We start from the raw sequence: 72089 nt of genomic DNA, 5'->3' as shown, positions 1-72089 counted from the left end.
AAACTCCAGAGGTACGCGGAGATCAGTGCCTCCAAAGGAGACGATGCCTGACTCCTCGTGCAACTTGATAGGAGTCCCAGGATTCCTGTGGCACGTGGAAAGGGACGCTTGGTCTCCCGCCTCAGCTGGAGAGGCGTCCCAATTGCCTTGCCAAGCCTCGAGGAGAATCCCGAGTTGTGTCTCGCAACTAGGCAGGAGTCCTGACGTGGCTGAACAAACACGTGTGTGGAAGGGCCATCCCCGTCGTAACTCGAGAATATACCCCAGGTTCCCGCCGCAACTCGAGAAAAACCATGAGACTTCCCCCTCGCCGCGAGATGAGGCCCGATTCCCCTGCACTGCGTGCAGAGCAATTCTGTGTTGCACATCACACATGAAAGGAGTCTTGATTTCCTTCATGGCACTCCAGAGAAACCCCAAGAACACTGTTTCAAAGCTAGAGGGATCCTGAGGTCACTGTAGCAACACGAAAGAGCTCCGTGGGCCAAAAATCAACTCGAGATGAGAGGTTAGTCCCTGGCTTCGACTCCAGAGGAATACCACCTTACCACAAGCACCTCAAGAGGAGGCTTCTCTCAGCTCTAGGTATGTGAGAGGGACCCTGAGTTTGCGGCCTCAAGTGGAATGGACACCACGAAGCCCTGACTCGAAATAAGGCCGGATATCCCTGCAGTGACTGGAATGCAGGCTCGTCTTGCATCTCCCAAGATGAAAGGGTGTCTGAATCCCCTGTGGAGACCACAGAGAAAGACCTCGTTCCCCACCTCATCGCGACAGGAGGCCTCAAATCCTTTGAAAACTCCAGAGGTATGCGGAGATCAGTGCCTCCAAAGGAGACGATGCCTGACTCCTCGTGAAACTTGATAGGAGACCCAGGATTCCTGTGGCACGTGGAAAGGGACCCTTGGTCTCCCGTCTCAGCTGGAGAGGCGACCCAATTGCCCTGCAAAGCCTCGAGGAGAATCCCGAGATGTCCCTCGCAACTAGGCAGGAGTCCTGACATGGCTGAACACACACGTGTGTGGAAGGGCCATCCCCGTCGTAACTCGAGAATATACCCCAGGTTCCCGCTGCAACTCGAGAAAAACCATGAGACTTCCCCCTCGCCACGAGATGAGGCACGATTCCCCTGCACTGCGTGCAGAGCAATTCCGTGTTGCACATCACACATGAAAGGAGCCTTGATTTCCTTGATGGCACTCCAGAGAAACCCCAAGAACACTGTTTCAAGGCTAGAGGAATCCTGAGGTCACTGTAGCAACACGAAAGAGCTCCGTGGACCAAGAATCAACACGAGATGAGAGGTTAGTCCCTGGCTTCGACTCCTGAGGAATACCACCTTACCACAAGCACCTCAAGAGGAGGCTTCTCTCAGCTCTAGGTATGTGAGAGGGACCCTGAGTTTGCGGCCTCAAGTGGAATGGACACCGCGATGCCCTGACGCGAGATAAGGCTGGATATCCCTGCAGTGACTTGAATGCAGGCTCGTCTTGCATCTCCCAAGATGAAAGGATGTCTGAATCCCCTGTGGAGACCACAGAGAAAGACCTAGTTCCCCACCTCATCGCGACCGGAGGCCTCACATCCTTTGAAAACTCCAGAGGTACGCGGAGATCAGTGCCTCCAAAGGAGACGATGCCTGACTCCTCGTGAAACTTGATAGGAGTCCCAGGATTCCTGTGGCACGTGGAAAGGGACCCTTGGTCCCCCGCCTCAGCTGGAGAGGCGTCCCAATTGCCCTGCCAAGCCTCGAGGAGAATCCCGAGTTGTCCCTCGCAACTAGGCAGGAGTCCTGACGTCGCTGAAGAAACACGTGGGTGGAAGAGCCATCCTCGTCGTAACTCGAGAATAGACCCCAGGTTCCCGCCGCAACTCGAGAAAAACCATGAGACTTCCCCCTCGCCGCGAGATGAGGCCCGATTCCCCTGCACTGCGTGCAGAGCAATTCCGTGTTGCACATTACACATGAAAGGAGCCTTGATTTCCTTGATGGCACTCCAGAGAAACCCCAAGAACACTGTTTCAAGGCTAGAGGGATCCTGAGGTCACTGTAGCAACACGAAAGAGCTCCGTGGACCAAGAATCAACTCGAGATGAGAGGTTAGTCCCTGGCTTCGACTCCTGAGGAATACCACCTTACCACAAGCACCTCAAGAGGAGGCTTCTCTCAGCTCTAGGTATGTGAGAGGGATCCTGAGTTTGCGGCCTCAAGTGGAATGGACACCGCGATGCCCTGACTCGAAATAAGGCCGGATATCCCTGCAGTGACTTGAATGCAGGCTCGTCTTGCATCTCCCAAGAAGAAAGGATGTCTGAATCCCCTGTGGAGACCACAGAGAAACACCTAGTTCCCCACCTCATCGCGACCGGAGGCCTCACATCCTTTGAAAACTCCAGAGGTACGCGGAGATCAGTGCCTCCAAAGGAGACGATGCCTGACTCCTCGTGAAACTTGATAGGAGTCCCAGGATTCTTGTGGCACGTGGAAAGGGACCCTTGGTCTCCCGCCTCAGCTGGAGAGGCGTTCCAATTGCCCTGCCAAGCCTCGAGGAGAATCCCGAGTTGTCCCTCGCAACTAGGCAGGAGTCCTGATGTGGCTGAACAAACACGTGGGTGGAAGGGCCATCCCCGTCGTAACTCGAGAATATACCCCAGGTTCCCGCCGCAACTCGAGAAAAACCATGAGACTTCCCCCTCGATGCGAGATGAGGCCCGATTCCCCTGTACTGCGTGCAGAGCAATTCCGTCTTGCACATCACACATGAAAGGAGCCTTGATTTCCTTGCTGGCACTTCAGAGAAACCCCAAGAACACTGTTTCAAGGATAGAGGGATCCTGAGGTCACTGTAGCAACACGAAAGAACTCTGTGGACCAAAAATCAACTCGAAAAGAGAGGTTAGTCCCTGCATTCGTCTCCAGAGGAATACCACCTTACCACAAGCACCTCAAGAGGAGGCTTCTCTCAGCTCTAGGTATGTGAGAGGGACCCTGAGTTTGCGGCCTCAAGTGGAATGGACACCGCGATGCCCTGACGCGAAATAAGGCTGGATATCCCTGCAGTGACTTGAATGCAGGCTCGTCTTGCAACTCCCAAGATGAAAGGATGTCTGAATCCCCTGTGGAGACCACAGAGAAAGACCTAGTTCCCCACCTCATCGCGACCGGAGGCCTCACATCCTTTGAAAACTCCAGAGGTACGCGGAGATCAGTGCCTCCAAAGGAGACGATGCCTGACTCCTCGTGAAACTTGATAGGAGTCCCAGGATTCCTGTGGCTCGTGGAAAGGGACCCTTGGTCTCCCGCCTCAGCTGGAGAGGTGTCCCAATTGCCTTGCCAAGCCTCGAGGAGAATCCCGAGTTGTGTTTCGCAACTAGGCAAGAGTCCTGACGTCGCTGAACAAACACGTGTGTGGAAGGGCCATCACCGTCGTAACTCGAGAATATACCCCAGATTCCCGCCGCAACTCGAGAAAAACCATGAGACTTCCCCCTCGCCGCGAGATGAGGCCCGATTCCCCTGCACTGCGTGCAGAGCAATTCCGTGTTGCACATCACACATGAAAGGAGCCTTGATTTCCTTGATGGCACTCCAGAGAAACCCCAAGAACACTGTTTCAAGGCTAGAGGGATCCTGAGGTCACTGTAGCAACACGAAAGAGCTCCGTGGACCAAAAATCAACTCGAGATGAGAGGTTAGTCCCTGGCTTCGACTCCAGAGGAATACCACCTTACCACAAGCACCTCAAGAGGAGGCTTCTCTCAGCTCTATGTATGTGAGAGGGACCCTGAGTTTGCGGCCTCAAGTGGAATGGAAACCGCGATTCCCTGACTCGAAATAAGGCCAGATATCCCTGCAGTGACTGGAATGCAGGCTCGTCTTGCATCTCCCAAGACGAAAGGGTGTCTGAATCCCCTGTGGAGACCACAGAGAAAGACCTAGTTCCCCACCTCATCGCGACAGGAGGCCTCAAATCCTTTGAAAACTCCAGAGGTATGCGGAGATCAGTGCCTCCAAAGGAGACGATGCCTGACTCCTCGTGAAACTTGATAGGAGACCCAGGATTCCTGTGGCACGTGGAAAGGGACCCTTGGTCTCCCGTCTCAGCTGGAGAGGCGTCCTAATTGCCCTGCAAAGCCTCGAGGAGAATCCCGAGTTGTTCCTCGCAACTAGGCAGGAGTCCTGACGTCGCTGAAGAAACACGTGGGTGGAAGGGCCATCCCCGTCGTAACTCGAGAATATACCCCAGGTTCCCGCCGCAACTCGAGAAAAACCATGAGACTTCCCCCTCGCCGCGAGATGAGGCCCGATTCCCCTGTACTGCGTGCAGAGCAATTCCGTGTTGCACATCACACATGAAAGGAGCCTTGATTTCCTTGATGGCACTCCAGAGAAACCCCAAGAACACTGTTTCAAGGCTAGAGGGATCCTGAGGTCACTGTAGCAACACGAAAGAGCTGCGTGGACCAAGAATCAACACGAGATGATAGGTTAGTTCCTGGCTTCGACTCCTGAGGAATACCACCTTACCACAACCACCTCAAGAGGAGGCTTCTCTCAGCTCTAGGTATGTGAGAGGGATCCTGAGTTTGCGGCCTCAAGTGGAATGGACACCGCGATGCCCTGACTCGAAATAAGGTCGGATATCCCTGCAGTGACTTGAATGCAGGCTCGTCTTGCATCTCCCAAGAAGAAAGGATGTCTGAATCCCCTGTGGATACCACAGAGAAACACCTAGTTCCCCACCTCATCGCGACCGGAGGCCTCACATCCTTTGAAAACTCCAGAGGTACGCGGAGATCAGTGCCTCCAAATGAGACGATGCCTGACTCCTCGTGAATCTTGATAGGACACCCAGGATTCCTGTGGCACGTGGAAAGGGACCCTTGGTCTCCCGCCTCAGCTGGAGAGGCGTTCCAATTGCCCTGCCAAGCCTCGAGGAGAATCCCGAGTTGTCCCTCGCAACTAGGCAGGAGTCCTGATGTGGCTGAACAAACACGTGGGTGGAAGGGCCATCCCCGTCGTAACTCGAGAATATACCCCAGGTTCCCGCCGCAACTCGAGAAAAACCATGAGACTTCCCCCTCGATGTGAAATGAGGCCCGATTCCCCTGTACTGCGTGCAGAGCAATTCCGTCTTGCACATCACACATGAAAGGAGCCTTGATTTCCTTGATGGCACTCCAGAGAAACCCCAAGAACACTGTTTCAAGGCTAGAGGGATCCTGAGGTCACTGTAGCAACACGGAAGAACTCTGTGGACCAAAAATCAACTCGAAAAGAGAGGTTAGTCCCTGGATTCGTCTCCAGAGGAATACCACCTTACCACAAGCACCTCAAGAGGAGGCTTCTCTCAGCTCTAGGTATGTGAGAGGGACCCTGAATTTGCGGCCTCAAGTGGAATGGACACCGCGATGCCCTGACTCGAAATAAGGCCGGATATCCCTGCAGTGACTTCAATGCAGGCGCGTCTTGCATCTCCCAGGACGAAAGGATGTCTGAATCCCCTGTGGAAAGCACAGAGAAAGACTTAGTTCCCCACCTCATCGCGACCGATAGCCTCACATCCTTTGAAAACTCCAGAGGTACGCGGAGATCAGTGCCTCCAAATGAGACGATGCCTGACTCCTCGTGAAACTTGATAAGAGTCCCAGGATTCCTGTGGCACGTGGAAAGGGACCCTTGGTCTCCCGCCTCAGCTGGAGAGGCGTCCCCATTGCCCTGCCAAACCTCGAGGAGAATCCAGAGTTGTCCCTCGCAACTAGGCAGGAGTCCTGACGTCGCTGAAGAAACACGTGGGTGGAAGGGCCATCCCCGTCGTAACTCGAGAATATACCCCAGGTTCCCGCCGCAACTCGAGAAAAACCATGAGACTTCCCCCTCGCCGCGAGATGAGGCCCGATTCCCCTGCACTGCGTGCAGAGCAATTCCGTGTTGCACATCACACATGAAAGGAGCCTTGATTTCCTTGATGGCACTCCAGAGAAAGCCCAAGAACACTGTTTCAAGGATAGAGGGATCCTGAGGTCACTGTAGCAACACGAAAGAGCTCCGTGGGCCAAAAATCAACTCGAGATGAGAGGTTAGTCCCTGGCTTCGACTCCAGAGGAATACCACCTTACCACAAGCACCTCAAGAGGAGGCTTCTCTCAGCTCTAGGTATGTGAGAGGGACCCTGAGTTTGCGGCCTCAAGTGGAATGGACACCGCGATGCCCCGACGCGAAATAAGGCTGGATATCCCTGCAGTGACTTCAATGCAGGCTCGTCTTGCATCTCCCAAGATGAAAGGATGTCTGAATCCCCTGTGGAGACCACAGAGAAAGACCTAGTTCCCCACCTCATCGCGACAGGAGGCCTCACATCCTTTGAAAACTCCAGAGGTACGCGGAGATCAGTGCCTCCAAAGGAGACGATGCCTGACTCCTCGTGAAACTTGATAGGAGTCCCAGGGTTCCTGTGGCACGTGGAAAGGGACCCTTGGTCTCCCGCCTCAGCTGGAGAGGCGTCCAAATTGCCTTGCCAAGCCTCGAGGAGAATCCCGAGTTGTGTCTCGCAACTAGGCAGGAGTCCTGACGTGGCTGAACAAACACGTGTGTGGAAGGGCCATCCCCGTCGTAACTCGAGAATATACCCCAGGTTCCCGCCGCAACTCGAGAAAAACCATGAGACTTCCCCCTCGCCGCGAGATGAGGCCCGATTCCCCTGCACTGCGCGCAGAGCAATTCTGTGTTGCACATCACACATGAAAGGAGCCTTGATTTCCTTCATGGCACTCCAGAGAAACCCCAAGAACACTGTTTCAAGGCTAGAAGGATCCTGAGGTCACTGTAGCAACACGAAAGAGCTCCGTGGACCAAAAATCAACTCGAGATGAGAGGTTAGTCCCTGGCTTCGACTCCAGAGGAATACCACCTTACCACAAGCACCTCAAGAGGAGGCTTCTCTCAGCTCTAGGTATGTGAGAGGGACCCTGAGTTTGCAGCCTCAAGTGGAATGGACACCGCCATGCTCTGACTCGAAATAAGGCCGGATATCCCTGCAGTGACTGGAATGCAGGCTCGTCTTGCATCTCCCAAGATGAAAGGGTGTCTGAATCCCCTGTGGAGACCACAGAGAAACACCTAGTTCCCCACCTCATCGCGACCGGAGGCCTCACATCCTTTGAAAACTCCAGAGGTACACGGAGATCAGTGCCTCCAAAGGAGACGATGCCTGACTCCTCGTGAATCTTGATAGGAGACCCAGGATTCCTGTGGCACGTGGAAAGGGACCCTTGGTCTCCCGCCTCAGCTGGAGAGGAATTCCAATTGCCCTGCCAAGCCTCGAGGAGAATCCCGTGTTGTCCCTCGCAACTAGGCAGGAGTCCTGACGTGGCTGAACAAACACGTGGGTGGAAGGGCCATCCCCGTCGTAACTCGAGTATATACCCCAGGTTCCCGCCGCAACTCGAGAAAAACCATGAGACTTCCCCCTCGATGCGAGATGAGGCCCGATTCCCCTGTACTGCGTGCAGAGCAATTCCGTCTTGCACATCACACATGAAAGGAGCCTTGATTTCCTTGATGGCACTCCAGAGAAACCCTAAGAACACTGTTTCAAGGATAGAGGGATCCTGAGGTCACTGTAGCAACACGAAAGAACTCTGTGGACCAAAAATCAACTCGAAAAGAGAGGTTAGTCCCTGGATTCGTCTCCAGAGGAATACCACCTTACCACAAGCACCTCAAGAGGAGGCTTCTCTCAGCTCTAGGTATGTGAGAGGGACCCTGAGTTTGCGGCCTCAAGTGGAATGGACACCGCGATGCCCTGACTCGAAATAAGGCCGGATATTCCTGCAGTGACTTCAATGCAGGCTCGTCTTGCATCTCCCAGGACGAAAGGATGTCTGAATCCCCTGTGGAAAGCACAGAGAAAGACTTAGTTCCCCACCTCATCGCGACCGATAGCCTCACATCCTTTGAAAATTCCAGAGGTACGCGGAGATCAGTGCCTCCAAAGGAGACGATGCCTGACTCCTCGTGAAACTTGATAGGAGTCCCAGGATTCCTGTGGCACTTGGAAAGGGACCCTTGGTCTCCCGCCTCAGCTGGAGAGGCGTCCCAATTGCCCTGCCAAGCCTCGAGGAGAATCCAGAGTTGTCCCTCGCAACTAGGCAGGAGTCCTGACGTCGCTGAAGAAACACGTGGGTGGAAGGGCCATCCCCGTCGTAAGTCGAGAATATACCCCAGGTTCCCGCCGCAACTCGAGAAAAACCATGAGACTTCCCCCTCGCCGCGAGATGAGGCCCGATTCCCCTGCACTGCGTGCAGAGCAATTCCGTCTTGCACATCACACATGAAAGGAGCCTTGATTTCCTTGATGGCGCTCCAGAGAAACCCCAAGAACACTGTTTCAAGGATAGAGGGATCCTGAGGTCACTGTAGCAACACGTAAGAGCTCCGTGGGCCAAAAATCAACTCGAGATGAGAGGTTAGTCCCTGGCTTCGTCTCCAGAGGAATACCACCTTACCACAAGCACCTCAAGAGGAGGCTTCTCTCAGCTCTAGGTATGTGAGAGGGACCCTGAGTTTGCGGCCTCAAGTGGAATGGACACTGCGATGCCCTGACGCGAAATAAGGCTGGATATCCCTGCAGTGACTTGAATGCAGGCTCGTCTTGTATCTCCCAAGATGAAAGGATGTCTGAATCCCCTGTGGAGACCACAGAGAAAGACCTAGTTCCCCACCTCATCGCGACCGGAGGCCTCACATCCTTTGAAATCTCCAGAGGTACGCGGAGATCAGTGCCTCCAAAGGAGACGATGCCTGACTCCTCGTGAAACTTGATAGGAGTCCCAGGATTCCTGTGGCTCGTGGAAAGGGACCCTTGGTCTCCCGCCTCAGCTGGAGAGGCGTCCCAATTGCCTTGCCAAGCCTCGAGGAGAATCCCGAGTTGTGTCTCGCAACTAGGCAAGCGTCCTGACGTGGCTGAACAAACACGTGTGTGGAAGGGCCATCCCCGTCGTAACTCGAGAATATACCCCAGGTTCCCGCCGCAACTCGAGAAAAACCATGAGACTTCCCCCTCGCCGCGAGGTGAGGCCCGATTCCCCCGCACTGCATGCAGAGCAATTCTGTGTTGCACATCACACATGAAAGGAGCCTTGATTTCCTTGATGGCACTCCAGAGAAACCCCAAGAACACTGTTTCAAGGCTAGAGGGATACTGAGGTCACTGTAGCAACATGAAAGAGCTCCCTGGACCAAAAATCAAATCGAGATGAGATGTTAGTCCCTGGCTTCGACTCCAGAGGAATACCACCTTACCACAAGCACCTCAAGAGGAGGCTTCTCTCAGCTCTAGGTATGTGAGAGGGACCCTGAGTTTGCAGCCTCAAGTGGAATGGACACCGCGATGCCCTGACTCGAAATAAGGCCGGATATCCCTGCAGTGACTTGAATGCAGGCTCGTCTTGCATCTCCCAAGACGAAAGGGTGTCTGAATCCCCTGTGGAGACCACAGAGAAAGACCTAGTTCCCCACCTCATCGCGACAGGAGGCCTCAAATCCTTTGAAAACTCCAGAGGTATGCGGAGATCAGTGCCTCCAAAGGAGACGATGCCTGACTCCTCGTGAAACTTGATAGGAGTCCCAGGATTCCTGTGGCACGTGCAAAGGGACCCTTGGTCTCCCGTCTCAGCTGGAGAGGCGTCCCAATTGCCCTGCAAAGCCTCGAGGAGAATCCCGAGTTGTGTCTCGCAACTAGGCAAGAGTCCGGACGTGATTGAACAAACACGTGTGTGGAAGGGCCATCCCCGTCGTAACTCGAGAATATACCCCAGGTTCCCGCCGCAACTCGAGAAAAACCATGAGACTTCCCCCTCGCCGCGAGATGAGGCCCGATTCCCCTGCACTGCGTGCAGAGCAATTCCGTGTTGCACATCACACATGAAAGGAGCCTTGATTTCCTTGATGGCACTCCAGAGAAACCCCAAGAACACTGTTTCAAGGCTAGAGGGATCCTGAGGTCACTGTAGCAACACGAAAGAGCTCCGTGGACCAAGAATCAACACGAGATGAGAGGTTAGTCCCTGGCTTCGACTCCTGAGGAATACCACCTTACCACAAGCACCTCAAGAGGAGGCTTCTCTCAGCTCTAGGTATGTGAGAGGGATCCTGAGTTTGCGGCCTCAAGTGGAATGGACACCGCGATGCCCTGACGCGAAATAAGGCCGGATATCCCTGCAGTGACTTGAATACAGGCTCGTCTTGCATCTCCCAAGAAGAAAGGATGTCTGAATACCCTGTGGAGACCACAGAGAAAGACCTAGTTCCCCACCTCATCGCGACCGGAGGCCTCACATCCTTTGAAAACTCCAGAGGTACGCGGAGATCAGTGCCTCCAAAGGAGACGATGCCTGACTCCTCGTGAAACTTGATAGGAGTCCCAGGAATCTTGTGGCACGTGGAAAGGGACCCTTGGTCTCCCGCCTCAGCTGGAGAGGCGTTCCAATTGCCCTGCCAAGCCTCGAGGAGAATCCCGAGTTGTCCCTCGCAACTAGGCAGGAGTCCTGACGTGGCTGAACAAACACGTGGGTGGAAGGGCCATCCCCGTCGTAACTCGAGAATATACCCCAGGTTCCCGCCGCAACTCGAGAAAAACCATGAGACTTCCCCCTCGATGCGAGATGAGGCCCGATTCCCCTGTACTGCGTGCAGAGCAATTCCGTCTTGCACATCACACATGAAAGGAGCCTTGATTTCCTTGATGGCACTCCAGAGAAACCCCAAGAACACTGTTTCAAGGATAGAGGGATCCTGAGGTCACTGTAGCAACACGAAAGAACTCTGTGGACCAAAAATCAACTCGAAAAGAGAGGTTAGTCCCTGGCTTCGACTCCAGAGGAATACCACCTTACCACAAGCACCTCAAGAGGAGGCTTCTCTCAGCTCTAGGTATGTGAGAGGGACCCTGAGTTTGCGGCCTCAAGTGGAATGGACACCACGATGCCCTGACTCGAAATAAGGCCAGATATCCCTGCAGTGACTTCAATGCAGGCTCGTCTTGCATCACCCAGGACGAAAGAATGTCTGAATCCCCTGTGGAAAGCACAGAGAAAGACTTAGTTCCCCACCTAATCGTGACCGATAGCCTCACATCCTTTGAAAACTCCAGAGGTACGCGGAGATCAGTGCCTCCAAAGGAGACGATGCCTGACTCCTCGTGAAACTTGATAGGAGTCCCAGGATTCCTGTGGCACTTGGAAATGGACACTTGGTCTTCCGCCTCAGCTGGAGAGGCGTCCCAATTCCCCTGCCAAGCCTCGAGGAGAATCCAGAGTTGCCCCTCGCAACTAGGCAGGAGTCCTGACGTCGCTGAAGAAACACGTGGGTGGAAGGGCCATCCCCGTCGTAACTCGAGAATATATCCCAGGTTCCCGCCGCAACTCGAGAAAAACCATGAGACTTCCCCCTCGCCGCGAGATGAGGCCCGATTCCCCTGCACTGCGCGCAGAGCAATTCTGTGTTGCACATCACACATGAAAGGAGACTTGATTTCCTTGATGGCACTCCAGAGAAACCCCAAGAACACTGTTTCAAGGCTAGAGGGATCCTGAGGTCACTGTAGCAACACGAAAGAGCTCCGTGGGCCAAAAATCAACTCGAGATGAGAGGTTAGTCCCTGGCTTCGACTCCAGAGGAATACCACCTTACCACAAGCACCTCAAGAGGAGTCATCTCTCAGCTCTAGGTATGTGAGAGGGACCCTGAGTTTGCGGCCTCAAATGGAATGGACACCGCGATGCCCTGACGCGAAATAAGGCTGGATATCCCTGCAGTGACTTGAATGCAGGCTCGTCTTGCATCTCCCAAGATGAAAGGATGTCTGAATCCCCTGTGGAGACCACAGAGAAAGACCTAGTTCCCCACCTCATCGCGACCGGAGGCCTCACATCCTTTGAAAACTCCAGAGGTACGCGGAGATCAGTGCCTCCAAAGGAGACGATGCCTGACTCCTCGTGAAACTTGATAGGAGTCCCAGGATTCCTGTGGCACGTGGAAAGGGACACTTGGTCTCCCGCCTTAGCTGGAGAGGCGTCCCAATTGCCCTGCCAAGCCTCGAGGAGAATCCCGAGTTGTGTCTCGCAACTAGGCAAGAGTCCTAACGTGGCTGAACAAACACGTGTGTGGAAGGGCCATCCCCGTCGTAACTCGAGAATATACCCCAGGTTCCCGCCGCAACTCGAGAAAAACCATGAGACTTCCCCCTCGCCGCGAGATGAGGCCCGATTCCCCTGCACTGCGTGCAGAGCAATTCTGTGTTGCACATCACACATGAAAGGAGCCTTGATTTCCTTCATGGCACTCCAGAGAAACCCCAAGAACACTGTTTCAAGGATAGAGGGATCCTGAGGTCACTGTAGCAACACGAAAGAGCTCCGTGGACCAAAAATCAACTCGAGATGAGAGGTTAGTCCCTAGCTTCGACTCCAGAGGAATACCACCTTACCGGAAGCACCTCAAGAGGAGGCTTCTCTCAGCTCTAGGTATGTGAGAGGGACCCTGAGTTTGTGGCCTCAAGTGGAATGGACACCGCGATGCCCTGACTCGAAATAAGGCCGGATATCCCTGCAGTGACTTGAATGCAGGCTCGTCTTGCATCTCCCAAGAAGAAAGGATGTCTGAATCCCCTGTGGAGACCACAGAGAAACACCTAGTTCCCCACCTCATCGCGACCGGAGGCCTCACATCCTTTGAAAACTCCAGAGGTGCGCGGAGATCAGTACCTCCAAAGGAGACGATGCCTGACTCCTCGTGAAACTTGATAGGAGTCCCAGGATTCTTGTGGCACGTGGAAAGGGACCCTTGGTCTCCCGCCTCAGCTGGAGAGGCGTTCCAATTTCCCTGCCAAGCCTCGAGGAGAATCCCGAGTTGTCCCTCGCAACTAGGCAGGAGTCCTGACGTGGCTGAACAAACACGTGGGTGGAAGGGCCCTCCCCGTCGTAACTCGAGAATATACCCCAGGTTCCCGCCGCAACTCGAGAAAAACCATGAGACTTCCCCCTCGATGCGAGATGAGGCCCGATTCCCCTGTACTGCGTGCAGAGCAATTCCGTCTTGCACATCACACATGAAAGGAGCCTTGATTTCCTTGATGGCACTCCAGAGAAACCCCAAGAACACTGTTTCAAGGATAGAGGGATCCTGAGGTCACTGTAGCAACACGAAAGAACTCTGTGGACCAAAAATCAACTCGAAAAGAGAGGTTAGTCCCTGCATTCGGCTCCAGAGGAATACCACCTTACCACAAGCACCTCAAGAGGAGGCTTCTCTCAGCTCTAGGTATGTGAGAGGGACCCTGAGTTTGCGGCCTCAAATGGAATGGACACCGCGATGCCCTGACGCGAAATAAGGCTGGATATCCCTGCAGTGACTTGAATGCAGGCTCGTCTTGCATCTCCCAAGATGAAAGGATGTCTGAATCCCCTGTGGAGACCACAGAGAAAGACCTAGTTCCCCACCTCATCGCGACCGGAGGCCTCACATCCTTTGAAAACTCCAGAGGTACGCGGAGATCAGTGCCTCCAAAGGAGACGATGCCTGACTCCTCGTGAAACTTTATAGGAGTCCCAGGGTTCCTGTGGCACGTGGAAAGGGACCCTTGGTCTCCCGCCTCAGCTGGAGAGGCGTCCAAATTGCCTTGCCAAGCCTCGAGGAGAATCCCGAGTTGTGTCTCGCAACTAGGCAGGAGTCCTGACGTGGCTGAACAAACACGTGTGTGGAAGGGCCATCCCCGTCGTAACTCGAGAATATACCCCAGGTTCCCGCCGCAACTCGAGAAAAACCATGAGACTTCCCCCTCGCCGCGAGATGAGGCCCGATTCCCCTGCACTGCGCGCAGAGCAATTCTGTGTTGCACATCACACATGAAAGGAGCCTTGATTTCCTTCATGGCACTCCAGAGAAACCCCAAGAACACTGTTTCAAGGCTAGAAGGATCCTGAGGTCACTGTAGCAACACGAAAGAGCTCCGTGGACCAAAAATCAACTCGAGATGAGAGGTTAGTCCCTGGCTTCGACTCCAGAGGAATACCACCTTACCACAAGCACCTCAAGAGGAGGCTTCTCTCAGCTCTAGGTATGTGAGAGGGACCCTGAGTTTGCAGCCTCAAGTGGAATGGACACCGCGATGCCCTGACTCGAAATAAGGCCGGATATCCCTGCAGTGACTGGAATGCAGGCTCGTCTTGCATCTCCCAAGACGAAAGGGTGTCTGAATCCCCTGTGGAGACCACAGAGAAAGACCTAGTTCCCCACCTCATCGCGACAGGAGGCCTCAAATCCTTTGAAAACTCCAGAGGTATGCGGAGATCAGTGCCTCCAAAGGAGACGATGCCTGACTCCTCGTGAAACTTGATAGGAGTCCCAGGATTCCTGTGGCACTTGGAAAGGGACCCTTGGTCTCCCGTCTCAGCTGGAGAGGCGTCCCAATTGCCCTGCAAAGCCTCGAGGAGAATCCCGAGATGTCCCTGGCAACTAGGCAGGAGTCCTGACATGGCTGAACACACACGTGTGTGGAAGGGCCATCCCCGTCGTAACTCGAGAATATACCCCAGGTTCCCGCCGCAACTCGAGAAAAACCATGAGACTTCCCCCTCGCCGCGAGATGAGGCCCGATTCCCCTGCACTGCGTGCAGAGCAATTCCGTGTTGCACATCACACATGAAAGGAGCCTTGATTTCCTTGATGGCACTCCAGAGAAACCCCAAGAACACTGTTTCAAGGCTAGAGGGATCCTGAGGTCACTGTAGCAACACGAAAGAGCTCCGTGGACCAAGAATCAACACGAGATGAGAGGTTAGTCCCTGGCTTCGACTCCTGAGGAATACCACCTTACCACAAGCACCTCAAGAGGAGGCTTCTCTCAGCTCTAGGTATGTGAGAGGGATCCTGAGTTTGCGGCCTCAAGTGGAATGGACACCGCGATGCCCTGACTCGAAATAAGGCCGGATATCCCTGCAGTGACTTGAATGCAGGCTCGTCTTGCATCTCCCAAGAAGAAAGGATGTCTGAATCCCCTGTGGATACCACAGAGAAACACCTAGTTCCCCACCTCATCGCGACCGATAGCCTCACATCCTTTGAAAACTCCAGAGGTACGCGGAGATCAGTGCCTCCAAAGGAGACGATGCCTGACTCCTCGTGAAACTTGATAGGAGTCCCAGGATTCCTGTGGCACTTGGAAAGGGACCCTTGGTCTCCCGCCTCAGCTGGAGAGGCGTCCCAATTGCCCTGCCAAGCCTCGAGGAGAATCCAGAGTTGTCCCTCGCAACTAGGCAGGAGTCCTGACGTCGCTGAAGAAACACGTGGGTGGAAGGGCCATCCCCGTCGTAACTCGAGAATATACCCCAGGTTCCCGCCGCAACTCGAGAAAAACCATGAGACTTCCCCCTCGCCGCGAGATGAGGCCCGATTCCCCTGCACTGCATGCAGAGCAATTCCGTGTTGCACATCACACATGAAAGGAGCCTTGATTTCCTTGATGGCACTCCAGAGAAATCCCAAGAACACTGTTTCAAGGATAGAGGGATCCTGAGGTCACTGTAGCAACACGAAAGAGCTCCATGGGCCAAAAATCAACTCGAGATGAGAGGTTAGTCCCTGGCTTCGACTCCAGAGGAATACCACCTTACCACAAGCACCTCAAGAGGAGGCTTCTCTCAGCTCTAGGTATGTGAGAGGGACCCTGAGTTTGCGGCCTCAAGTGGAATGGACACCGCGATGCCCTGACGCGAAATAAGGCTGGATATCCCTGCAGTGACTTGAATGCAGGCTCGTCTTGTATCTCCCAAGATGAAAGGATGTCTGAATCCCCTGTGGAGACCACAGAGAAAGACCTAGTTCCCCACCTCATCGCGACCGGAGGCCTCACATCCTTTGAAATCTCCAGAGGTACGCGGAGATCAGTGCCTCCAAAGGAGACGATGCCTGACTCCTCGTGAAACTTGATAGGAGTCCCAGGATTCCTGTGGCTCGTGGAAAGGGACCCTTGGTCTCCCGCCTCAGCTGGAGAGGCGTCCAAATTGCCTTGCCAAGCCTCGAGGAGAATCCCGAGTTGTGTCTCGCAACTAGGCAAGCGTCCTGACGTGGCTGAACAAACACGTGTGTGGAAGGGCCATCCCCGTCGTAACTCGAGAATATACCCCAGGTTCCCGCCGCAACTCGAGAAAAACCATGAGACTTCCCCCTCGCCGCGAGGTGAGGCCCGATTCCCCCGCACTGCATGCAGAGCAATTCTGTGTTGCACATCACACATGAAAGGAGCCTTGATTTCCTTGATGGCACTCCAGAGAAACCCCAAGAACACTGTTTCAAGGCTAGAGGGATCCTGAGGTCACTGTAGCAACACGAAAGAGCTCCGTGGACCAAAAATCAAATCGAGATGAGATGTTAGTCCCTGGCTTCGACTCCAGAGGAATACCACCTTACCACAAGCACCTCAAGAGGAGGCTTCTCTCAGCTCTAGGTATGTGAGAGGGACCCTGAGTTTGCAGCCTCAAGTGGAATGGACACCGCGATGCCCTGACTCGAAATAAGGCCGGATATCCCTGCAGTGACTTGAATGCAGGCTCGTCTTGCATCTCCCAAGACGAAAGGGTGTCTGAATCCCCTGTGGAGACCACAGAGAAAGACCTAGTTCCCCACCTCATCGCGACAGGAGGCCTCAAATCCTTTGAAAACTCCAGAGGTATGCGGAGATCAGTGCCTCCAAAGGAGACGATGCCTGACTCCTCGTGAAACTTGATAGGAGTCCCAGGATTCCTGTGGCACGTGCAAAGGGACCCTTGGTCTCCCGTCTCAGCTGGAGAGGCGTCCCAATTGCCCTGCAAAGCCTCGACAGAATCCCGAGTTGTCCCTCGCAACTAGTCAGGAGTCCTGACGTGGCTGAACAAACACGTGGGTGGAAGGGCCATCCCCGTCGTAACTCGAGAATATACCCCAGGTTCCCGCCGCAACTCGAGAAAAACCATGAGACTTCCCCCTCGATGCGAGATGAGGCCCGATTCCCTTGTACTGCGTGCAGAGCAATTCCGTCTTGCACATCACACATGAAAGGAGCCTTGATTTCCTTGATGGCACTCCAGAGAAACCCCAAGAACACTGTTTCAAGGATAGAGGGATCCTGAGGTCACTGTAGCAACACGAAAGAACTCTGTGGACCAAAAATCAACTCGAAAAGAGAGGTTAGTCCCTGGCTTCGACTCCAGAGGAATACCACCTTACCACAAGCACCTCAAGAGGAGGCTTCTCTCAGCTCTAGGTATGTGAGAGGGACCCTGAGTTTGCGGCCTCAAGTGGAATGGACACCGCGATGCCCTGGCTCGAAATAAGGCCAGATATCCCTGCAGTGACTTCAATGCAGGCTCGTCTTACATCACCCAGGACGAAAGAATGTCTGAATCCCCTGTGGAAAGCACAGAGAAAGACTTAGTTCCCCACCTCATCGCGACCGATAGCCTCACATCCTTTGAAAACTCCAGAGGTACGCGGAGATCAGTGCCTCCAAAGGAGACGATGCCTGACTCCTCGTGAAACTTGATAGGAGTCCCAGGATTCCTGTGGCACTTGGAAAGGGACACTTGGTCTCCCGCCTCAGCTGGAGAGGCGTTCCAATTGCCCTGCCAAGCCTCGAGGAGAATCCAGAGTTGTCCCTCGCAACTAGGCAGGAGTCCTGACGTCGCTGAAGAAACACGTGGGTGGAAGGGCCATCCCCGTCGTAACTCGAGAATATATCCCAGGTTCCCGCCGCAACTCGAGACAAACCATGAGACTTCCCCCTCGCCGCGAAATGAAGCCCAATTCCCCTGCACTGCGTGCAGAGCAATTCTGTGTTGCAGATCACACATGAAAGGAGCCTTGATTTCCTTCATGGCACTCCAGAGAAACACCAAGAACGCTGTTTCAAGGATAGAGGGATCCTGAGGTCACTGTAGCAACACGAAAGAGCTCCGTGGGCCAAAAATCAACTCGAGATGAGAGGTTAGTCCCTGGCTTCGACTCCTGAGGAATACCACCTTACCACAAACACCTCAAGAGGAGGCTTCTCTCAGCTCTAGGTATGTGAGAGGGACCCTGAGTTTGCGGCCTCAAGTGGAATGGACACCACGATGCCCTGACTCGAAATAAGGCCGGATATCCCTGCAGTGACTGGAATGCAGGCTCGTCTTGCATCTCCCAAGACGAAAGGGTGTCTGAATCCCCTGTGGAGACCACAGAGAAAGACCTAGTTCCCCACCTCATCGCGACAGGAGGCCTCAAATCCTTTGAAAACTCCAGAGGTATGCGGAGATCAGTGCCTCCAAAGGAGACGATACCTGACTCCTCGTGAAACTTGATAGGAGACCCAGGATTCCTGTGGCACGTGGAAAGGGACCCTTGGTCTCCCGTCTCAGCTGGAGAGGCGTCCCAATTGCCCTGCAAAGCCTCGAGGAGAATCCCGAGTTGTCCCTCGCAACTAGGCAGGAGTCCTGACATGGCTGAACACACACGTGTGTGGAAGGGCCATCCCCGTCGTAACTCGAGAATATACCCCAGGTTCCCGCCGCAACTCGAGAAAAACCATGAGACTTCCCCCTTGCCGCGAGATGAGGCCAGATTCCCCTGCACTGCGTGCAGAGCAATTCCGTGTTGCACATCACACATGAAAGGAGCCTTGATTTCCTTGATGGCACTCCAGAGAAACCCCAAGAACACTGTTTCAAGGCTAGAGGGATCCTGAGGTCACTGTAGCAACAAGAAAGAGCTCCGTGGACCAAGAATCAACACGAGATGAGAGGTTAGTCCCTGGCTTCGACTCCTGAGGAATACCACCTTACCACAAGCACCTCAAGAGGAGGCTTCTCTCAGCTCTAGGTATGTGAGAGGGATCCTGAGTTTGCGGCCTCAAGTGGAATGGACACCGCGATGCCCTGACTCGAAATAAGGCCGGATATCCCTGCAGTGACTTGAATGCAGGCTCGTCTTGCATCTCCCAAGAAGAAAGGATGTCTGAATCCCCTGTGGAGACCACAGAGAAAGACCTAGTTCCCCACCTCATCGCGACCGGAGGCCTCACATCCTTTGAAAACTCCAGAGGTACGCGGAGATCAGTGCCTCCAAAGGAGACGATGCCTGACTCCTCGTGAAACTTGATAGGAGTCCCAGGATTCTTGTGGCACGTGGAAAGGGACCCTTGGTCTCCCGCCTCAGCTGGAGAGGCGTTCCAATTGCCCTGCCAAGCCTCGAGGAGAATCCCGAGTTGTCCCTCGCAACTAGGCAGGAGTCCTGACGTGGCTGAAGAAACACGTGGGTGGAAGGGCCATCCCCGTCGTAACTCGAGAATATACCCCAGGTTCCCGCCGCAACTCGAGTAAAAAACCATGAGACTTCCCCCTCGATGCGAGATGAGGCCCGATTCCCCTGTACTGCGTGCAGAGCAATTCCGTGTTGCACAGCACACATGAAAGGAGCCTTGATTTCCTTGATGGCACTCCAGAGAAACCCCAAGAACACTGTTTCAAGGATAGAGGGATCCTGAGGTCACTGTAGCAACACGAAAGAACTCTGTGGACCAAAAATCAACTCGAAAAGAGAGGTTAGTCCCTGGATTCGTCTCCAGAGGAATACCACCTTACCACAAGCACCTCAAGAGGAGGCTTCTCTCAGCTCTAGGTATGTGAGAGGGACCCTGAGTTTGCGGCCTCAAGTGGAATGGACACCGCGATGCCCTGACTCGAAATAAGGCCGGATATCCCTGCAGTGACTTCAATGCAGGCTCGTCTTGCATCTCCCAGGACGAAAGGATGTCTGAATCCCCTGTGGAAAGCACAGAGAAAGACTTAGTTCCCACCTCATCGCGACCGATAGCCTCACATCCTTTGAAAACTCCAGAGGTACGCGGAGATCAGTGCCTCCAAAGGAGACGACGCCTGACTCCTCGTGAAACTTGATAGGAGTCCCAGGATTCCTGTGGCACTTGGAAAGGGACACTTGGTCTCCCGCCTCAGCTGGAGAGGCGTCCCAATTGCCCTGCCAAGCCTCGAGGAAAATCCAGAGTTGTCCTTCGCAACTAGGCAGGAGTCCTGACGTCGCTGAAGAAACACGTGGGTGGAAGGGCCATCCCCGTCGTAACTCGAGAATATACCCCAGGTTCCCGCCGCAACTCGAGAAAAACCATGAGACTTCCCCATCGCCGCGAGATGAGGCCCGATTCCCCTGCACTGCGTGCAGAGCAATTCCGTGTTGCCCATCACACATGAAAGGAGCCTTGATTTCCTTGATGGCACTCCAGAGAAACCCCAAGAACACTGTTTCAAGGATAGAGGGATCCTGAGGTCACTGTAGCAACACGAAAGAGCTCCGTGGGCCAAAAATCAACTCGAGATGAGATGTTAGTCCCTGGCTTCGACTCCAGAGGAATACCACCTTACCACAAGCACCTCAAGAGGAGGCTTCTCTCAGCTCTAGGTATGTGAGAGGGACCCTGAGTTTGCGGCCTCAAGTGGAATGGACACCGCGATGCCCTGACGCGAAATAAGGCTGGATATCCCTGCAGTGACTTGAATGCAGGCTCGTCTTGCATCTCCCAAGATGAAAGGATGTCTGAATCCCCTGTGGAGACCACAGAGAAAGACCTAGTTCCCCACCTCATCGCGACCGGAGGCCTCACATCCTTTGAAAACTCCAGAGGTATGCGGAGATCAGTGCCTCCAAAGGAGACGATGCCTGACTCCTTGTTAAACTTGATAGGAGACCCAGGATTCCTGTGGCACGTGGAAAGGGACCCTTGGTCTCCCGTCTCAGCTGGAGAGGCGACCCAATTGCCCTGCAAAGCCTCGAGGAGAATCCCGAGATGTCCCTCGCAACTCGGCAGGAGTCCTGACATGGCGGAACACACACGTGTGTGGAAGGGCCATCCCCGTCGTAACTCGAGAATATACCCCAGGTTCCCGCTGCAACTCGAGAGAAACCATGAGACTTCCCCCTCGCCACGAGATGAGGCACGATTCCCCTGCACTGCGTGCAGAGCAATTCCGTGTTGCACATCACACATGAAAGGAGCCTTGATTTCCTTGATGGCACTCCAGAGAAACCCCAAGAACACTGTTTCAAGGCTAGAGGGATCCTGAGGTCACTGTAGCAACACGAAAGAGCTCCGTGGACCAAGAATCAACACGAGATGAGAGGTTAGTCCCTGGCTTCGACTCCTGAGGAATACCACCTTACCACAAGCACCTCAAGAGGAGGCTTCTCTCAGCTCTAGGTATGTGAGAGGGATCCTGAGTTTGCGGCCTCAAGTGGAATGGACTTCATGATGCCCTGACTCGAAATAAGGCCAGATATCGCTGCACTGACTTGAATGCAGGCTCGTCTTGCATCTTCCATAAGAAAGGATGTCTGAATCCCCTGTGGAGACCACAGAGAAACACCTAGTTCCCCACCTCATCGCGACCGGAGGCCTCACATCCTTTGAAAACTCCAGAGGTACGCGGAGATCAGTGCCTCCAAAGGAGACGATGCCTGACTCCTCGTGAAACTTGATAGGAGACCCAGGATTCCTGTGGCACTTGGAAAGGGACCCTTGGTCTCCCGTCTCAGCTGGAGAGGCGTCCCAATTGCCCTGCAAAGCCTCGAGGAGAATCCCGAGTTGTCCCTCGCAACTAGGCAGGAGTCCTGACATGGCTGAACACACACGTGTGTGGAAGGGCCATCCCGGTCGTAACTCGAGAATATACCCCAGATTCCCGCCGCAACTCGAGAAAAACCATGAGACTTCCCCCTCGCCGCGAGATGAGGCCCGATTCCCCTGCACTGCGTGCAGAGCAATTCCGTGTTGCACATCACACATGAAAGGAGCCTTGATTTCCTTGATGGCACTCCAGAGAAACCCCAAGAACACTGTTTCAAGGCTAGAGGGATCCTGAGGTCACTGTAGCAACACGAAAGAACTCTGTGGACCAAAAATCAACTCGAAAAGAGAGGTTAGTCCCTGCATTCGTCTCCAGAGGAATACCACCTTACCACAAGCACCTCAAGAGGAGGCTTCTCTCAGCTCTAGGTATGTGAGAGGGACCCTGAGTTTGCGGCCTCAAGTGGAATGGACACCGCGATGCCCTGACGCGAAATAAGGCTGGATATCCCTGCAGTGACTTGAATGCAGGCTCGTCTTGCAACTCCCAAGATGAAAGGATGTCTGAATCCCCTGTGGAGACCACAGAGAAAGACCTAGTTCCCCACCTCATCGCGACCGGAGGCCTCACATCCTTTGAAAACTCCAGAGGTACGCGGAGATCAGTGCCTCCAAAGGAGACGATGCCTGACTCCTCGTGAAACTTGATAGGAGTCCCAGGATTCCTGTGGCTCGTGGAAAGGGACCCTTGGTCTCCCGCCTCAGCTGGAGAGGTGTCGTAATTGCCTTGCCAAGCCTCGAGGAGAATCCCGAGTTGTGTTTCGCAACTAGGCAAGAGTCCTGACGTCGCTGAACAAACACGTGTGTGGAAGGGCCATCACCGTCGTAACTCGAGAATATACCCCAGGTTCCCGCCGCAACTCCAGAAAAACCATGAGACTTCCCCCTCGCCGCGAGATGAGGCCCGATTCCCCTGCACTGCGTGCAGAGCAATTCTGTGTTGCACATCACACATGAAAGGAGCCTTGATTTCCTTGATGGCACTCCAGAGAAACCCCAAGAACACTGTTTCAAGGCTAGAGGGATCCTGAGGTCACTGTAGCAACACGAAACAGCTCCGTGGACCAAAAATCAACTCGAGATGAGAGGTTAGTCCCTGGCTTCGACTCCAGAGGAATACCACCTTACCACAAGCACCTCAAGAGGAGGCTTCTCTCAGCTCTATGTATGTGAGAGGGACCCTGAGTTTGCGGCCTCAAGTGGAATGGACACCACGATGCCCTGACTCGAAATAAGGCCAGATATCCCTGCAGTGACTGGAATGCAGGCTCGTCTTGCATCTCCCAAGACGAAAGGGTGTCTGAATCCCCTGTGGAGACCACAGAGAAAGACCTAGTTCCCCACCTCATCGCGACAGGAGGCCTCAAATCCTTTGAAAACTCCAGAGGTATGCGGAGATCAGTGCCTCCAAAGGAGACGATGCCTGACTCCTCGTGAAACTTGATAGGAGACCCAGGATTCCTGTGGCACGTGGAAAGGGACCCTTGGTCTCCCGTCTCAGCTGGAGAGGCGTCCTAATTGCCCTGCAAAGCCTCGAGGAGAATCCCGAGTTGTCCCTCGCAACTAGGCAGGAGTCCTGACGTCGCTGAACAAACACGTGGGTGGAAGGGCCATCCCCGTCGTAACTCGAGAATATACCCCAGGTTCCCGCCGCAACTCGAGAAAAACCATGAGACTTCCCCCTCGCCGCGAGATGAGGCCCGATTCCCCTGTACTGCGTGCAGAGCAATTCCGTGTTGCACATCACACATGAAAGGAGCCGTGATTTCCTTGATGGCACTCCAGAGAAACCCCAAGAACACTGTTTCAAGGCTAGAGGGATCCTGAGGTCACTGTAGCAACACGAAAGAGCTGCGTGGACCAAGAATCAACACGAGATGATAGGTTAGTCCCTGGCTTCGACTCCTGAGGAATACCACCTTACCACAACCACCTCAAGAGGAGGCTTCTCTCAGCTCTAGGTATGTGAGAGGGATCCTGAGTTTGTGGCCTCAAGTGGAATGGACACCGCGATGCCCTGACTCGAAATAAGGCCGGATATCCCTGCAGTGACTTGAATGCAGGCTCGTCTTGCATCTCCCAAGAAGAAAGGATGTCTGAATCCCCTGTGGAGACCACAGAGAAACACCTAGTTCCCCACCTCATCGCGACCGGAGGCCTCACATCCTTTGAAAACTCCAGAGGTACGCGGAGATCAGTGCCTCCAAATGAGACGATGCCTGACTCCTCGTGAAACTTGATAGGAGTCCCAGGATTCTTGTGGCACGTGGAAAGGGACCCTTGGTCTCCCGCCTCAGCTGGAGAGGCGTTCCAATTGCCGTGCCAAGCCTCGAGGAGAATCCCGAGTTGTCCCTCGCAACTAGGCAGGAGTCCTGATGTGGCTGAACAAACACGTGGGTGGAAGGGCCATCCCCGTCGTAACTCGAGAATATACCCCAGGTTCCCGCCGCAACTCGAGAAAAACCATGAGACTTCCCCCTCGATGCGAAATGAGGCCCGATTCCCCTGTACTGCGTGCAGAGCAATTCCGTCTTGCACATCACACATGAAAGGAGCCTTGATTTCCTTGATGGCACTCCAGAGAAACCCCAAGAACACTGTTTCAAGGCTAGAGGGATCCTGAGGTCACTGTAGCAACACGGAAGAACTCTGTGGACCAAAAATCAACTCGAAAAGAGAGGTTAGTCCCTGCATTCGTCTCCAGAGGAATACCACCTTACCACAAGCACCTCAAGAGGAAGCTTCTCTCAGCTCTAGGTATGTGAGAGGGACCCTGAATTTGCGGCCTCAAGTGGAATGGACACCGCGATGCCCTGACTCGAAATAAGGCCGGATATCCCTGCAGTGACTTCAATGCAGGCTCGTCTTGCATCTCCCAGGACGAAAGGATGTCTGAATCCCCTGTGGAAAGCACAGAGAAAGACTTAGTTCCCCACCTCATCGCGACCGATAGCCTCACATCCTTTGAAAACTCCAGAGGTACGCGGAGATCAGTGCCTCCAAATGAGACGATGCCTGACTCCTCGTGAAACTTGATAAGAGTCCCAGGATTCCTGTGGCACGTGGAAAGGGACCCTTGGTCTCCCGCCTCAGCTGGAGAGGCGTCCCCATTGCCCTGCCAAGCCTCGAGGAGAATCCAGAGTTGTCCCTCGCAACTAGGCAGGAGTCCTGACGTCGCTGAAGAAACACGTGGGTGGAAGGGCCATCCCCGTCGTAACTCGAGAATATACCCCAGGTTCCCGCCGCAACTCGAGAAAAACCATGAGACTTCCCCCTCGCCGCGAGATGAGGCCCGATTCCCCTGCACTGTGTGCAGAGCAATTCCGTGTTGCACATCACACATGAAAGGAGCCTTGATTTCCTTCATGGCACTCCAGAGAAACCCCAAGAACACTGTTTCAAGGCTAGAGGGATCCTGAGGTCACTGTAGCAACACGAAAGAGCTCCGTGGGCCAAAAATCAACTCGAGATGAGAGGTTAGTCCCTGGATTCGACTCCTGAGGAATACCACCTTACCACAAGCACCTCAAGAGGAGGCTTCTCTCAGCTCTAGGTATGTGACAGGGATCCTGAGTTTGCGGCCTCAAGTGGAATGGACACCGCGATGCCCTGACTCGAAATAAGGCCGGATATCCCTGCAGTGACTTGAATGCAGGCTCGTCTTGCATCTCCCAAGAAGAAAGGATGTCTGAATCCCCTGTGGAGACCACAGTGAAACACCTAGTTCCCCACCTCATCGCGACCGGAGGCCTCACATCCTTTGAAAACTCCACAGGTATGCGGAGATCAGTGCCTCCAAAGGAGACGATGCCTGACTCCTCGTGAAACTTGATAGGAGTCCCAGTATTCTTGTGGCACGTGGAAAGGGACCCTTGGTCTCCCGCCTCAGCTGGAGAGGCGTTCCAATTTCCCTGCCAAGCCTCGAGGAGAATCCCGAGTTGTCCCTCGCAACTAGGCAGGAGTCCTGACGTGGCTGAACAAACACGTGGGTGGAAGGGCCCTCCCCGTCGTAACTCGAGAATATACCCCAGGTTCCCGCCGCAACTCGAGAAAAACCATGAGACTTCCCCCTCGATGCGAGATGAGGCCCGATTCCCCTGTACTGCGTGCAGAGCAATTCCGTCTTGCACATCACACATGAAAGGAGCCTTGATTTCCTTGATGGCACTCCAGAGAAACCCCAAGAACACTGTTTCAAGGATAGAGGGATCCTGAGGTCACTGTAGCAACACGAAAGAACTCTGTGGACCAAAAATCAACTCGAAAAGAGAGGTTAGTCCCTGCATTCGTCTCCAGAGGAATACCACCTTACCACAAGCACCTCAAGAGGAGGCTTCTCTCAGCTCTAGGTATGTGAGAGGGACCCTGAGTTTGCGGCCTCAAATGGAATGGACACCGCGATGCCCTGACGCGAAATAAGGCTGGATATCCCTGCAGTGACTTGAATGCAGGCTCGTCTTGCATCTCCCAAGATGAAAGGATGTCTGAATCCCCTGTGGAGACCACAGAGAAAGACCTAGTTCCCCACCTCATCGCGACCGGAGGCCTCACATCCTTTGAAAACTCCAGAGGTACGCGGAGATCAGTGCCTCCAAAGGAGACGATGCCTGACTCCTCGTGAAACTTGATAGGAGTCCCAGGGTTCCTGTGGCACGTGGAAAGGGACCCTTGGTCTCCCGCCTCAGCTGGAGAGGCGTCCAAATTGCCTTGCCAAGCCTCGAGGAGAATCCCGAGTTGTGTCTCGCAACTAGGCAGGAGTCCTGACGTGGCTGAACAAACACGTGTGTGGAAGGGCCATCCCCGTCGTAACTCGAGAATATACCCCAGGTTCCCGCCGCAACTCGAGAAAAACCATGAGACTTCCCCCTCGCCGCGAGATGAGGCCCGATTCCCCTGCACTGCGCGCAGAGCAATTCTGTGTTGCACATCACACATGAAAGGAGCCTTGATTTCCTTCATGGCACTCCAGAGAAACCCCAAGAACACTGTTTCAAGGCTAGAAGGATCCTGAGGTCACTGTAGCAACACGAAAGAGCTCCGTGGACCAAAAATCAACTCGAGATGAGAGGTTAGTCCCTGGCTTCGACTCCAGAGGAATACCACCTTACCACAAGCACCTCAAGAGGAGGCTTCTCTCAGCTCTAGGTATGTGAGAGGGACCCTGAGTTTGCAGCCTCAAGTGGAATGGACACCGCGATGCCCTGACTCGAAATAAGGCCGGATATCCCTGCAGTGACTGGAATGCAGGCTCGTCTTGCATCTCCCAAGACGAAAGGGTGTCTGAATCCCCTGTGGAGACCACAGAGAAAGACCTAGTTCCCCACCTCATCGCGACAGGAGGCCTCAAATCCTTTGAAAACTCCAGAGGTATGCGGAGATCAGTGCCTCCAAAGGAGACGATGCCTGACTCCTCGTGAAACTTGATAGGAGTCCCAGGATTCCTGTGGCACTTGGAAAGGGACCCTTGGTCTCCCGTCTCAGCTGGAGAGGCGTCCCAATTGCCCTGCAAAGCCTCGAGGAGAATCCCGAGATGTCCCTGGCAACTAGGCAGGAGTCCTGACATGGCTGAACACACACGTGTGTGGAAGGGCCATCCCCGTCGTAACTCGAGAATATACCCCAGGTTCCCGCCGCAACTCGAGAAAAACCATGAGACTTCCCCCTCGCCGCGAGATGAGGCCCGATTCCCCTGCACTGCGTGCAGAGCAATTCCGTGTTGCACATCACACATGAAAGGAGCCTTGATTTCCTTGATGGCACTCCAGAGAAACCCCAAGAACACTGTTTCAAGGCTAGAGGGATCCTGAGGTCACTGTAGCAACACGAAAGAGCTCCGTGGACCAAGAATCAACACGAGATGAGAGGTTAGTCCCTGGCTTCGACTCCTGAGGAATACCACCTTACCACAAGCACCTCAAGAGGAGGCTTCTCTCAGCTCTAGGTATGTGAGAGGGATCCTGAGTTTGCGGCCTCAAGTGGAATGGACACCGCGATGCCCTGACTCGAAATAAGGCCGGATATCCCTGCAGTGACTTGAATGCAGGCTCGTCTTGCATCTCCCAAGAAGAAAGGATGTCTGAATCCCCTGTGGATACCACAGAGAAACACCTAGTTCCCCACCTCATCGCGACCGGAGGCCTCACATCCTTTGAAAACTCCAGAGGTACGCGGAGATCAGTGCCTCCAAAGGAGACGATGCCTGACTCCTCGTGAATCTTGATAGGACACCCAGGATTCTTGTGGCACGTGGAAAGGGACCCTTGGTCTCCCGCCTCAGCTGGAGAGGCATTCCAATTGCCCTGCCAAGCCTCGAGGAGAATCCCGAGTTGTCCCTCGCAACTAGGCAGGAGTCCTGACGTGGCTGAACAAACACGTGGGTGGAAGGGCCATCCCCGTCGTAACTCGAGTATATACCCCAGGTTCCCGCCGCAACTCGAGAAAAACCATGAGACTTCCCCCTCGATGCGAGATGAGGCCCGATTCCCCTGTACTGCGTGCAGAGCAATTCCGTCTTGCACATCACACATGAAAGGAGCCTTGATTTCCTTGATGGCACTCCAGAGAAACCCTAAGAACACTGTTTCAAGGATAGAGGGATCCTGAGGTCACTGTAGCAACACGAAAGAACTCTGTGGACCAAAAATCAACTCGAAAAGAGAGGTTAGTCCCTGGATTCGTCTCCAGAGGAATACCACCTTACCACAAGCACCTCAAGAGGAGGCTTCTCTCAGCTCTAGGTATGTGAGAGGGACCCTGAGTTTGCGGCCTCAAGTGGAATGGACACCGCGATGCCCTGACTCGAAATAAGGCCGGATATTCCTGCAGTGACTTCAATGCAGGCTCGTCTTGCATCTCCCAGGACGAAAGGATGTCTGAATCCCCTGTGGAAAGCACAGAGAAAGACTTAGTTCCCCACCTCATCGCGACCGATAGCCTCACATCCTTTGAAAACTCCAGAGGTACGCGGAGATCAGTGCCTCCAAAGGAGACGATGCCTGACTCCTCGTGAAACTTGATAGGAGTCCCAGGATTCCTGTGGCACTTGGAAAGGGACCCTTGGTCTCCCGCCTCAGCTGGAGAGGCGTCCCAATTGCCCTGCCAAGCCTCGAGGAGAATCCAGAGTTGTCCCTCGCAACTAGGCAGGAGTCCTGACGTCGCTGAAGAAACACGTGGGTGGAAGGGCCATCCCCGTCGTAACTCGAGAATATACCCCAGGTTCCCGCCGCAACTCGAGAAAAACCATGAGACTTCCCCCTCGCCGCGAGATGAGGCCCGATTCCCCTGCACTGCATGCAGAGCAATTCCGTGTTGCACATCACACATGAAAGGAGCCTTGATTTCCTTGATGGCACTCCAGAGAAACCCCAAGAACACTGTTTCAAGGATAGAGGGATCCTGAGGTCACTGTAGCAACACGAAAGAGCTCCATGGGCCAAAAATCAACTCGAGATGAGAGGTTAGTCCCTGGCTTCGACTCCAGAGGAATACCACCTTACCACAAGCACCTCAAGAGGAGGCTTCTCTCAGCTCTAGGTATGTGAGAGGGACCCTGAGTTTGCGGCCTCAAGTGGAATGGACACCGCGATGCCCTGACGCGAAATAAGGCTGGATATCCCTGCAGTGACTTGAATGCAGGCTCGTCTTGTATCTCCCAAGATGAAAGGATGTCTGAATCCCCTGTGGAGACCACAGAGAAAGACCTAGTTCCCCACCTCATCGCGACCGGAGGCCTCACATCCTTTGAAATCTCCAGAGGTACGCGGAGATCAGTGCCTCCAAAGGAGACGATGCCTGACTCCTCGTGAAACTTGATAGGAGTCCCAGGATTCCTGTGGCTCGTGGAAAGGGACCCTTGGTCTCCCGCCTCAGCTGGAGAGGCGTCCCAATTGCCTTGCCAAGCCTCGAGGAGAATCCCGAGTTGTGTCTCGCAACTAGGCAAGCGTCCTGACGTGGCTGAACAAACACGTGTGTGGAAGGGCCATCCCCGTCGTAACTCGAGAATATACCCCAGGTTCCCGCCGCAACTCGAGAAAAACCATGAGACTTCCCCCTCGCCGCGAGGTGAGGCCCGATTCCCCCGCACTGCATGCAGAGCAATTCTGTGTTGCACATCACACATGAAAGGAGCCTTGATTTCCTTGATGGCACTCCAGAGAAACCCCAAGAACACTGTTTCAAGGCTAGAGGGATACTGAGGTCACTGTAGCAACACGAAAGAGCTCCGTGGACCAAAAATCAAATCGAGATGAGATGTTAGTCCCTGGCTTCGACTCCAGAGGAATACCACCTTACCACAAGCACCTCAAGAGGAGGCTTCTCTCAGCTCTAGGTATGTGAGAGGGACCCTGAGTTTGCAGCCTCAAGTGGAATGGACACCGCGATGCCCTGACTCGAAATAAGGCCGGATATCCCTGCAGTGACTTGAATGCAGGCTCGTCTTGCATCTCCCAAGACGAAAGGGTGTCTGAATCCCCTGTGGAGACCACAGAGAAAGACCTAGTTCCCCACCTCATCGCGACAGGAGGCCTCAAATACTTTGAAAACTCCAGAGGTATGCGGAGATCAGTGCCTCCAAAGGAGACGATGCCTGACTCCTCGTGAAACTTGATAGGAGTCCCAGGATTCCTGTGGCACGTGCAAAGGGACCCTTGGTCTCCCGTCTCAGCTGGAGAGGCGTCCCAATTGCCCTGCAAAGCCTCGAGGAGAATCCCGAGTTGTGTCTCGCAACTAGGCAAGAGTCCTGACGTGATTGAACAAACACGTGTGTGGAAGGGCCATCCCCGTCGTAACTCGAGAATATACCCCAGGTTCCCGCCGCAACTCGAGAAAAACCATGAGACTTCCCCCTCGCCGCGAGATGAGGCCCGATTCCCCTGCACTGCGTGCAGAGCAATTCCGTGTTGCACATCACACATGAAAGGAGCCTTGATTTCCTTGATGGCACTCCAGAGAAACCCCAAGAACACTGTTTCAAGGCTAGAGGGATCCTGAGGTCACTGTAGCAACACGAAAGAGCTCCGTGGACCAAGAATCAACACGAGATGAGAGGTTAGTCCCTGGCTTCGACTCCTGAGGAATACCACCTTACCACAAGCACCTCAAGAGGAGGCTTCTCTCAGCTCTAGGTATGTGAGAGGGATCCTGAGTTTGCGGCCTCAAGTGGAATGGACACCGCGATGCCCTGACTCGAAATAAGGCCGGATATCCCTGCAGTGACTTGAATACAGGCTCGTCTTGCATCTCCCAAGAAGAAAGGATGTCTGAATCCCCTGTGGAGACCACAGAGAAAGACCTAGTTCCCCACCTCATCGCGACCGGAGGCCTCACATCCTTTGAAAACTCCAGAGGTACGCGGAGATCAGTGCCTCCAAAGGAGACGATGCCTGACTCCTCGTGAAACTGATAGGAGTCCCAGGATTCTTGTGGCACGTGGAAAGGGACCCTTGGTCTCCCGCCTCAGCTGGAGAGGCGTTCCAATTGCCCTGCCAAGCCTCGACAGAATCCCGAGTTGTCCCTCGCAACTAGTCAGGAGTCCTGACGTGGCTGAACAAACACGTGGGTGGAAGGGCCATCCCCGTCGTAACTCGAGAATATACCCCAGGTTCCCGCCGCAACTCGAGAAAAACCATGAGACTTCCCCCTCGATGCGAGATGAGGCCCGATTCCCTTGTACTGCGTGCAGAGCAATTCCGTCTTGCACATCACACATGAAAGGAGCCTTGATTTCCTTGATGGCACTCCAGAGAAACCCCAAGAACACTGTTTCAAGGATAGAGGGATCCTGAGGTCACTGTAGCAACACGAAAGAACTCTGTGGACCAAAAATCAACTCGAAAAGAGAGGTTAGTCCCTGGCTTCGACTCCAGAGGAATACCACCTTACCACAAGCACCTCAAGAGGAGGCTTCTCTCAGCTCTAGGTATGTGAGAGGGACCCTGAGTTTGCGGCCTCAAGTGGAATGGACACCGCGATGCCCTGACTCGAAATAAGGCCAGATATCCCTGCAGTGACTTCAATGCAGGCTCGTCTTGCATCACCCAGGACGAAAGAATGTCTGAATCCCCTGTGGAAAGCACAGAGAAAGACTTAGTTCCCCACCTCATCGCGACCGATAGCCTCACATCCTTTGAAAACTCCAGAGGTACGCGGAGATCAGTGCCTCCAAAGGAGACGATGCCTGACTCCTCGTGAAACTTGATAGGAGTCCCAGGATTCCTGTGGCACTTGGAAAGGGACACTTGGTCTCCCGCCTCAGCTGGAGAGGCGTTCCAATTGCCCTGCCAAGCCTCGAGGAGAATCCAGAGTTGTCCCTCGCAACTAGGCAGGAGTCCTGACGTCGCTGAAGAAACACGTGGGTGGAAGGGCCATCCCCGTCGTAACTCGAGAATATATCCCAGGTTCCCGCCGCAACTCGAGACAAACCATGAGACTTCCCCCTCGCCGCGAAATGAAGCCCAATTCCCCTGCACTGCGTGCAGAGCAATTCTGTGTTGCAGATCACACATGAAAGGAGCCTTGATTTCCTTCATGGCACTCCAGAGAAACACCAAGAACGCTGTTTCAAGGATAGAGGGATCCTGAGGTCACTGTAGCAACACGAAAGAGCTCCGTGGGCCAAAAATCAACTCGAGATGAGAGGTTAGTCCCTGGCTTCGACTCCTGAGGAATACCACCTTACCACAAACACCTCAAGAGGAGGCTTCTCTCAGCTCTAGGTATGTGAGAGGGACCCTGAGTTTGCGGCCTCAAGTGGAATGGACACCACGATGCCCTGACTCGAAATAAGGCCGGATATCCCTGCAGTGACTGGAATGCAGGCTCGTCTTGCATCTCCCAAGACGAAAGGGTGTCTGAATCCCCTGTGGAGACCACAGAGAAAGACCTAGTTCCCCACCTCATCGCGACAGGAGGCCTCAAATCCTTTGAAAACTCCAGAGGTATGCGGAGATCAGTGCCTCCAAAGGAGACGATGCCTGACTCCTCGTGAAACTTGATAGGAGACCCAGGATTCCTGTGGCACGTGGAAAGGGACCCTTGGTCTCCCGTCTCAGCTGGAGAGGCGTCCCAATTGCCCTGCAAAGCCTCGAGGAGAATCCCGAGTTGTCCCTCGCAACTAGGCAGGAGTCCTGACATGGCTGAACACACACGTGTGTGGAAGGGCCATCCCCGTCGTAACTCGAGAATATACCCCAGGTTCCCGCCGCAACTCGAGAAAAACCATGAGACTTCCCCCTTGCCGCGAGATGAGGCCAGATTCCCCTGCACTGCGTGCAGAGCAATTCCGTGTTGCACATCACACATGAAAGGAGCCTTGATTTCCTTGATGGCACTCCAGAGAAACCCCAAGAACACTGTTTCAAGGCTAGAGGGATCCTGAGGTCACTGTAGCAACAAGAAAGAGCTCCGTGGACCAAGAATCAACACGAGATGAGAGGTTAGTCCCTGGCTTCGACTCCTGAGGAATACCACCTTACCACAAGCACCTCAAGAGGAGGCTTCTCTCAGCTCTAGGTATGTGAGAGGGATCCTGAGTTTGCGGCCTCAAGTGGAATGGACACCGCGATGCCCTGACTCGAAATAAGGCCGGATATCCCTGCAGTGACTTGAATGCAGGCTCGTCTTGCATCTCCCAAGAAGAAAGGATGTCTGAATCCCCTGTGGAGACCACAGTGAAAGACCTAGTTCCCCACCTCATCGCGACCGGAGGCCTCACATCCTTTGAAAACTCCAGAGGTACGCGGAGATCAGTGCCTCCAAAGGAGACGATGCCTGACTCCTCGTGAAACTTGATAGGAGTCCCAGGATTCTTTTGGCACGTGGAAAGGGACCCTTGGTCTCCCGCCTCAGCTGGAGAGGCGTTCCAATTGCCCTGCCAAGCCTCGAGGAGAATCCCGAGTTGTCCCTCGCAACTAGGCAGGAGTCCTGACGTGGCTGAAGAAACACGTGGGTGGAAGGGCCATCCCCGTCGTAACTCGAGAATATACCCCAGGTTCCCGCCGCAACTCGAGTAAAAAACCATGAGACTTCCCCCTCGATGCGAGATGAGGCCCGATTCCCCTGTACTGCGTGCAGAGCAATTCCGTGTTGCACAGCACACATGAAAGGAGCCTTGATTTCCTTGATGGCACTCCAGAGAAACCCCAAGAACACTGTTTCAAGGATAGAGGGATCCTGAGGTCACTGTAGCAACACGAAAGAACTCTGTGGACCAAAAATCAACTCGAAAAGAGAGGTTAGTCCCTGGATTCGTCTCCAGAGGAATACCACCTTACCACAAGCACCTCAAGAGGAGGCTTCTCTCAGCTCTAGGTATGTGAGAGGGACCCTGAGTTTGCGGCCTCAAGTGGAATGGACACCGCGATGCCCTGACTCGAAATAAGGCCGGATATCCCTGCAGTGACTTCAATGCAGGCTCGTCTTGCATCTCCCAGGACGAAAGGATGTCTGAATCCCCTGTGGAAAGCACAGAGAAAGACTTAGTTCCCACCTCATCGCGACCGATAGCCTCACATCCTTTGAAAACTCCAGAGGTACGCGGAGATCAGTGCCTCCAAAGGAGACGACGCCTGACTCCTCGTGAAACTTGATAGGAGTCCCAGGATTCCTGTGGCACTTGGAAAGGGACACTTGGTCTCCCGCCTCAGCTGGAGAGGCGTCCCAATTGCCCTGCCAAGCCTCGAGGAAAATCCAGAGTTGTCCTTCGCAACTAGGCAGGAGTCCTGACGTCGCTGAAGAAACACGTGGGTGGAAGGGCCATCCCCGTCGTAACTCGAGAATATACCCCAGGTTCCCGCCGCAACTCGAGAAAAACCATGAGACTTCCCCATCGCCGCGAGATGAGGCCCGATTCCCCTGCACTGCGTGCAGAGCAATTCCGTGTTGCCCATCACACATGAAAGGAGCCTTGATTTCCTTGATGGCACTCCAGAGAAACCCCAAGAACACTGTTTCAAGGATAGAGGGATCCTGAGGTCACTGTAGCAACACGAAAGAGCTCCGTGGGCCAAAAATCAACTCGAGATGAGATGTTAGTCCCTGGCTTCGACTCCAGAGGAATACCACCTTACCACAAGCACCTCAAGAGGAGGCTTCTCTCAGCTCTAGGTATGTGAGAGGGACCCTGAGTTTGCGGCCTCAAGTGGAATGGACACCGCGATGCCCTGACGCGAAATAAGGCTGGATATCCCTGCAGTGACTTGAATGCAGGCTCGTCTTGCATCTCCCAAGATGAAAGGATGTCTGAATCCCCTGTGGAGACCACAGAGAAAGACCTAGTTCCCCACCTCATCGCGACCGGAGGCCTCACATCCTTTGAAAACTCCAGAGGTATGCGGAGATCAGTGCCTCCAAAGGAGACGATGCCTGACTCCTTGTGAAACTTGATAGGAGACCCAGGATTCCTGTGGCACGTGGAAAGGGACCCTTGGTCTCCCGTCTCAGCTGGAGAGGCGACCCAATTGCCCTGCAAAGCCTCGAGGAGAATCCCGAGATGTCCCTCGCAACTCGGCAGGAGTCCTGACATGGCGGAACACACACGTGTGTGGAAGGGCCATCCCCGTCGTAACTCGAGAATATACCCCAGGTTCCCGCTGCAACTCGAGAGAAACCATGAGACTTCCCCCTCGCCACGAGATGAGGCACGATTCCCCTGCACTGCGTGCAGAGCAATTCCGTGTTGCACATCACACATGAAAGGAGCCTTGATTTCCTTGATGGCACTCCAGAGAAACCCCAAGAACACTGTTTCAAGGCTAGAGGGATCCTGAGGTCACTGTAGCAACACGAAAGAGCTCCGTGGACCAAGAATCAACCCGAGATGAGAGGTTAGTCCCTGGCTTCGACTCCTGAGGAATACCACCTTACCACAAGCACCTCAAGAGGAGGCTTCTCTCAGCTCTAGGTATGTGAGAGGGATCCTGAGTTTGCGGCCTCAAGTGGAATGGACTTCATGATGCCCTGACTCGAAATAAGGCCAGATATCCCTGCACTGACTTGAATGCAGGCTCGTCTTGCATCTTCCAAGAAGAAAGGATGTCTGAATCCCCTGTGGAGACCACAGAGAAACACCTAGTTCCCCACCTCATCGCGACCGGAGGCCTCACATCCTTTGAAAACTCCAGAGGTACGCGGAGATCAGTGCCTCCAAAGGAGACGATGCCTGACTCCTCGTGAAACTTGATAGGAGACCCAGGATTCCTGTGGCACTTGGAAAGGGACCCTTGGTCTCCCGTCTCAGCTGGAGAGGCGTCCCAATTGCCCTGCAAAGCCTCGAGGAGAATCCCGAGTTGTCCCTCGCAACTAGGCAGGAGTCCTGACATGGCTGAACACACACGTGTGTGGAAGGGCCATCCCCGTCGTAACTCGAGAATATACCCCAGATTCCCGCCGCAACTCGAGAAAAACCATGAGACTTCCCCCTCGCCGCGAGATGAGGCCCGATTCCCCTGCACTGCGTGCAGAGCAATTCCGTGTTGCACATCACACATGAAAGGAGCCTTGATTTCCTTGATGGCACTCCAGAGAAACCCCAAGAACACTGTTTCAAGGCTAGAGGGATCCTGAGGTCACTGTAGCAACACGAAAGAGCTCCGTGGGCCAAAAATCAACTCGAGATGAGAGGTTAGTCCCTGGCTTCGACTCCAGAGGAATACCACCTTACCACAAGCACCTCAAGAGGAGGCTTCTCTCAGCTCTAGGTATGTGAGAGGGACCCTGAGTTTGCGGCCTCAAGTGGAATGGACACCGCGATGCCCTGACGCGAAATAAGGCTGGATATCCCTGCAGTGACTTGAATGCAGGCTCGTCTTGCATCTCCCAAGATGAAAGGATGTCTGAATCCCCTGTGGAGACCACAGAGAAAGACCTAGTTCCCCACCTCATCGCGACCGGAGGCCTCACATCCTTTGAAAACTCCAGAGGTACGCGGAGATCAGTGCCTCCAAAGGAGACGATGCCTGACTCCTCGTGAAACTTGATAGGAGTCCCAGGATTCCTGTGGCACGTGGAAAGGGACCCTTGGTCCCCCGCCTCAGCTGGAGAGGCGTCCCAATTGCCCTGCCAAGCCTCGAGGAGAATCCCGAGTTGTCCCTCGCAACTAGGCAGGAGTCCTGACGTCGCTGAAGAAACACGTGGGTGGAAGAGCCATCCTCGTCATAACTCCAGAATATACCCCAGGTTCCCGCCGCAACTCGAGAAAAACCATGAGACTTCCCCCTCGCCGCGAGATGAGGCCCGATTCCCCTGCACTGCGTGCAGAGCAATTCCGTCTTGCACATTACACAAGAAAGGAGCCTTGATTTCCTTGATGGCACTCCAGAGAAACCCCAAGAACACTGTTTCAAGGCTAGAGGGATCCTGAGGTCACTGTAGCAACACGAAAGAGCTCCGTGGACCAAGAATCAACACGAGATGAGAGGTTAGTCCCTGGCTTCGACTCCTGAGGAATACCACCTTACCACAAGCACCTCAAGAGGAGGCTTCTCTCAGCTCTAGGTATGTGAGAGGGATCCTGAGTTTGCGGCCTCAAGTGGAATGGACACCGCGATGCCCTGACTCGAAATAAGGCCGGATATCCCTGCAGTGACTTGAATGCAGGCTCGTCTTGCATCTCCCAAGAAGAAAGGATGTCTGAATCCCCTGTGGAGACCACAGAGAAACACCTAGTTCCCCACCTCATCGCGACCGGAGGCCTCACATTCTTTGAAAACTCCAGAGGTACGCGGAGATCAGTGCCTCCAAAGGAGACGATGCCTGACTCCTCGTGAAACTTGATAGGAGTCCCAGGATTCTTGTGGCCCGTGGAAAGGGACCCTTGGTCTCCCGCCTCAGCTGGAGAGGCGTTCCAATTGCCCTGCCAAGCCTCGAGGAGAATCCCGAGTTGTCCCTCGCAACTAGGCAGGAGTCCTGATGTGGCTGAACAAACACGTGGGTGGAAGGGCCATCCCCCTCGTAACTCGAGAATATACCCCAGGTTCCCGCCGCAACTCGAGAAAAACCATGAGACTTCCCCCTCGATGCGAGATGAGGCCCGATTCCCCTGTACTGCGTGCAGAGCAATTCCGTCTTGCACATCACACATGAAAGGAGCCTTGATTTCCTTGATGGCACTCCAGAGAAACCCCAAGAACACTGTTTCAAGGATAGAGGGATCCTGAGGTCACTGTAGCAACACGAAAGAACTCTGTGGACCAAAAATCAACTCGAAAAGAGAGGTTAGTCCCTGCATTCGTCTCCAGAGGAATACCACCTTACCACAAGCACCTCAAGAGGAGGCTTCTCTCAGCTCTAGGTATGTGAGAGGGACCCTGAGTTTGCGGCCTCAAGTGGAATGGACACCGCGATGCCCTGACGCGAAATAAGGCTGGATATCCCTGCAGTGACTTGAATGCAGGCTCGTCTTGCAACTCCCAAGATGAAAGGATGTCTGAATCCCCTGTGGAGACCACAGAGAAAGACCTAGTTCCCCACCTCATCGCGACCGGAGGCCTCACATCCTTTGAAAACTCCAGAGGTACGCGGAGATCAGTGCCTCCAAAGGAGACGATGCCTGACTCCTCGTGAAACTTGATAGGAGTCCCAGGATTCCTGTGGCTCGTGGAAAGGGACCCTTGGTCTCCCGCCTCAGCTGGAGAGGTGTCCCAATTGCCTTGCCAAGCCTCGAGGAGAATCCCGAGTTGTGTTTCGCAACTAGGCAAGAGTCCTGACGTCGCTGAACAAACACGTGTGTGGAAGGGCCATCACCGTCGTAACTCGAGAATATACCCCAGGTTCCCGCCGCAACTCCAGAAAAACCATGAGACTTCCCCCTCGCCGCGAGATGAGGCCCGATTCCCCTGCACTGCGTGCAGAGCAATTCTGTGTTGCACATCACACATGAAAGGAGCCTTGATTTCCTTGATGGCACTCCAGAGAAACCCCAAGAACACTGTTTCAAGGCTAGAGGGATCCTGAGGTCACTGTAGCAACACGAAACAGCTCCGTGGACCAAAAATCAACTCGAGATGAGAGGTTAGTCCCTGGCTTCGACTCCAGAGGAATACCACCTTACCACAAGCACCTCAAGAGGAGGCTTCTCTCAGCTCTATGTATGTGAGAGGGACCCTGAGTTTGCGGCCTCAAGTGGAATGGACACCACGATGCCCTGACTCGAAATAAGGCCAGATATCCCTGCAGTGACTGGAATGCAGGCTCGTCTTGCATCTCCCAAGACGAAAGGGTGTCTGAATCCCCTGTGGAGACCACAGAGAAAGACCTAGTTCCCCACCTCATCGCGACAGGAGGCCTCAAATCCTTTGAAAACTCCAGAGGTATGCGGAGATCAGTGCCTCCAAAGGAGACGATGCCTGACTCCTCGTGAAACTTGATAGGAGACCCAGGATTCCTGTGGCACGTGGAAAGGGACCCTTGGTCTCCCGTCTCAGCTGGAGAGGCGTCCTAATTGCCCTGCAAAGCCTCGAGGAGAATCCCGAGTTGTCCCTCGCAACTAGGCAGGAGTCCTGACGTCGCTGAACAAACACGTGGGTGGAAGGGCCATCCCCGTCGTAACTCGAGAATATACCCCAGGTTCCCGCCGCAACTCGAGAAAAACCATGAGACTTCCCCCTCGCCGCGAGATGAGGCCCGATTCCCCTGTACTGCGTGCAGAGCAATTCCGTGTTGCACATCACACATGAAAGGAGCCGTGATTTCCTTGATGGCACTCCAGAGAAACCCCAAGAACACTGTTTCAAGGCTAGAGGGATCCTGAGGTCACTGTAGCAACACGAAAGAGCTGCGTGGACCAAGAATCAACACGAGATGATAGGTTAGTCCCTGGCTTCGACTCCTGAGGAATACCACCTTACCACAACCACCTCAAGAGGAGGCTTCTCTCAGCTCTAGGTATGTGAGAGGGATCCTGAGTTTGTGGCCTCAAGTGGAATGGACACCGCGATGCCCTGACTCGAAATAAGGCCGGATATCCCTGCAGTGACTTGAATGCAGGCTCGTCTTGCATCTCCCAAGAAGAAAGGATGTCTGAATCCCCTGTGGAGACCACAGAGAAACACCTAGTTCCCCACCTCATCGCGACCAGAGGCCTCACATCCTTTGAAAACTCCAGAGGTACGCGGAGATCAGTGCCTCCAAATGAGACGATGCCTGACTCCTCGTGAAACTTGATAGGAGTCCCAGGATTCTTGTGGCACGTGGAAAGGGACCCTTGGTCTCCCGCCTCAGCTGGAGAGGCGTTCCAATTGCCCTGCCAAGCCTCGAGGAGAATCCCGAGTTGTCCCTCGCAACTAGGCAGGAGTCCTGATGTGGCTGAACAAACACGTGGGTGGAAGGGCCATCCCCGTCGTAACTCGAGAATATACCCCAGGTTCCCGCCGCAACTCGAGAAAAACCATGAGACTTCCCCCTCGATGCGAAATGAGGCCCGATTCCCCTGTACTGCGTGCAGAGCAATTCCGTCTTGCACATCACACATGAAAGGAGCCTTGATTTCCTTGATGGCACTCCAGAGAAACCCCAAGAACACTGTTTCAAGGCTAGAGGGATCCTGAGGTCACTGTAGCAACACGGAAGAACTCTGTGGACCAAAAATCAACTCGAAAAGAGAGGTTAGTCCCTGCATTCGTCTCCAGAGGAATACCACCTTACCACAAGCACCTCAAGAGGAAGCTTCTCTCAGCTCTAGGTATGTGAGAGGGACCCTGAATTTGCGGCCTCAAGTGGAATGGACACCGCGATGCCCTGACTCGAAATAAGGCCGGATATCCCTGCAGTGACTTCAATGCAGGCTCGTCTTGCATCTCCCAGGACGAAAGGATGTCTGAATCCCCTGTGGAAAGCACAGAGAAAGACTTAGTTCCCCACCTCATCGCGACCGATAGCCTCACATCCTTTGAAAACTCCAGAGGTACGCGGAGATCAGTGCCTCCAAATGAGACGATGCCTGACTCCTCGTGAAACTTGATAAGAGTCCCAGGATTCCTGTGGCACGTGGAAAGGGACCCTTGGTCTCCCGCCTCAGCTGGAGAGGCGTCCCCATTGCCCTGCCAAGCCTCGAGGAGAATCCAGAGTTGTCCCTCGCAACTAGGCAGGAGTCCTGATGTCGCTGAAGAAACACGTGGGTGGAAGGGCCATCCCCGTCGTAACTCGAGAATATACCCCAGGTTCCCGCCGCAACTCGAGAAAAACCATGAGACTTCCCCCTCGCCGCGAGATGAGGCCCGATTCCCCTGCACTGCGTGCAGAGCAATTCCGTGTTGCACATCACACATGAAAGGAGCCTTGATTTCCTTCATGGCACTCCAGAGAAACCCCAAGAACACTGTTTCAAGGCTAGAGGGATCCTGAGGTCACTGTAGCAACACGAAAGAGCTCCGTGGGCCAAAAATCAACTCGAGATGAGAGGTTAGTCCCTGGATTCGACTCCTGAGGAATACCACCTTACCACAAGCACCTCAAGAGGAGGCTTCTCTCAGCTCTAGGTATGTGACAGGGATCCTGAGTTTGCGGCCTCAAGTGGAATGGACACCGCGATGCCCTGACTCGAAATAAGGCCGGATATCCCTGCAGTGACTTGAATGCAGGCTCGTCTTGCATCTCCCAAGAAGAAAGGATGTCTGAATCCCCTGTGGAGACCACAGTGAAACACCTAGTTCCCCACCTCATCGCGACCGGAGGCCTCACATCCTTTGAAAACTCCACAGGTATGCGGAGATCAGTGCCTCCAAAGGAGACGATGCCTGACTCCTCGTGAAACTTGATAGGAGTCCCAGTATTCTTGTGGCACGTGGAAAGGGACTCTTGGTCTCCCGCCTCAGCTGGAGAGGCGTTCCAATTGCCCTGCCAAGCCTCGAGGAGAATCCCGAGTTGTCCCTCGCAACTAGGCAGGAGTCCTGACGTGGCTGAACAAACACGTGGGTGGAAGGGCCATCCCCGTCGTAACTCGAGAATATACCCCAGGTTCCCGCCGCAATTCCAGAAAAACCATGAGACTTCCCCCTCGATGCGAGATGAGGCCCGATTCCCCTGCACTGCGTGCAGAGCAATTCCGTCTTGCACATCACACATGAAAGGAGCCTTGATTTCCTTCATGGCACTCCAGAGAAACCCCAAGAACACTGTTTCAAGGCTAGAGGGATCCTGAGGTCACTGTAGCAACACGAAAGAACTCTGTGGACCAAAAATCAACTCGAAAAGAGAGGTTAGTCCCTGGATTCGTCTCCAGAGGAATACCACCTTACCACAAGCACCTCAAGAGGAGGCTTCTCTCAGCTCTAGGTATGTGAGAGGGACCCTGAGTTTGCGGCCTCAAGTGGAATGGACACCGCGATGCCCTGACTCGAAATAAGGCCGGATATCCCTGCAGTGACTTCAATGCAGGCTCGTCTTGCATCTCCCAGGACGAAAGGATGTCTGAATCCCCTGTGGAAAGCACAGAGAAAGACTTAGTTCCCACCTCATCGCGACCGATAGCCTCACATCCTTTGAAAACTCCAGAGGTACGCGGAGATCAGTGCCTCCAAAGGAGACGACGCCTGACTCCTCGTGAAACTTGATAGGAGTCCCAGGATTCCTGTGGCACTTGGAAAGGGACACTTGGTCTCCCGCCTCAGCTGGAGAGGCGTCCCAATTGCCCTGCCAAGCCTCGAGGAAAATCCAGAGTTGTCCTTCGCAACTAGGCAGGAGTCCTGACGTCGCTGAAGAAACACGTGGGTGGAAGGGCCATCCCCGTCGTAACTCGAGAATATACCCCAGGTTCCCGCCGCAACTCGAGAAAAACCATGAGACTTCCCCATCGCCGCGAGATGAGGCCCGATTCCCCTGCACTGCGTGCAGAGCAATTCCGTGTTGCCCATCACACATGAAAGGAGCCTTGATTTCCTTGATGGCACTCCAGAGAAACCCCAAGAACACTGTTTCAAGGCTAGAGGGATCCTGAGGTCACTGTAGCAACACGAAAGAGCTCCGTGGGCCAAAAATCAACTCGAGATGAGAGGTTAGTCCCTGGCTTCGACTCCAGAGGAATACCACCTTACCACAAGCACCTCAAGAGGAGGCTTCTCTCAGCTCTAGGTATGTGAGAGGGACCCTGAGTTTGCGGCCTCAAGTGGAATGGACACCGCGATGCCCTGACGCGAAATAAGGCTGGATATCCCTGCAGTGACTTGAATGCAGGCTCGTCTTGCATCTCCCAAGATGAAAGGATGTCTGAATCCCCTGTGGAGACCACAGAGAAAGACCTAGTTCCCCACCTCATCGCGACCGGAGGCCTCACATCCTTTGAAAACTCCAGAGGTATGCGGAGATCAGTGCCTCCAAAGGAGACGATGCCTGACTCCTTGTGAAACTTGATAGGAGACCCAGGATTCCTGTGGCACGTGGAAAGGGACCCTTGGTCTCCCGTCTCAGCTGGAGAGGCGACCCAATTGCCCTGCAAAGCCTCGAGGAGAATCCCGAGATGTCCCTCGCAACTCGGCAGGAGTCCTGACATGGCGGAACACACACGTGTGTGGAAGGGCCATCCCCGTCGTAACTCGAGAATATACCCCAGGTTCCCGCTGCAACTCGAGAGAAACCATGAGACTTCCCCCTCGCCACGAGATGAGGCACGATTCCCCTGCACTGCGTGCAGAGCAATTCCGTGTTGCACATCACACATGAAAGGAGCCTTGATTTCCTTGATGGCACTCCAGAGAAACCCCAAGAACACTGTTTCAAGGCTAGAGGGATCCTGAGGTCACTGTAGCAACACGAAAGAGCTCCGTGGACCAAGAATCAACACGAGATGAGAGGTTAGTCCCTGGCTTCGACTCCTGAGGAATACCACCTTACCACAAGCACCTCAAGAGGAGGCTTCTCTCAGCTCTAGGTATGTGAGAGGGATCCTGAGTTTGCGGCCTCAAGTGGAATGGACTTCATGATGCCCTGACTCGAAATAAGGCCAGATATCCCTGCACTGACTTGAATGCAGGCTCGTCTTGCATCTTCCAAGAAGAAAGGATGTCTGAATCCCCTGTGGAGACCACAGAGAAACACCTAGTTCCCCACCTCATCGCGACCGGAGGCCTCTCATCCTTTGAAAACTCCAGAGGTACGCGGAGATCAGTGCCTCCAAAGGAGACGATGCCTGACTCCTCGTGAAACTTGATAGGAGACCCAGGATTCCTGTGGCACTTGGAAAGGGACCCTTGGTCTCCCGTCTCAGCTGGAGAGGCGTCCCAATTGCCCTGCAAAGCCTCGAGGAGAATCCCGAGTTGTCCCTCGCAACTAGGCAGGAGTCCTGACATGGCTGAACACACACGTGTGTGGAAGGGCCATCCCCGTCGTAACTCGAGAATATACCCCAGATTCCCGCCGCAACTCGAGAAAAACCATGAGACTTCCCCCTCGCCGCGAGATGAGGCCCGATTCCCCTGCACTGCGTGCAGAGCAATTCCGTGTTGCACATCACACATGAAAGGAGCCTTGATTTCCTTGATGGCACTCCAGAGAAACCCCAAGAACACTGTTTCAAGGCTAGAGGGATCCTGAGGTCACTGTAGCAACACGAAAGAGCTCCGTGGGCCAAAAATCAACTCGAGATGAGAGGTTAGTCCCTGGCTTCGACTCCAGAGGAATACCACCTTACCACAAGCACCTCAAGAGGAGGCTTCTCTCAGCTCTAGGTATGTGAGAGGGACCCTGAGTTTGCGGCCTCAAGTGGAATGGACACCGCGATGCCCTGACGCGAAATAAGGCTGGATATCCCTGCAGTGACTTGAATGCAGGCTCGTCTTGCATCTCCCAAGATGAAAGGATGTCTGAATCCCCTGTGGAGACCACAGAGAAAGACCTAGTTCCCCACCTCATCGCGACCGGAGGCCTCACATCCTTTGAAAACTCCAGAGGTACGCGGAGATCAGTGCCTCCAAAGGAGACGATGCCTGACTCCTCGTGAAACTTGATAGGAGTCCCAGGATTCCTGTGGCACGTGGAAAGGGACCCTTGGTCCCCCGCCTCAGCTGGAGAGGCGTCCCAATTGCCCTGCCAAGCCTCGAGGAGAATCCCGAGTTGTCCCTCGCAACTAGGCAGGAGTCCTGACGTCGCTGAAGAAACACGTGGGTGGAAGAGCCATCCTCGTCATAACTCCAGAATATACCCCAGGTTCCCGCCGCAACTCGAGAAAAACCATGAGACTTCCCCCTCGCCGCGAGATGAGGCCCGATTCCCCTGCACTGCGTGCAGAGCAATTCCGTGTTGCACATTACACAAGAAAGGAGCCTTGATTTCCTTGATGGCACTCCAGAGAAACCCCAAGAACACTGTTTCAAGGCTAGAGGGATCCTGAGGTCACTGTAGCAACACGAAAGAGCTCCGTGGACCAAGAATCAACACGAGATGAGAGGTTAGTCCCTGGCTTCGACTCCTGAGGAATACCACCTTACCACAAGCACCTCAAGAGGAGGCTTCTCTCAGCTCTAGGTATGTGAGAGGGATCCTGAGTTTGCGGCCTCAAGTGGAATGGACACCGCGATGCCCTGACTCGAAATAAGGCCGGATATCCCTGCAGTGACTTGAATGCAGGCTCGTCTTGCATCTCCCAAGAAGAAAGGATGTCTGAATCCCCTGTGGAGACCACAGAGAAACACCTAGTTCCCCACCTCATCGCGACCGGAGGCCTCACATTCTTTGAAAACTCCAGAGGTACGCGGAGATCAGTGCCTCCAAAGGAGACGATGCCTGACTCCTCGTGAAACTTGATAGGAGTCCCAGGATTCTTGTGGCCCGTGGAAAGGGACCCTTGGTCTCCCGCCTCAGCTGGAGAGGCGTTCCAATTGCCCTGCCAAGCCTCGAGGAGAATCCCGAGTTGTCCCTCGCAACTAGGCAGGAGTCCTGATGTGGCTGAACAAACACGTGGGTGGAAGGGCCATCCCCCTCGTAACTCGAGAATATACCCCAGGTTCCCGCCGCAACTCGAGAAAAACCATGAGACTTCCCCCTCGATGCGAGATGAGGCCCGATTCCCCTGTACTGCGTGCAGAGCAATTCCGTCTTGCACATCACACATGAAAGGAGCCTTGATTTCCTTGATGGCACTCCAGAGAAACCCCAAGAACACTGTTTCAAGGATAGAGGGATCCTGAGGTCACTGTAGCAACACGAAAGAACTCTGTGGACCAAAAATCAACTCGAAAAGAGAGGTTAGTCCCTGCATTCGTCTCCAGAGGAATACCACCTTACCACAAGCACCTCAAGAGGAGGCTTCTCTCAGCTCTAGGTATGTGAGAGGGACCCTGAGTTTGCGGCCTCAAGTGGAATGGACACCGCGATGCCCTGACGCGAAATAAGGCTGGATATCCCTGCAGTGACTTGAATGCAGGCTCGTCTTGCAACTCCCAAGATGAAAGGATGTCTGAATCCCCTGTGGAGACCACAGAGAAAGACCTAGTTCCCCACCTCATCGCGACCGGAGGCCTCACATCCTTTGAAAACTCCAGAGGTACGCGGAGATCAGTGCCTCCAAAGGAGACGATGCCTGACTCCTCGTGAAACTTGATAGGAGTCCCAGGATTCCTGTGGCTCGTGGAAAGGGACCCTTGGTCTCCCGCCTCAGCTGGAGAGGTGTCCCAATTGCCTTGCCAAGCCTCGAGGAGAATCCCGAGTTGTGTTTCGCAACTAGGCAAGAGTCCTGACGTCGCTGAACAAACACGTGTGTGGAAGGGCCATCACCGTCGTAACTCGAGAATATACCCCAGGTTCCCGCCGCAACTCCAGAAAAACCATGAGACTTCCCCCTCGCCGCGAGATGAGGCCCGATTCCCCTGCACTGCGTGCAGAGCAATTCTGTGTTGCACATCACACATGAAAGGAGCCTTGATTTCCTTGATGGCACTCCAGAGAAACCCCAAGAACACTGTTTCAAGGCTAGAGGGATCCTGAGGTCACTGTAGCAACACGAAACAGCTCCGTGGACCAAAAATCAACTCGAGATGAGAGGTTAGTCCCTGGCTTCGACTCCAGAGGAATACCACCTTACCACAAGCACCTCAAGAGGAGGCTTCTCTCAGCTCTATGTATGTGAGAGGGACCCTGAGTTTGCGGCCTCAAGTGGAATGGACACCACGATGCCCTGACTCGAAATAAGGCCAGATATCCCTGCAGTGACTGGAATGCAGGCTCGTCTTGCATCTCCCAAGACGAAAGGGTGTCTGAATCCCCTGTGGAGACCACAGAGAAAGACCTAGTTCCCCACCTCATCGCGACAGGAGGCCTCAAATCCTTTGAAAACTCCAGAGGTATGCGGAGATCAGTGCCTCCAAAGGAGACGATGCCTGACTCCTCGTGAAACTTGATAGGAGACCCAGGATTCCTGTGGCACGTGGAAAGGGACCCTTGGTCTCCCGTCTCAGCTGGAGAGGCGTCCTAATTGCCCTGCAAAGCCTCGAGGAGAATCCCGAGTTGTCCCTCGCAACTAGGCAGGAGTCCTGACGTCGCTGAACAAACACGTGGGTGGAAGGGCCATCCCCGTCGTAACTCGAGAATATACCCCAGGTTCCCGCCGCAACACGAGAAAAACCATGAGACTTCCCCCTCGCCGCGAGATGAGGCCCGATTCCCCTGTACTGCGTGCAGAGCAATTCCGTGTTGCACATCACACATGAAAGGAGCCGTGATTTCCTTGATGGCACTCCAGAGAAACCCCAAGAACACTGTTTCAAGGCTAGAGGGATCCTGAGGTCACTGTAGCAACACGAAAGAGCTGCGTGGACCAAGAATCAACACGAGATGATAGGTTAGTCCCTGGCTTCGACTCCTGAGGAATACCACCTTACCACAACCACCTCAAGAGGAGGCTTCTCTCAGCTCTAGGTATGTGAGAGGGATCCTGAGTTTGTGGCCTCAAGTGGAATGGACACCGCGATGCCCTGACTCGAAATAAGGCCGGATATCCCTGCAGTGACTTGAATGCAGGCTCGTCTTGCATCTCCCAAGAAGAAAGGATGTCTGAATCCCCTGTGGAGACCACAGAGAAACACCTAGTTCCCCACCTCATCGCGACCAGAGGCCTCACATCCTTTGAAAACTCCAGAGGTACGCGGAGATCAGTGCCTCCAAAGGAGACGATGCCTGACTCCTCGTGAAACTTGATAGGAGTCCCAGGATTCTTGTGGCACGTGGAAAGGGACCCTTGGTCTCCCGCCTCAGCTGGAGAGGCGTTCCAATTGCCCTGCCAAGCCTCGAGGAGAATCCCGAGTTGTCCCTCGCAACTAGGCAGGAGTCCTGATGTGGCTGAACAAACACGTGGGTGGAAGGGCCATCCCCGTCGTAACTCGAGAATATACCCCAGGTTCCCGCCGCAACTCGAGAAAAACCATGAGACTTCCCCCTCGATGCGAAATGAGGCCCGATTCCCCTGTACTGCGTGCAGAGCAATTCCGTCTTGCACATCACACATGAAAGGAGCCTTGATTTCCTTGATGGCACTCCAGAGAAACCCCAAGAACACTGTTTCAAGGCTAGAGGGATCCTGAGGTCACTGTAGCAACACGGAAGAACTCTGTGGACCAAAAATCAACTCGAAAAGAGAGGTTAGTCCCTGCATTCGTCTCCAGAGGAATACCACCTTACCACAAGCACCTCAAGAGGAAGCTTCTCTCAGCTCTAGGTATGTGAGAGGGACCCTGAATTTGCGGCCTCAAGTGGAATGGACACCGCGATGCCCTGACTCGAAATAAGGCCGGATATCCCTGCAGTGACTTCAATGCAGGCTCGTCTTGCATCTCCCAGGACGAAAGGATGTCTGAATCCCCTGTGGAAAGCACAGAGAAAGACTTAGTTCCCCACCTCATCGCGACCGATAGCCTCACATCCTTTGAAAACTCCAGAGGTACGCGGAGATCAGTGCCTCCAAATGAGACGATGCCTGACTCCTCGTGAAACTTGATAAGAGTCCCAGGATTCCTGTGGCACGTGGAAAGGGACCCTTGGTCTCCCGCCTCAGCTGGAGAGGCGTCCCCATTGCCCTGCCAAGCCTCGAGGAGAATCCAGAGTTGTCCCTCGCAACTAGGCAGGAGTCCTGATGTCGCTGAAGAAACACGTGGGTGGAAGGGCCATCCCCGTCGTAACTCGAGAATATACCCCAGGTTCCCGCCGCAACTCGAGAAAAACCATGAGACTTCCCCCTCGCCGCGAGATGAGGCCCGATTCCCCTGCACTGCGTGCAGAGCAATTCCGTGTTGCACATCACACATGAAAGGAGCCTTGATTTCCTTCATGGCACTCCAGAGAAACCCCAAGAACACTGTTTCAAGGCTAGAGGGATCCTGAGGTCACTGTAGCAACACGAAAGAGCTCCGTGGGCCAAAAATCAACTCGAGATGAGAGGTTAGTCCCTGGATTCGACTCCTGAGGAATACCACCTTACCACAAGCACCTCAAGAGGAGGCTTCTCTCAGCTCTAGGTATGTGACAGGGATCCTGAGTTTGCGGCCTCAAGTGGAATGGACACCGCGATGCCCTGACTCGAAATAAGGCCGGATATCCCTGCAGTGACTTGAATGCAGGCTCGTCTTGCATCTCCCAAGAAGAAAGGATGTCTGAATCCCCTGTGGAGACCACAGTGAAACACCTAGTTCCCCACCTCATCGCGACCGGAGGCCTCACATCCTTTGAAAACTCCACAGGTATGCGGAGATCAGTGCCTCCAAAGGAGACGATGCCTGACTCCTCGTGAAACTTGATAGGAGTCCCAGTATTCTTGTAGCACGTGGAAAGGGACTCTTGGTCTCCCGCCTCAGCTGGAGAGGCGTTCCAATTGCCCTGCCAAGCCTCGAGGAGAATCCCGAGTTGTCCCTCGCAACTAGGCAGGAGTCCTGACGTGGCTGAACAAACACGTGGGTGGAAGGGCCATCCCCGTCGTAACTCGAGAATATACCCCAGGTTCCCGCCGCAATTCCAGAAAAACCATGAGACTTCCCCCTCGATGCGAGATGAGGCCCGATTCCCCTGCACTGCGTGCAGAGCAATTCCGTCTTGCACATCACACATGAAAGGAGCCTTGATTTCCTTCATGGCACTCCAGAGAAACCCCAAGAACACTGTTTCAAGGCTAGAGGGATCCTGAGGTCACTGTAGCAACACGAAAGAACTCTGTGGACCAAAAATCAACTCGAAAAGAGAGGTTAGTCCCTGGATTCGTCTCCAGAGGAATACCACCTTACCACAAGCACCTCAAGAGGAGGCTTCTCTCAGCTCTAGGTATGTGAGAAGGACCGTGAGTTTGCGGCCTCAAGTGGAATGGAAACCGCGATGCCCTGACTCGAAATAAGGCCGGATATCCCTGCAGTGACTTCAATGCAGGCTCGTCTTGCATCTCCCAGGACGAAAGGATGTCTGAATCCCCTGTGGAAAGCACAGAGAAAGACTTCGTTCCCCACCTCATCGCGACCGATAGCCTCACATCCTTTGAAAACTCCAGAGGTACGCGGAGATCAGTGCCTCCAAATGAGACGATGCCTGACTCCTCGTGAAACTTGATAGGAGTCCCAGGATTCCTGTGGCACGTGGAAAGGGACCCTTGGTCTCCCGCCTCAGCTGGAGAGGCGTCCCAATTGCCCTGCCAAGCCTCGAGGAGAATCCAGAGTTGTCCCTCGCAACTAGGCAGGAGTCCTGACGTCGCTGAAGAAACACGTGGGTGGAAGGGCCATCCCCGTCGTAACTCGAGAATATACCCCAGGTTCCCGCCGCAACTCGAGAAAAACCATGAGATTTCCCCCTCGCCGCGAGATGAGGCCCGATTCCCCTGCACTGCGTGCAGAGCAATTCCGTGTTGCACATCACACATGAAAGGAGCCTTGATTTCCTTGATGGCACTCCAGAGAAACCCCAAGAACACTGTTTCAAGGCTAGAGGGATTCTGAGGTCACTCTAGCAACACGAAAGAGCTCCGTGGGCCAAAAATCAACTCGAGATGAGAGATTAGTCCCTGGCTTCGACTCCAGAGGAATACCACCTTACCACAAGCACCTCAAGAGGAGGCTTCTCTCAGCTCTAGGTATGTGAGAGGGACCCTGAGTTTGCGGCCTCAAGTGGAATGGACACCGCGATGCCCTGACTCGAAATAAGGCTGGATATCCCTGCAGTGACTTGAATGCAGGCTCGTCTTGCATCTCCCAAGATGAAAGGATGTCTGAATCCCCTGTGGAGACCACAGAGAAAGACCTAGTTCCCCACCTCATCGCGACAGGAGGCCTCACATCCTTTGAAAACTCCAGAGGTACGCGGAGATCAGTGCCTCCAAAGGAGACGATGCCTGACTCCTCGTGAAACTTGATAGGAGTCCCAGGATTCCTGTGGCACGTGGAAAGGGACCCTTGGTCTCCCGCCTCAGCTGGAGAGGCGTCCCAATTGCCTTGCCAAGCCTCGAGGAGAATCCCGAGTTGTGTCTCGCAACTAGGCAAGCGTCCTGACGTGGCTGAACAAACACGTGTGTGGAAGGGCCATCCCCGTCGTAACTCGAGAATATACCCCAGGTTCCCGCCGCAACTCGAGAAAAACCATGAGACTTCCCCCTCGCCGCGAGGTGAGGCCTGATTCCCCCGCACTGCATGCAGAGCAATTCTGTGTTGCACATCACACATGAAAGGAGCCTTGATATCCTTGATGGCACTCCAGAGAAACCCCAAGAACACTGTTTCAAGGCTAGAGGGATACTGAGGTCACTGTAGCAACACGAAAGAGCTCCGTGGACCAAAAATCAACTCGAGATGAGATGTTAGTCCCTGGCTTCGACTCCAGAGGAATACCACCTTACCACAAGCACCTCAAGAGGAGGCTTCTCTCAGCTCTAGGTATGTGAGAGGGACCCTGAGTTTGCGGCCTCAAGTGGAATGGACACCGCGATGCCCTGACTCGAAATAAGGCCGGATATCCCTGCAGTGACTTGAATGCAGGCTCGTCTTGCATCTCCCAAGACGAAAGGGTGTCTGAATCCCCTGTGGAGACCACAGAGAAAGACCTAGTTCCCCACCTCATCGCGACAGGAGGCCTCAAATCCTTTGAAAACTCCAGAGGTATGCGGAGATCAGTGCCTCCAAAGGAGACGATGCCTGACTCCTCGTGAAACTTGATAGGAGTCCCAGGATTCCTGTGGCACGTGCAAAGGGACCCTTGTTCTCCCGTCTCAGCTGGAGAGGCGTCCCAATTGCCCTGCAAAGCCTCGAGGAGAATCCCGAGTTGTGTCTCGCAACTAGGCAAGAGTCCTGACGTGATTGAACAAACACGTGTGTGGAAGGGCCATCCCCGTCGTAACTCGAGAATATACCCCAGGTTCCCGCCGCAACTCGAGAAAAACCATGAGACTTCCCCCTCGCCGCGAGATGAGGCCCGATTCCCCTGCACTGCGTGCAGAGCAATTCCGTGTTGCACATCACACATGAAAGGAGCCTTGATTTCCTTGATGGCACTCCAGAGAAACCCCAAGAACACTGTTTCAAGGCTAGAGGGATCCTGAGGTCACTGTAGCAACACGAAAGAGCTCGGTCGACCAAGAATCAACACGAGATGAGAGGTTAGTCCCTGGCTTCGACTCCTGAGGAATACCACCTTACCACAAGCACCTCAAGAGGAGGCTTCTCTCAGCTCTAGGTATGTGAGAGGGATCCTGAGTTTGCGGCCTCAAGTGGAATGGACACCGCGATGCCCTGACTCGAAATAAGGCCGGATATCCCTGCAGTGACTTGAATACAGGCTCGTCTTGCATCTCCCAAGAAGAAAGGATGTCTGAATCCCCTGTGGAGACCACAGAGAAAGACCTAGTTCCCCACCTCATCGCGACCGGAGGCCTCACATCCTTTGAAAACTCCAGAGGTACGCGGAGATCAGTGCCTCCAAAGGAGACGATGCCTGACTCCTCGTGAAACTGATAGGAGTCCCAGGATTCTTGTGGCACGTGGAAAGGGACACTTGGTCTCCCGCCTCAGATGGAGAGGCGTTCCAATTGCCCTGCCAAGCCTCGAGGAGAATCCCGAGTTGTCCCTCGCAACTAGGCAGGAGTCCTGACGTGGCTGAACAAACACGTGGGTGGAAGGGCCATCCCCGTCGTAACTCGAGAATATACCCCAGGTTCCCGCCGCAACTCGAGAAAAACCATGAGACTTCCCCCTCGATGCGAGATGAGGCCCGATTCCCCTGTACTGCGTGCAGAGCAATTCCGTGTTGCACATCACATATGAAAGGAGCCTTGATTTCCTTGATGGCACTCCAGAGAAACCCCAAGAACACTGTTTCAAGGATAGAGGGATCCTGAGGTCACTGTAGCAACACGAAAGAACTCTGTGGACCAAAAATCAACGCGAAAAGAGAGGTTAGTCCCTGGATTCGTCTCCAGAGGAATACCACCTTACCACAAGCACCTCAAGAGGAGGCTTCTCTCAGCTCTAGGTATGTGAGAGGGACCCTGAGTTTGCGGCCTCAAGTGGAATGGACACCGCGATGCCCTGATTCGAAATAAGGCCAGATATCCCTGCAGTGACTTCAATGCAGGCTCGTCTTGCATCTCCCAGGACGAAAGAATGTCTGAATCCCCTGTGGAAAGCACAGAGAAAGACTTAGTTCCCCACCTCATCGCGACCGAAAGCCTCACATCCTTTGAAAACTCCAGAGGTACGCGGAGATCAGTGCCTCCAAAGGAGACGATGCCTGACTCCTCGTGAAACTTGATAGGAGTCCCAGGATTCCTGTGGCACTTGGAAAGGGACACTTGGTCTCCCGCCTCAGCTGGAGAGGCGTCCCAATTGCCCTGCCAAGCCTCGAGGAGAATCCCGAGTTGTCCCTCGCAACTAGGCAGGAGTCCTGACGTCGCTGAAGAAACACGTGGGTGGAAGGGCCATCCCCGTCGTAACTCGAGAATATACCCCAGGTTCCCGCCGCAACTCGAGAAAAACCATGAGATTTCCCCCTCGCCGCGAGATGAGGCCCGATTCCCCTGCACTGCGTGCAGAGCAATTCCGTGTTGCACATCACACATGAAAGGAGCCTTGATTTCCTTGATGGCACTCCAGAGAAACCCCAAGAACACTGTTTCAAGGCTAGAGGGATTCTGAGGTCACTCTAGCAACACGAAAGAGCTCCGTGGGCCAAAAATCAACTCGAGATGAGAGATTAGTCCCTGGCTTCGACTCCAGAGGAATACCACCTTACCACAAGCACCTCAAGAGGAGGCTTCTCTCAGCTCTAGGTATGTGAGAGGGACCCTGAGTTTGCGGCCTCAAGTGGAATGGACACCGCGATGCCCTGACTCGAAATAAGGCTGGATATCCCTGCAGTGACTTGAATGCAGGCTCGTCTTGCATCTCCCAAGATGAAAGGATGTCTGAATCCCCTGTGGAGAATACAGAGAAAGACCTAGTTCCCCACCTCATCGCGACAGGAGGCCTCACATCCTTTGAAAACTCCAGAGGTACGCGGAGATCAGTGCCTCCAAAGGAGACGATGCCTGACTCCTCGTGAAACTTGATAGGAGTCCCAGGATTCCTGTGGCACGTGGAAAGGGACCCTTGGTCTCCCGCCTCAGCTGGAGAGGCGTCCCAATTGCCTTGCCAAGCCTCGAGGAGAATCCCGAGTTGTGTCTCGCAACTAGGCAAGCGTCCTGACGTGGCTGAACAAACACGTGTGTGGAAGGGCCATCCCCGTCGTAACTCGAGAATATACCCCAGGTTCCCGCCGCAACTCGAGAAAAACCATGAGACTTCCCCCTCGCCGCGAGGTGAGGCCTGATTCCCCCGCACTGCATGCAGAGCAATTCTGTGTTGCACATCACACATGAAAGGAGCCTTGATATCCTTGATGGCACTCCAGAGAAACCCCAAGAACACTGTTTCAAGGCTAGAGGGATACTGAGGTCACTGTAGCAACACGAAAGAGCTCCGTGGACCAAAAATCAACTCGAGATGAGATGTTAGTCCCTGGCTTCGACTCCAGAGGAATACCACCTTACCACAAGCACCTCAAGAGGAGGCTTCTCTCAGCTCTAGGTATGTGAGAGGGACCCTGAGTTTGCGGCCTCAAGTGGAATGGACACCGCGATGCCCTGACTCGAAATAAGGCCGGATATCCCTGCAGTGACTTGAATGCAGGCTCGTCTTGCATCTCCCAAGACGAAAGGGTGTCTGAATCCCCTGTGGAGACCACAGAGAAAGACCTAGTTCCCCACCTCATCGCGACAGGAGGCCTCAAATCCTTTGAAAACTCCAGAGGTATGCGGAGATCAGTGCCTCCAAAGGAGACGATGCCTGACTCCTCGTGAAACTTGATAGGAGTCCCAGGATTCCTGTGGCACGTGCAAAGGGACCCTTGTTCTCCCGTCTCAGCTGGAGAGGCGTCCCAATTGCCCTGCAAAGCCTCGAGGAGAATCCCGAGTTGTGTCTCGCAACTAGGCAAGAGTCCTGACGTGATTGAACAAACACGTGTGTGGAAGGGCCATCCCCGTCGTAACTCGAGAATATACCCCAGGTTCCCGCCGCAACTCGAGAAAAACCATGAGACTTCCCCCTCGCCGCGAGATGAGGCCCGATTCCCCTGCACTGCGTGCAGAGCAATTCCGTGTTGCACATCACACATGAAAGGAGCCTTGATTTCCTTGATGGCACTCCAGAGAAACCCCAAGAACACTGTTTCAAGGCTAGAGGGATCCTGAGGTCACTGTAGCAACACGAAAGAGCTCGGTCGACCAAGAATCAACACGAGATGAGAGGTTAGTCCCTGGCTTCGACTCCTGAGGAATACCACCTTACCACAAGCACCTCAAGAGGAGGCTTCTCTCAGCTCTAGGTATGTGAGAGGGATCCTGAGTTTGCGGCCTCAAGTGGAATGGACACCGCGATGCCCTGACTCGAAATAAGGCCGGATATCCCTGCAGTGACTTGAATACAGGCTCGTCTTGCATCTCCCAAGAAGAAAGGATGTCTGAATCCCCTGTGGAGACCACAGAGAAAGACCTAGTTCCCCACCTCATCGCGACCGGAGGCCTCACATCCTTTGAAAACTCCAGAGGTACGCGGAGATCAGTGCCTCCAAAGGAGACGATGCCTGACTCCTCGTGAAACTGATAGGAGTCCCAGGATTCTTGTGGCACGTGGAAAGGGACACTTGGTCTCCCGCCTCAGATGGAGAGGCGTTCCAATTGCCCTGCCAAGCCTCGAGGAGAATCCCGAGTTGTCCCTCGCAACTAGGCAGGAGTCCTGACGTGGCTGAACAAACACGTGGGTGGAAGGGCCATCCCCGTCGTAACTCGAGAATATACCCCAGGTTCCCGCCGCAACTCGAGAAAAACCATGAGACTTCCCCCTCGATGCGAGATGAGGCCCGATTCCCCTGTACTGCGTGCAGAGCAATTCCGTGTTGCACATCACATATGAAAGGAGCCTTGATTTCCTTGATGGCACTCCAGAGAAACCCCAAGAACACTGTTTCAAGGATAGAGGGATCCTGAGGTCACTGTAGCAACACGAAAGAACTCTGTGGACCAAAAATCAACGCGAAAAGAGAGGTTAGTCCCTGGATTCGTCTCCAGAGGAATACCACCTTACCACAAGCACCTCAAGAGGAGGCTTCTCTCAGCTCTAGGTATGTGAGAGGGACCCTGAGTTTGCGGCCTCAAGTGGAATGGACACCGCGATGCCCTGATTCGAAATAAGGCCAGATATCCCTGCAGTGACTTCAATGCAGGCTCGTCTTGCATCTCCCAGGACGAAAGAATGTCTGAATCCCCTGTGGAAAGCACAGAGAAAGACTTAGTTCCCCACCTCATCGCGACCGAAAGCCTCACATCCTTTGAAAACTCCAGAGGTACGCGGAGATCAGTGCCTCCAAAGGAGACGATGCCTGACTCCTCGTGAAACTTGATAGGAGTCCCAGGATTCCTGTGGCACTTGGAAAGGGACACTTGGTCTCCCGCCTCAGCTGGAGAGGCGTCCCAATTGCCCTGCCAAGCCTCGAGGAGAATCCCGAGTTGTCCCTCGCAACTAGGCAGGAGTCCTGACGTCGCTGAAGAAACACGTGGGTGGAAGGGCCATCCCCGTCGTAACTCGAGAATATACCCCAGGTTCCCGCCGCAACTCGAGAAAAACCATGAGACTTCCCCCTCTCCGCGAGATGAGGCCCGATTCCCCTGCACTGCGTGCAGAGCAATTCTGTGTTGCACATCACACATGAAAGGAGCCTTGATTTCCTTCATGGCACTCCAGAGAAACCCCAAGAACACTGTTTCAAGGCTAGAGGGATCCTGAGGTCACTGTAGCAACACGAAAGAGCTCCGTGGGCCAAAAATCAACTCGAGATGAGAGGTTAGTCCCTGGATTCGACTCCTGAGGAATACCACCTTACCACAAGCACCTCAAGAGGAGGCTTCTCTCAGCTCTAGGTATGTGACAGGGATCCTGAGTTTGCGGCCTCAAGTGGAATGGACACCGCGATGCCCTGACTCGAAATAAGGCCGGATATCCCTGCAGTGACTTGAATGCAGGCTCGTCTTGCATCTCCCAAGAAGAAAGGATGTCTGAATCCCCTGTGGAGACCACAGTGAAACACCTAGTTCCCCACCTCATCGCGACCGGAGGCCTCACATCCTTTGAAAACTCCAGAGGTATGCGGAGATCAGTGCCTCCAAAGGAGACGATGCCTGACTCCTCGTGAAACTTGATAGGAGTCCCAGTATTCTTGTGGCACGTGGAAAGGGACCCTTGGTCTCCCGCCTCAGCTGGAGAGGCGTTCCAATTGCCCTGCCAAGCCTCGAGGAGAATCCCGAGTTGTCCCTCGCAACTAGGCAGGAGTCCTGACGTGGCTGAACAAACACGTGGGTGGAAGGGCCATCCCCGTCGTAACTCGAGAATATACCCCAGGTTCCCGCCGCAATTCCAGAAAAACCATGAGACTTCCCCCTCGATGCGAGATGAGGCCCGATTCCCCTGCACTGCGTGCAGAGCAATTCCGTCTTGCACATCACACATGAAAGGAGCCTTGATTTCCTTCATGGCACTCCAGAGAAACCCCAAGAACACTGTTTCAAGGCTAGAGGGATCCTGAGGTCACTGTAGCAACACGAAAGAACTCTGTGGACCAAAAATCAACTCGAAAAGAGAGGTTAGTCCCTGGATTCGTCTCCAGAGGAATACCACCTTACCACAAGCACCTCAAGAGGAGGCTTCTCTCAGCTCTAGGTATGTGAGAAGGACCGTGAGTTTGCGGCCTCAAGTGGAATGGACACCGCGATGCCCTGACTCGAAATAAGGCCGGATATCCCTGCAGTGACTTCAATGCAGGCTCGTCTTGCATCTCCCAGGACGAAAGGATGTCTGAATCCCCTGTGGAAAGCACAGAGAAAGACTTCGTTCCCCACCTCATCGCGACCGATAGCCTCACATCCTTTGAAAACTCCAGAGGTACGCGGAGATCAGTGCCTCCAAAGGAGACGATGCCTGACTCCTCGTGAAACTTGATAGGAGTCCCAGGATTCCTGTGGCACGTGGAAAGGGACCCTTGGTCTCCCGCCTCAGCTGGAGAGGCGTCCCAATTGCCCTGCCAAGCCTCGAGGAGAATCCAGAGTTGTCCCTCGCAACTAGGCAGGAGTCCTGACGTCGCTGAAGAAACACGTGGGTGGAAGGGCCATCCCCGTCGTAACTCGAGAATATACCCCAGGTTCCCGCCGCAACTCGAGAAAAACCATGAGACTTCCCCCTCTCCGCGAGATGAGGCCCGATTCCCCTGCACTGCGTGCAGAGCAATTCTGTGTTGCACATCACACATGAAAGGAGCCTTGATTTCCTTCATGGCACTCCAGAGAAACCCCAAGAACACTGTTTCAAGGCTAGAGGGATCCTGAGGTCACTGTAGCAACACGAAAGAGCTCCGTGGGCCAAAAATCAACTCGAGATGAGAGGTTAGTCCCTGGCTTCGACTCCAGAGGAATACCACCTTACCACAAGCACCTCAAGAGGAGTCTTCTCTCAGCTCTAGGTATGTGAGAGGGACCCTGAGTTTGCGGCCTCAAGTGGAATGGACACCGCGATGCCCTGACGCGAAATAAGGCTGGATATCCCTGCAGTGACTTGAATGCAGGCTCGTCTTGCATCTCCCAAGATGAAAGGATGTCTGAATCCCCTGTGGAGACCACAGAGAAAGACCTAGTTCCCCACCTCATCGCGACCGGAGGCCTCACATCCTTTGAAAACTCCAGAGGTACGCGGAGATCAGTGCCTCCAAAGGAGACGATGCCTGACTCCTCGTGAAACTTGATAGGAGTCCCAGGATTCCTGTGGCACGTGGAAAGGGACCCTTGGTCTCCCGCCTCAGCTGGAGAGGCGTCCCAATTGCCTTGCCAAGCCTCGAGGAGAATCCCGAGTTGTGTCTCGCAACTAGGCAAGAGTCCTGACGTGGCTGAAGAAACACGTGGGTGGAAGGGCCATCCCCGTCGTAACTCGAGAATATACCCCAGGTTCCCGCCGCAACTCGAGAAAAACCATGAGACTTCCCCCTCGCCGCGAGATGAGGCCCGATTCCCCTGCACTGCGTGCAGAGCAATTCTGTGTTGCACATCACACATGAAAGGAGCCTTGATTTCCTTCATGGCACTCCAGAGAAACCCCAAGAACACTGTTTCAAGGATAGAGGGATCCAGAGGTCACTGTAGCAACACGAAAGAGCTCCGTGGACCAAAAATCAACTCGAGATGAGAGGTTAGTCCCTAGCTTCGACTCCAGAGGAATACCACCTTACCAGAAGCACCTCAAGAGGAGGCTTCTCTCAGCTCTAGGTATGTGAGAGGGACCCTGAGTTTGTGGCCTCAAGTCGAATGGACACCGCGATGCCCTGACTCGAAATAAGGCCGGATATCCCTGCAGTGACTGGAATGCAGGCTCGTCTTGCATCTCCCAAGACGAAAGGGTGTCTGAATCCCCTGTGGAGACCACAGAGAAAGACCTAGTTCCCCACCACATCGCGACAGGAGGCCTCAAATCCTTTGAAAACTCCAGAGGTATGCGGAGATCAGTGCCTCCAAAGGAGACGATGCCTGACTCCTCGTGAAACTTGATAGGAGTCCCAGGATTCCTGTGGCACGTGGAAAGGGACCCTTGGTCTCCCGTCTCAGCTGGAGAGGCGTCCCAATTGCCCTGCAAAGCCTCGAGGAGAATCCAGAGTTGTCCCTCGCAACTAGGCAGGAGTCCTGACATGGCTGAACACACACGTGTGTGGAAGGGCCATCCCCGTCGTAACTCGAGAATATACCCCAGGTTCCCGCCGCAACTCGAGAAAAACCATGAGACTTCCCCCTCGCCGCGAGATGAGGTCCGATTCCCCTGCACTGCGTGCAGAGCAATTCCGTGTTGCACATCACACATGAAAGGAGCCTTGATTTCCTTGATGGCACTCCAGAGAAACCCCAAGAACACTGTTTCAAGGCTAGAGGGATCCTGAGGTGACTGTAGCAACACGAAAGAGCTCCGTGGACCAAGAATCAACACGAGATGAGAGGTTAGTCCCTGGCTTCGACTCCTGAGGAATACCACCTTACCACAAGCACCTCAAGAGGAGGCTTCTCTCAGCTCTAGGTATGTGAGAGGGATCCTGAGTTTGCGGCCTCAAGTGGAATGGACACCGCGATGCCCTGACTCGAAATAAGGCCGGATATCCCTGCAGTGACTTGAATGCAGGCTCGTCTTGCATCTCCCAAGAAGAAAGGATGTCTGAATCCCCTGTGGAGACCACAGAGAAACACCTAGTTCCCCACCTCATCGCGACCGGAGGCCTCACATCCTTTGAAAACTCCAGAGGTACGCGGAGATCAGTGCCTCCAAAGGAGATGATGCCTGACTCCTCGTGAAACTTGATAGGAGTCCCAGGATTCTTGTGGCACGTGGAAAGGGACCCTTGGTCTCCCGCCTCAGCTGGAGAGGCGTTCCAATTGCCCTGCCAAGCCTCGAGGAGAATCCCGAGTTGTCCCTCGCAACTAGGCAGGAGTCCTGACGTGGCTGAACAAACACGTGGGTGGAAGGGCCATCCCCGTCGTAACTCGAGAATATACCCAGGTTCCCGCCGCAACTCGAGAAAAACCATGAGACTTCCCCCTCGATGCGAGATGAGGCCCGATTCCCCTGTACTGCGTGCAGAGCAATTCCGTCTTGCACATCACACATGAAAGGAGCCTTGATTTCCTTGATGGCACTCCAGAGAAACCCCAAGAACACTGTTTCAAGGATAGAGGGATCCTGAGGTCACTGTAGCAACACGAAAGAACTCTGTAGACCAAAAATCAACTCGAAAAGAGAGGTTAGTCCCTGGATTCGTCTCCAGAGGAATACCACCTTACCACAAGCACCTCAAGAGGAGGCTTCTCTCAGCTCTAGGTATGTGAGAGGGACCCTGAGTTTGCGGCCTCAAGTGGAATGGACACCGCGATGCCCTGATTCGAAATAAGGCCGGATATCCCTGCAGTGACTTCAATGCAGGCTCGTCTTGCATCTCCCAGGACGAAAGGATGTCTGAATCCCCTGTGGAAAGCACAGAGAAAGACTTAGTTCCCCACCTCATCACGACCGATAGCCTCACATCCTTTGAAAACTCCAGAGGTACGTGGAGATCAGTGCCTCCAAAGGAGACGATGCCTGACTTCTCGTGAAACTTGATAGGAGTCCCAGGATTCCTGTGGCACTTGGAAAGGGACACTTGGTCTCCCGCCTCAGCTGGAGAGGCGTCCCAATTGCCCTGCCAAGCCTCGAGGAGAATCCAGAGTTGTCCCTCGCAACTAGGCAGGAGTCCTGACGTCGCTGAAGAAACACGTGGGTGGAAGGGCCATCCCCGTCGTAACTCGAGAATATACCCCAGGTTCCCGCCGCAACTCGAGAAAAACCATGAGACTTCCCCCTCGCTGCGAGATGAGGCCCGATTCCCCTGCACTGTGTGCAGAGCAATTCCGTGTTGCACATCACACATGAAAGGAGCCTTGATTTCCTTGATGGCACTCCAGAGAAACCCCAAGAACACTGTTTCAAGGCTAGAGGGATCCTGAGGTCACTGTAGCAACACGAAAGAGCTCCGTGGGCCAAAAATCAACTCGAGATGAGAGGTTAGTCCCTGGCTTCGACTCCAGAGGAATACCACCTTACCACAAGCACCTCAAGAGGAGGCTTCTCTCAACTCTAGGTATGTGAGAGGGACCCTGAGTTTGCGGCCTCAAGTGGAATGGACACCGCGATGCCCTGACGCGAAATAAGGCTGGATATCCCTGCAGTGACTTGAATGCAGGCTCGTCTTGCATCTCCCAAGATGAAAGGATGTCTGAATCCCCTGTGGAGACCACAGAGAAAGACCTAGTTCCCCACCTCATCGCGACCGGAGGCCTCACATCCTTTGAAAACTCCAGAGGTACGCGGAGATCAGTGCCTCCAAAGGAGACGATGCCTGACTCCTCGTGAAACTTGATAGGAGTCCCAGGATTCCTGTGGCACGTGCAAAGGGACCCTTGGTCTCCCGTCTCAGCTGGAGAGGCGTCCCAATTGCCCTGCAAAGCCTCGAGGAGAATCCCGAGTTGTGTCTCGCAACTAGGCAAGAGTCCTGACGTGATTGAACAAACACGTGTGTGGAAGGGCCATCCCCGTCGTAACTCGAGAATATACCCCAGGTTCCCGCCGCAACTCGAGAAAAACCATGAGACTTCCCCCTCGCCGCGAGATGAGGCCCGATTCCCCTGCACTGTGTGCAGAGCAATTCCGTGTTGCACATCACACATGAAAGGAGCCTTGATTTCCTTGATGGCACTCCAGAGAAACCCCAAGAACACTGTTTCAAGGCTAGAGGGATCCTGAGGTCACTGTAGCAACACGAAAGAGCTCGGTGGACCAAGAATCAACACGAGATGAGAGGTTAGTCCCTGGCTTCGACTCCTGAGGAATACCACCTTACCACAAGCACCTCAAGAGGAGGCTTCTCTCAGCTCTAGGTATGTGAGAGGGATCCTGAGTTTGCGGCCTCAAGTGGAATGGACACCGCGATGCCCTGACTAGAAATAAGGCCGGATATCCCTGCAGTGACTTGAATACAGGCTCGTCTTGCATCTCCCAAGAAGAAAGGATGTCTGAATCCCCTGTGGAGACCACAGAGAAAGACCTAGTTCCCCACCTCATCGCGACCGGAGGCCTCACATCCTTTGAAAACTCCAGAGGTACGCGGAGATCAGTGCCTCCAAAGGAGACGATGCCTGACTCCTCGTGAAACTGATAGGAGTCCCAGGATTCTTGTGGCACGTGGAAAGGGACACTTGGTCTCCCGCCTCAGCTGGAGAGGCGTTCCAATTGCCCTGCCAAGCCTCGAGGAGAATCCCGAGTTGTCCCTCGCAACTAGGCAGGAGTCCTGACGTGGCTGAACAAACACGTGGGTGGAAGGGCCATCCCCGTCGTAACTCGAGAATATACCCCAGGTTCCCGCCGCAACTCGAGAAAAACCATGAGACTTCCCCCTCGATGCGAGATGAGGCCCGATTCCCCTGTACTGCGTGCAGAGCAATTCCGTGTTGCACATCACACATGAAAGGAGCCTTGATTTCCTTGATGGCACTCCAGAGAAACCCCAAGAACACTGTTTCAAGGATAGAGGGATCCTGAGGTCACTGTAGCAACACGAAAGAACTCTGTGGACCAAAAATCAACTCGAAAAGAGAGGTTAGTCCCTGGATTCGTCTCCAGAGGAATACCACCTTACCACAAGCACCTCAAGAGGAGGCTTCTCTCAGCTCTAGGTATGTGAGAGGGACCCTGAGTTTGCGGCCTCAAGTGGAATGGACACCGCGATGCCCTGATTCGAAATAAGGCCAGATATCCCTGCAGTGACTTCAATGCAGGCTCGTCTTGCATCTCCCAGGACGAAAGAATGTCTGAATCCCCTGTGGAAAGCACAGAGCAAGACTTAGTTCCCCACCTCATCGCGACCGAAAGCCTCACATCCTTTGAAAACTCCAGAGGTACGCGGAGATCAGTGCCTCCAAAGGAGACGATGCCTGACTCCTCGTGAAACTTGATAGGAGTCCCAGGATTCCTGTGGCACTTGGAAAGGGACACTTGGTCTCCCGCCTCAGCTGGAGAGGCGTCCCAATTGCCCTGCCAAGCCTCGAGGAGAATCCAGAGTTGTCCCTCGCAACTAGGCAGGAGTCCTGACGTCGCTGAAGAAACACGTGGGTGGAAGGGCCATCCCCGTCGTAACTCGAGAATATACCCCAGGTTCCCGCCGCAACTCGAGAAAAACCATGAGACTTCCCCCTCGCCGCGAGATGAGGCCCGATTCCCCTGCACTGCGTGCAGAGCAATTCTGTGTTGCACATCACACATGAAAGGAGCCTTGATTTCCTTCATGGCACTCCAGAGAAACCCCAAGAACACTGTTTCAAGGCTAGAGGGATCCTGAGGTCACTGTAGCAACACGAAAGAGCTCCGTGGGCCAAAAATCAACTCGAGATGAGAGGTTAGTCCCTGGCTTCGACTCCAGAGGAATACCACCTTACCACAAGCACCTCAAGAGGAGTCTTCTCTCAGCTCTAGGTATGTGAGAGGGACCCTGAGTTTGCGGCCTCAAGTGGAATGGACACCGCGATGCCCTGACGCGAAATAAGGCTGGATATCCCTGCAGTGACTTGAATGCAGGCTCGTCTTGCATCTCCCAAGATGAAAGGATGTCTGAATCCCCTGTGGAGACCACAGAGAAAGACCTAGTTCCCCACCTCATCGCGACCGGAGGCCTCACATCCTTTGAAAATTCCAGAGGTACGCGGAGATCAGTGCCTCCAAAGGAGAGGATGCCTGACTCCTCGTGAAACTTGATAGGAGTCCCAGGATTCCTGTGGCACGTGGAAAGGGACCCTTGGTCTCCCGCCTCAGCTGGAGAGGCGTCCCAATTGCCTTGCCAAGCCTCGAGGAGAATCCCGAGTTGTGTCTCGCAACTAGGCAAGAGTCCTGACGTGGCTGAAGAAACACGTGGGTGGAAGGGCCATCCCCGTCGTAACTCGAGAATATACCCCAGGTTCCCGCCGCAACTCGAGAAAAACCATGAGACTTCCCCCTCGCCGCGAGATGAGGCCCGATTCCCCTGCACTGCGTGCAGAGCAATTCTGTGTTGCACATCACACATGAAAGGAGCCTTGATTTCCTTCATGGCACTCCAGAGAAACCCCAAGAACACTGTTTCAAGGATAGAGGGATCCAGAGGTCACTGTAGCAACACGAAAGAGCTCCGTGGACCAAAAATCAACTCGAGATGAGAGGTTAGTCCCTAGCTTCGACTGCAGAGGAATACCACCTTACCAGAAGCACCTCAAGAGGAGGCTTCTCTCAGCTCTAGGTATGTGAGAGGGACCCTGAGTTTGTGGCCTCAAGTCGAATGGACACCGCGATGCCCTGACTCGAAATAAGGCCGGATATCCCTGCAGTGACTGGAATGCAGGCTCGTCTTGCATCTCCCAAGACGAAAGGGTGTCTGAATCCCCTGTGGAGACCACAGAGAAAGACCTAGTTCCCCACCACATCGCGACAGGAGGCCTCAAATCCTTTGAAAACTCCAGAGGTATGCGGAGATCAGTGCCTCCAAAGGAGACGATGCCTGACTCCTCGTGAAACTTGATAGGAGACCCAGGATTCCTGTGGCACGTGGAAAGGGACCCTTGGTCTCCCGTCTCAGCTGGAGAGGCGTCCCAATTGCCCTGCAAAGCCTCGAGGAGAATCCCGAGTTGTCCCTCGCAACTAGGCAGGAGTCCTGACATGGCTGAACACACACGTGTGTGGAAGGGCCATCCCCGTCGTAACTCGAGAATATACCCCAGGTTCCCGCTGCAACTCGAGAAAAACCATGAGACTTCCCCCTTGCCGCGAGATGAGGCCCGATTCCCCTGCACTGCGTGCAGAGCAATTCCGTGTTGCACATCACACATGAAAGGAGCCTTGATTTCCTTGATGGCACTCCAGAGAAACCCCAAGAACACTGTTTCAAGGCTAGAGGGAACCTGAGGTCACTGTAGCAACACGAAAGAGCTCCGTGGACCAAGAATCAACACGAGATGAGAGGTTAGTCCCTGGCTTCGACTCCTGAGGAATACCACCTTACCACAAGCACCTCAAGAGGAGGCTTCTCTCAGCTCTAGGTATGTGAGAGGGATCCTGAGTTTGCGGCCTCAAGTGGAATGGACACCGCGATGCCCTGACTCGAAATAAGGCCGGATATCCCTGCAGTGACTTCAATGCAGGCTTGTCTTGCATCTCCCAAGAAGAAAGGATGTCTGAATCCCCTGTGGAGACCACAGAGAAACACCTAGTTCCCCACCTCATCGCGACCGGAGGCCTCACATCCTTTGAAAACTCCAGAAGTACGCGGAGATCAGTGCCTCCAAAGGAGACGATGCCTGACTCCTCGTGAAACTTGATAGGAGTCCCAGGATTCTTGTGGCACGTGGAAAGGGACACTTGGTCTCCAGCCTCAGCTGGAGAGGCGTTCCAATTGCCCTGCCAAGCCTCGAGGAGAATCCCGAGTTGTCCCTCGCAACTAGGGAGGAGTCCTGACGTGGCTGAACAAACACGTGGGTGGAAGGGCCATCCCCGTCGTAACTCGAGAATATACCCCAGGTTCCCGCCGCAACTCGAGAAAAACCATGAGACTTCCCCCTCGCCGCGAGATGAGGCCCGATTCCCCTGCACTGCGTGCAGAGCAATTCCGTCTTGCACATCACACATGAAAGGAGCCTTGATTTCCTTGATGGCACTCCAGAGAAACCCCAAGAACACTGTTTCAAGGCTAGAGGGATCCTGAGGTCACTGTAGCAACACGAAAGAAATCTGTGGACCAAAAATCAACTCGAAAAGAGAGGTTAGTCCCTGGATTCGTCTCCAGAGGAATACCACCTTACCACAAGCACCTCAAGAGGAGGCTTCTCTCAGCTCTAGGTATGTGAGAGGGACCCTGAGTTTGCGGCCTCAAGTGGAATGGACACCGCGATGCCCTGACTCGAAATAAGTCCGGATATCCCTGCAGTGACTTCAATGCAGGCTCGTCTTGCATCTCCCAGGACGAAAGGATGTCTGAATCCCCTGTGGAAAGCACAGAGAAAGACTTAGTTCCCCACCTCATCGCGACCGATAGCCTCACAACCTTTGAAAACTCCAGAGGTACGCGGAGATCAGTGCCTCCAAAGGAGCCGATGCCTGACTTCTCGTGAAACTTGATAGGAGTCCCAGGATTCCTGTGGCACTTGGAAAGGGACACTTGGTCTCCCGCCTCAGCTGGAGAGGCGTCCCAATTGCCCTGCCAAGCCTCGAGGAGAATCCAGAGTTGTCCCTCGCAACTAGGCAGGAGTCCTGACGTCGCTGAAGAAACACGTGGGTGGAAGGGCCATCCCCGTCGTACCTCGAGAATATACCCCAGGTTCCCGCCGCAACTCGAGAAAAACCATGAGACTTCCCCCTCGTCGCGAGATGAGGCCCGATTCCCCTGCACTGCGTGCAGAGCAATTCCGTGTTGCACATCACACATGAAAGGAGCCTTGATTTCCTTGATGGCACTCCAGAGAAACCCCAAGAACACTGTTTCAAGGCTAGAGGGATCCTGAGGTCACTGTAGCAACACGAAAGAGCTCCGTGGGCCAAAAATCAACTCGAGATGAGAGGTTAGTCCCTGGCTTCGACTCCAGAGGAATACCACCTTACCACAAGCACCTCAAGAGGAGGCTTCTCTCAGCTCTAGGTATGTGAGAGGGACCCTGAGTTTGCGGCCGCAAGTGGAATGGACACCGCGATGCCCTGACGCGAAATAAGGCTGGGTATCCCTGCAGTGACTGGAATGCAGGCTCGTCTTGCATCTCCCAAGATGAAAGGATGTCTGAATCCCCTGTGGAAAGCACAGAGAAAGACTTAGTTCCCCACCTCATCGCGACCGGAGGCCTCACATCCTTTGAAAACTCCAGAGGTACGCGGAGATCAGTGCCTCCAAAGGAGACGATGCCTGACTCCTCGTGAAACTTGATAGGAGTCCCAGGATTCCTGTGGCACTTGGAAAGGGACACTTGGTCTCCCGCCTCAGCTGGAGAGGCGTCCCAATTGCCCTGCCAAGCCTCGAGGAGAATCCAGAGTTGTCCCTCGCAACTAGGCAGGAGTCCTGACGTCGCTGAAGAAACACGTGGGTGGAAGGGCCATCCCCGTCGTAACTCGAGAATATACCCCAGGTTCCCGCTGCAACTCGAGAAAAACCATGAGACTTCCCCCTCGCCGCGAGATGAGGCCCGATTCCCCTGCACTGCGTGCAGAGCAATTCCGTGTTGCACATCACACATGAAAGGAGCCTTGATTTCCTTGATGGCACTCCAGAGAAACCCCAAGAACAATGTTTCAAGGCTAGAGGGATCCTGAGGTCACTGTAGCAACACGAAAGAGCTCCGTGGGCCAAAAATCAACTCGAGATGAGAGGTTAGTCCCTGGCTTCGACTCCAGAGGAATAGCACCTTACCACAAGCACCTCAAGAGGAGGCTTCGCTCAGCTCTAGGTATGTGAGAGGGACCCTGAGTTTGCGGCCTCAAGTGGAATGGACACCGCGATGCCCTGACTCGAAATAAGGCCGGATATCCCTGCAGTGACTTGAATGCAGGCTCGTCTTGCAACTCCCAAGATGAAAGGATGTCTGAATCCCCTGTGGAGACCACAGAGAAAGACCTAGTTCCCCACCTCATCGCGACCGGAGGCCTCACATCCTTTGAAAACTCCAGAGGTACGCGGAGATCAGTGCCTCCAAAGGAGACGATGCCTGACTCCTCGTGAAACTTGATAGGAGTCCCAGGATTCCTGTGGCACGTGGAAAGGGACCCTTCGTCTCCCGCCTCAGCTGGAGAGGCGTCCCAATTGCCTTGCCAAGCCTCGAGGAGAATCCCGAGTTGTGTCTCGCAACTAGGCAAGAGTCCTGACGTGGCTGAACAAACACGTGTGTGGAAGGGCCATCCCCGTCGTAACTCGAGAATATACCCCAGGTTCCCGCCGCAACTCGAGAAAAACCATGAGACTTCCGCCTCACCGCGAGATGAGGCCCGATTCCCCTGCACTGTGTGCAGAGCAATTCTGTGTTGCACATCACACATGAAAGGAGCCTTGATTTCCTTCATGGCACTCCAGAGAAACCCCAAGAACACTGTTTCAAGGCTAAAGGGATCCTGAGGTCACTGTAGCAACACGAAAGAGCTCCGTGGACCAAAAATCAACTCGAGATGAGAGGTTAGTCCCTGGCTTCGACTCCAGAGGAATACCACCTTACCACAAGCACCTCAAGAGGAGGCTTCTCTCAGCTCTAGGTATGTGAGAGGGACCCTGAGTTTGCGGCCTCAAGTGGAATGGACACCGCGATGCCCTGACTCGAAATAAGGCCGGATATCCCTGCAGTGACTGGAATGCAGGCTCGTCTTGCATCTCCCAAGACGAAAGGGTGTCTGAATCCCCTGTGGAGACCACAGAGAAAGACCTAGTTCCACACCTCATCGGGACATGAAGCCTCACATCCTTTGAAAACTCCAGAGGTATGCGGAGATCAGTGCCTCCAAAGGAGACGATGCCTGACTCCTCGTGAAACTTGATAGGAGACCCAGGATTCCTGTGGCACGTGGAAAGGGAACCTTGGTCTCCCGTCTCAGCTGGAGAGGCGTCCCAATTGCCCTGCAAAGCCTCGAGGAGAATCCCGAGTTGTCCCTCGCAACTAGGCAGGAGTCCTGACGTCGCTGAAGAAACACGTGGGTGGAAGGGCCATCCCCGTCGTAACTCGAGAATATACCCCAGGTTCCCGCCGCAACTCGAGAAAAACCATGAGACTTCCCCCTCGCCGCGAGATGAGGCCCAATTCCCCTGTACTGCGTGCAGAGCAATTCCGTGTTGCACATCACACATGAAAGAAGCCTTGATTTCCTTGATGGCACTCCAGAGAAACCCCAAGAACACTGTTTCAAGGCTAGAGGGATCCTGAGGTCACTGTAGCAACACGAAAGAGCTCCGTGGACCAAGAATCAACACGAGATGAGAGGTTAGTCCCTGTCTTCAACTCCTGAGGAATACCCCCTTACCACAAGCACCTCAAGAGGAGGCTTCTCTCAGCTCTAGGTATGTGAGAGGGATCCTGAGTTTGCGGCCTCAAGTGGAATGGACACCGCGATGCCCTGACTCGAAATAAGGCCGGATATCCCTGCAGTGACTTGAATGCAGGCTCGTCTTGCATCTCCCAAGAAGAAAGGATGTCTGAATCCCCTGTGGAGACCACAGAGAAACACCTAGTTCCCCACCTCATTGCGACCGGAGGCCTCACATCCTTTGAAAACTCCAGAGGTACGCGGAGATCAGTGCCTCCAAAGGAGACGATGCCTGACTCCTCGTGAAACTTGATAGGAGTCCCAGGATTCTTGTGGCACGTGGAAAGGGACCCTTGGTCTCCCGCCTCAGCTGGAGAGGCGTTCCAATTGCCCTGCAAAGCCTCGAGGAGAATCCCGAGTTGTCCCTCGCAACTAGGCAGGAGTCCTGACGTGGCTGAACAAACACGTGGGTGGAAGGGCCATCCCCGTCGTAACTCGAGAATATACCCCAGGTTCCCGCCGCAACTCGAGAAAAACCATGAGACTTCCCCCTCGATGCGAGATGAGGCCCGATTCCCCTGTACTGCGAGCAGAGCAATTCCGTCTTGCACATCACACATGAAAGGAGCCTTGATTTCCTTGATGGCACTCCAGAGAAACCCCAAGAACTCTGTTTCAAGGATAGAGGGATCCTGAGGTCACTGTAGCAACACGAAAGAACTCTGTGGACCAAAAATCAACTCGAAAAGAGAGGTTAGTCCCTGGATTCGCCTCCAGAGGAATACCACCTTACCACAAGCACCTCAAGAGGAGGCTTCTCTCAGCTCTACGTATGTGAGAGGGACCCTGAGTTTGTGGCCTCAAGTGGAATGGACACCGCGATGCCCTGACTCGAAATAAGGCCGGATATCCCTGCAGTGACTTCAATGCAGGCTCGTCTTGCATCTCCCACGATGAATGGATGTCTGAATCCCCTGTGGAAAGCACAGAGAAAGACTTAGTTCCCCACCTCATCGCGACCGATAGCCTCACATCCTTTGAAAACTCCAGAGGTACGCAGAGATCAGTGCCTCCAAAGGAGACGATGCCTGACTCCTCGTGAAACTTGATAGGAGTCCCAGGATTCCTGTGGCACTTGGAAAGGGACACTTGGTCTCCCGCCTCAGCTGGAGAGGTGTCCCAATTGCCCTGCCAAGCCTCGAGGAGAATCCAGAGTTGTCCCTCGCAACTAGGCAGGAGTACTGACGTCGCTGAGGAAACACGTGGGTGGAAGGGACATCCCCGTCGTAACTCGAGAATATACCCCAGGTTCCCGCCGCAACTCCAGAAAAACCATGAGACTTCCCCCTCGCCGCGAGATGAGGCCCGATTCCCCTGCACTGCGTGCAGAGCAATTCCGTGTTGCACATCACACATGAAAGGAGGCTTGATTTCCTTGATGGCACTCCAGAGAAACCCCAAGAACACTGTTTCAAGGCTAGAGGGATCCTGAGGTCACTGTAGCAACACGAAAGAGCTCCGTGGGCCAAAAATCAACTCGAGATGAGAGGTTAGTCCCTGGCTTCGACTCCAGAGGAATACAACCTTACCACAAGCACCTCAAGAGGAGGCTTCTCTCAGCTCTAGGTATGTGAGAGGGACCCTGAGTTTGCGGCCTCAAGTGGAATGGACACCGCGATGCCCTGACGCGAAATAAGGCTGGATATCCCTGCAGTGACTTGAATGCAGGCTCGTCTTGCATCTCCCAAGATGAAAGGATGTCTGAATCCCCTGTGCAGACCACAGAGAAAGACCTAGTTCCCCACCTCATCGCGACCGGAGGCCTCAAATCCTTTGAAAACTCCAGAGGTACGTGCAGATCAGTGCCTCCAAAGGAGACGATGCCTGACTCCTCGTGAAACTTGATAGGAGTCCCAGGATTTCTGTGGCACGTGGAAAGGGACCCTTGGTCTCCCGCCTCAGCTGGAGAGGCGTCCGAATTGCCTTGCCAAGCCTCGAGGAGAATCCCGAGTTGTGTCTCGCAACTAGGCAAGAGTCCTGACGTGGCTGAACAAACACGTGTGTGGAAGGGCCATCCCCGTCGTAACTCGAGAATATACCCCAGGTTCCCGCCGCAACTCGAGAAAAACCATGAGACTTCCGCCTCGCCGCGAGATGAGGCCCGATTCCCCTGCACTGCGTGCAGAGCAATTCTGTGTTGCACATCACACATGAAAGGAGCCTTGATTTCCTTCATGGCACTCCAGAGAAACCCCAAGAACACTGTTTCAAGGCTAGAGGGATCCTGAGGTCA

Source organism: Cervus elaphus, chromosome 22 (assembly GCF_910594005.1).
Source record: "Cervus elaphus chromosome 22, mCerEla1.1, whole genome shotgun sequence".
Taxonomy (NCBI): Eukaryota; Metazoa; Chordata; class Mammalia; order Artiodactyla; family Cervidae; genus Cervus; species Cervus elaphus.
Note: the sequence above shows the minus strand (reverse complement) of the source record.